Below are 72,089 nucleotides of genomic sequence, written 5' to 3'. Positions count from 1 at the left end.
CGCGGGAGAGCGCACAGCCCGCCGCTGTGGCCGCCGCTGTGGCGCGCCCCTCGCCTGCTGACTGTGTGTGTGCTTGTCCCGCAGGATCCTGCTGACGGTGGTGGTCATCTTCCGGATCCTGATCGTGGCCATCGTGGGGGAGACGGTGTACGACGACGAGCAGACCATGTTCGTGTGCAACACGCTCCAGCCGGGCTGTAACCAGGCGTGCTACGACAAGGCCTTCCCCATCTCCCACATCCGCTACTGGGTCTTCCAGATCATCATGGTGTGCACGCCCAGCCTCTGCTTCATCACATACTCCGTGCATCAGTCTGCCAAGCAGAAGGAGCGCCGTTTCTCCACCGTCTACCTGACCCTGGACAACAAGGACCAAGACTCGCTCAAACGGGACGAGAGCAAAAAGATCAAGAACACCATCGTCAACGGAGTGCTCCAGAACACGGAGAACTCCACCAAAGAGGCGGAGCCGGACTGTTTGGAAGTGAAGGAGATCCCCAACTCGGCCATGAGAACTACCAAGTCCAAAATGCGGCGGCAGGAGGGCATCTCGCGCTTCTACATTATACAGGTGGTGTTCCGGAACGCGCTGGAGATAGGCTTCCTCGTGGGCCAGTACTTCCTGTACGGCTTCAACGTGCCCTCCGTGTACGAGTGCGACCGCTACCCGTGCATCAAAGATGTGGAGTGCTACGTGTCCCGCCCCACGGAGAAGACCGTGTTTCTGGTCTTCATGTTTGCCGTGAGCGGCTTCTGCGTGGTACTCAACCTGGCCGAGCTCAATCACTTGGGCTGGAGGAAAATCAAAACAGCCGTGCGAGGCGTACAGGCGCGCAGGAAGTCCATCTACGAGATCCGGAACAAGGACCTGCCCCGGATGAGTGTCCCCAACTTCGGGCGCACTCAGTCCAGTGACTCTGCGTACGTGTGAGTGCTTGTGACCAGCACGCGTAATACGCGCGGCCAGACGGACTGTACCGGGACTAAAGTGGGCTTTTTGAGTTGTTTCAGACTCAGGCGTGGATTACACGTTTATGACTTATTTATTACTGCACTGATGCAACTTTTACGTGGGGTTTTTACCGGGTCCGAGGCGTTCAGGCTGGTGTCTGTCCCGGAGGCGATGCTCTATTGCACTAAAGGTGAACCCTGAGCGCTTGGCTGTATCCAAAAACGCTCCTTGTGAGAGCTCCGTTTGGCACCGATCTAATTAAACACGAGCCGAGCACGGGCCGGACCCGCCTCAGGTCCGGGGCCGCGCCCGGCGTCATCCGCGTCCGTCACGTCTCTTCTGTTGCCTGTGCCGCGTGCACCACATGTGTCCACCGCTCACGCGCTCCAACCGCGCGCACGTCTCTCATCTCCTTCTGTTCCACACACCAAAGCGCCCACTGCTTTTCTCTGTCCAGTGTTCTCTTGCTTTGTGTAATCAAGTGCCATACTGTATATAACATGATATAAATGTATACATATAAATATATAAATATAATATAATGATAATAATACTCATGGACGCTGCTCCCTGCTTGGATTATGCTCAATGCCGCCCAGCTCTCTTTGGTTTGCTCTCAGTGTATTTGTTGTGACTGAACGATGCCGATTTCTTTTGCAAATGACTGGAATATGACAAAGTGCTAGTCTTTTTTTATATCAAAGAGAAATGACGAAATATCTTCCCCCAAATCAACCAATCAAGACCGAGGAATCGCGCATATAGCACAAAAACAGTGACTTTTTATCCGTGAACGGGCGACCACAAGACCCTGCCCTGTGGTGCTATACGGTTTTTCATAACGACTGAACAATTCTTCTAGTATTCTGTCTCCAAATAAAAGTGGGATTGATGAAGACCACCCGTGTGTGCACTGCTTGTGTGTTCCGTGTGGGAGGGGAGGGGGGAGAGGTGGAGGGGAGGGAGAGGAGGAGGGAGGAGGAGGTCTGGAGGTAGCACTTTTGTGGTATACAGCAGGAGTCGAGTTGTTTAAGTCGAATTGTAGCGTTCTATATCTGACCATTTAGATTTTGTTTCTAAAAATACATTCTGGGATTCTCAATTTGGAGAACTGAATTTGATTAAAATAGACAAGAACAGGAGAAAAACACGAACAAACTAGGAGACTGGAGCAGTAGCTACGAAGCACAATTTTGGATTCAGGAGTATAGAATAGCGCATGAAAACAGAATTATGGCATCCTATCTAACGATTTGGATTAATTTGAGTGATTTGTTTTTATTTTATTCCAATTACAGGCCTACATTTTATGATTCTGAATTTGGCCCTGTTTCACGGTTTGATTTTCTAACATACTGTTCGTTAAATTAATCTTTTTTGTAAGAGATAGAAGACAAAAGTTAGGACGCACGGGTAATAAGAAGCAAATGGATGTGATTTAGGAGTAGTAAGTAGAACCGGGAACCAAAGGCTCAGGTAGCGGGCAGGAGGCGCGTGGGAGGCGGGTAAGGGGAGGAGGAAAGCAGCGGAGAGGGAGTGGGGATGGGGAGGAAAAAGAGGAGGGCGCGCGTGGTGCAGAGAAGGAGGGCGCGCGTGGCCACACCCACACAGCAATGCCGCAGGACGCATCTTTTACGCACCAAACACCGCACTGTGCCGCGCCATGGAGACCGCGCACGGAGCATTGCGCACAGACACGGGGGGTGGGTAGAGCCGGGGTGACCTCAGGGAAACTCCCAGAACAGTTGCGGGTTTGTGGTGCGCAGGGCCACCTGGATAACTGGAATGTCTGCGTGCGTAAAGTGATGTGGATTTGGGATTTTTGTCTTGATTTGAATTTTAGACTTTTTTTTTTTTTTTTTTTGTTTTTTTCAAGTCATGTTTCAATGTTTTCTTAAAAAAAATCTTTCTTCAAGCTAAAAAAGAGGCCTATTTGCGCAGTGCAGTTGTGTTGGCTCGTGTTACTATGCAGAAATTGTGTAAAACATCCAAATTTTAGACCAAAAATGAAATGTAGTAAACAGCTTAAAGAGTCCATATTACACTGTTTTCTGATCTATGTTATAATGTTGTTTCCTCATCACAAATATACCTGGAGTTGTGTTTTGTTTCATTCACACATGTTTAACACACAAACCCTGCATATTAAGGTTGTGTTCTTCTCCAAAACGGAAGACACTCTGTTCCACCTTGTGATGTCATGTGGTAATACAGGAAGTGCTGTGTTTTTAAACTCCAGGCACCTTCACAAGAATCATTTGGATAATCTCAGCCCTGGAATTGCCAATCTCTACTTAACTAAAAGCAAAAGGAGCTGTTAACTTGAAAACTACCACTTCATGACATCACAAGGTAGATAAATAATAGGGTTACTCAAACATGTGTGAATGAAACAAAATATAACTCCAGATGTTTTTGATGAGATAACAGCATTATAACATGGCTTAAAGCTCACAAGAGTCAATTTTGTGTAATTTAGGACCTTTAAGTATCAAAATGTCACCTTTTTCCATTTTTTATTCAAAGTTTAGTGCAATATTTAAGTAAGTAAGGACACACCTCGCATCTGGGGACACGTGTCAAGTTTATGGAATTAAACACATAAATCTTACACACAGTTCCATGGTTAAAGGTGACATAACACAGGCCTATAGTGTTTATTTAAAGCTAGCATTCTTCATTTTTGAGTGTAACTAAATAAAGGTAAACCGGTCCAAAACAAGGACAAGGACATATTTATACACACTGAAACAGATCAAAGTTTGACCAACTCCCGTTCGCTGAAGACCTGCAGTTTTCAGAAACATGAAGCGTCCTCAAACAAATTATGAATGATTTAAAAGGGTCGAGGTGGAATCTATGGGTTTCGGAAGCACAAAAAGTTAGGACCGTTTCCATAGTAATTAAAAACAAAAAAAACAAAAAAAACATGGTGTCTTTTGAATAGTCTTCAAAATGGCACCATATAACAGGCAGTGAGCCGGTAAAAAAAAAAAAAAAAAAAAAAGCGTCAATTGACCAAGTGTTAGCGCCATTCTTGTTCAGTTCTATCATTATGAGGTTTTTTTTTGCGTTTTTTTTTGAGTCACGCTAAAATTAATAAATATTTCAAGATAAAGCAGAGTACAGGGAGCTGCAGGTGGCTGTCACTGGGGAAAAAAATGGATTAAAGCTTCAGGGAAGGACAATTTTGAGGTATAATACATATTAAAACACCACAAACTGAAATAATCTACATATAAAAACAACTGGGTAGTTCTAACATTAATTTGATTTTAATATGTTGTTTATGTTACAGTATATTGTAATAGTATTAGCTTTGAGACACAGTGAGCTAACTTGTGTTCTACTGTCCACAGAGCCTATTTACTATACCATACTACTACTATATACTGCGTGGCTGTAGGGTCAGTGGTTTTGCAGTTGAACAGTACTGCAGTTGGCTCATATAATTTGATGACACCATGTAAATCTATGTAAAGTGAATTGGAGCCAGAGTCCGCGAGCACTTCCTATTTTGAATGCGGCGGCTAGCATGTTAGCTATGACCATTTATATATACAGTCTGTGGATGTACCTTATTCAGAGGCAGAAAAATGCAGACAGTATTATTCACCTGTTCACAAGCGATTTTAGAAATGTTCACTTTGGAAAGCGTTCCTAAAAATCTCCATGCTATGACATAACAAATCTGGATGTTTAGACCTAGGAAATATGAGTTAATTAATGAAAATATCTGTGTACACGTAGCCAGGGCCTGAGATACTAATCTGAATACCTTCATATGAAATGTTCAAAGTCAGAGCCAACCAACGTTTTTTTTTTCTCAGTGAACCAAAATGAATATGCATTAACAGGTCAAAGGTCAAACCAACCAATTTGTGATTACGTTAACTTTAACTATAAGGAAATAGACGGGATTGGCCTCGTTCTCATCTCCTGATGGTCTTTTCTTCTTAAAACGGGGCTATCCTTCGTTCACTGTTTCTCAAAGTAACCGGGATAGTCACTTCGTCAAGGTCAGAGGAAGTGAAGAATGGAGTGTTACTGTAAGAAAGAGAGAGGGAAAGGGGCGGGGCTGGGAGGGGGAAAACGGGAGGGGTCACAGGTGAGGATGGCGGGGCTCGTCTGCGTCACGGCTCGGAGGAAAATGTCTGAGAGAGGAGAAAAAATGAGATGAACTTGGGAGGGATAGAAAATGAAGGGAGAGGGGAGGGAGAGAGAAGGGAGAAGAGAGAGAGGAGAGCAGGTGAAAAAAGGGTAGAGAGACTTGGAGAATGTGGAAAAAATATGGAGGGGGAAGAAAGTGGGGGAGACGAAGGACTAAAAGAGAAGAGCGAGAGAGACAGAAACGTGAAGGAGGGAAGACTAAGAGACAGAAGAATAGAGAGGAGAAAAGAGAAGAGAGGGAGGAGGGGGAAAGAGAAGAGAGTGGGGTTCTGTAGGGAAAGAAAAAGAGAGAACGAGAGAAAGACAGGAGGATAGGGAGAGAAAGAGGCTTGTATGTGCTGTTGCATTGCGGTGTTCTCTGCTCACCTGCATTTGGGGAGTACGGAAAACAAATACTTTTATGATTCATTAGTGAAACAAATATTTTGAGTATATTTTCAGATATAGATGCAGGGAGTGTATGATCATAATCAGATATAGTGGTAGTAGTAGGAGCGGTGGTAGTAGTAATAATAGTAGTAGCAGTAGCAGCAGTGTTATTAGTAGTAATAGTAGAAGCAGTTGCAGTAGTAGTAAAGGTTGTAGAAGTAGTAAGTAGTAGCAGCATCAGCAGCAGTAGCAGCACCAGAAGTTGTAGTAGTAGCAGTAGCAGCAGTAATAGTTGTAGTAGTAGTAGTAGTAGTAGTAGTAGTAGTAGTAGTAATAGTAGTAGTATAAGTCTCATGCATCTGTGTATTATCCAGCAGTAACAGCTGCACTCCTCTGCTGCTGCTGTCTTTATTTAAAGGGATGGAGAGATGCAGAGGAGGAGAGGGACAGAAGGAGAGGGTGAAGGAAAGGAGGAGAGAGAAAGAGAGAGGATGAAGAGCAGAGGAAAATAAGATGGAGAGAGAGTGGGGAGGAATGGTAGACAAGAGAGAGAGGAGAGGAAGAAGGAGAGAGGGGGGAGGACAGGGTGAAAAGGAAAGGAGGGGTGTGATGGAAGAGGGAGAAGGGGAGAGAGAAGAACAGATAGCGAGGGATAGACCAAGAAAGAGAGAGGAACAGTGAGATAGAGAAGGAGAAATACAGAAAGAGATAGAGAAGGGAAGAGAGATGGAAGAAGAGACTGAGAAACAGAGGGATCAAGAGAAAGAGAGTGGGAGGTAGGGGCGGAAAGAGAGAGGGCAGGTGTGTGCTAATGTGGAACAGACAGAGCAGAGATAGTCTGAGGTCAGCTCTGGGAGAAGCACCAGCTGACTGTAAGTGACCGGATTACAAGTCACGACCACTGTCTAACACAACAAAATATAAAAAAACAAAACAAAAAAACACAGAGCCAAACAACCCGGGTAATGTGAGTGAAGTGCGTTGCCCACAGACACAAGGACAGTGCCAACAGTATCAACAGTCTGTGGTATACATACTGTATTCTAACGCAATTTGAAACACAGGAAGTTGCACGTTACAGGAATTGCGTAATGCCTTAGAATGCTATCACTACGACAACAATACTCACAATTCTCAACATGGCACAGTCAAGTTGGGACCATAGACTGAATAAAGACGAGGAGTAAGTGAGTGTGACGTCGCCCGTAGCGTTCAATTCCAGTCAAATGAAGCTCGTCGAGGCTAGCGGTTATTGGCGGGAATTTGCAGCCGAGTTCCATATTAGAAATTTCAACGTTGAGTATCATAGCAACCAAAGAGCCAATCCGAAGCGAGGCTGTTGAAGGTCACGCCCCTACCCACACCGCGCCGCCGGGTTGGCATCGAGCGGGCGCTTAGCAACATTGTCAATCAAACCTGTTGCTAACGCTAGTGGGAGTGACCTCGAGGAAAGAAGGCGTCTGATTTGTCTGTTATTAATGTTCAGATCTTGATTTACTGTTTTTTTCTTTTTAATAGGAAGTGAATTGGAGCCAGAGTCGATGGAGTCGGAAGCGCGGTCATGCTCACTTTCTATTTGGAACGTGGCGGTTAGCAGGTTAGCTATGCCCATTTATATATACAGTCTATGGTTGGGAGCGCTGTGCAGAGAATACAGAACAAAAGTATTTAGCACTATTGATTCTCTCCCTGTTTGTACCATGGAGCAGAGAAAACACGAGCTGCAGAGTTAAGCACACAGGACACGAGAAAAAAGACGGGATTCGTTAATGTTTATGTGGAAATGTTGTAGACTGATTCAGCTGCAGCCATTTCGTACAAACCAGTGATATCTCTATTATCTGTTTCATCTCTGTGCGCCTTGTTCAGTAGTTAATTTAGTAGTTCGATGTTCTTCTTGGAGAACACTCTACTCCACTTTATGATGTCATGTTGTAATACAGGAAGTGCTCCACTGTGTTTTTAAACTCCATACACCTTCACTTGAATCATTTGGATGATTTCAGCCCTGGAATTGCCAATTTCTACTGAACAAAAGGTGAAAAGGTAGATGTTAACTTGGAAACTATCACTACATGACATCACGAGGTGGAACAGAGCATTTTGAGCTTTGGAGATGTAGACAGACTAATAATAAAGGGTTGCTCAAACATGTGTGAATGAAACAAAACACAACTTCAGCTATGTTTTTGAGGAGGTAATAGTGTCCTAACATGGCTTAAGGTTCACGAGAATCCATTTTGTGTGATAACTACAAAAACAGTTGACATAATGGCCAAGTTGTTTAGGTTATAATTTGGTGTTTTGGTTCTTAAAATGAAAATCCAACAGGTTAAGGACTCTTTATGATCTGAATCATCACTACCTAAACCCCAGCACCTGCAGCCAATCATGAATCAGACCTGGACGAGAACCATAGGAGGTACAGTTTATTGTTCCTGTAGAAAAATGTGTCCTCTGCATGTCACCCATCTCCAGATCTTGAGCTAGTCTTGGTCAGGACTACCTTAGCTGGAGGATTTGACCCATTGTGCATATTTTGGGTTGTTGGGGGAAACCGGAGTGCCCTCATCAACCCACCCAGACACAGGGAGACCCAAGAATCGAACCTGGAACCTTCTTGCTGCAAGGCGTGCTGCTTGAATGATTTTAGAGAATGAACAACAAGGCTCAACTAAGGCCCTCTCTCCACAGATGTAACATGGATGATGCGATTAGTCCGTGCTAACAGACATCAGATCTGTACAGTAGGTGTTTGGGGTGGTTTTGTTTCTAGGCAACCAGGTGTGGCACATTCAGGTTGAGAATCTAAAGAATGAAAGGGGGGAAAGGAATGAGGGGTGGGGCCTTGGGGTATAAGGAACATTGTGGTTGGTCTAACAGGTATCCACACTTCAAACTCTGTCCATGTATTCAGGTGTAATCAGTGTGTGATGTCACGTAGTACTTGGAATTCAAGTCGCCACTAGAGGCAGCACCCACTCACTTTTTGATTGTTTTTAAGCAGAAACCTACCTGCAAGTTTACCTAGTTTGCATTAATATTGCCAAAAAGTACTAGGAAAAGTACGCAATACTATTAAAACACACACATTTATAAGCCCTTGCAAAAAATATCCCAAAACTCTCACTAATTTGGAAAAAATATGACTCTTTTTGTTAATAAACCAATATTTCTGAACATTTATTTACAGCTTACAGCAATTAAAATCTGTCCAAACATTTAAAGCTGCCCCCTGGAGCTTTACCGTTAATCAAATCCTGGAGGACAAGGACATAGCGGGGCACAGGTGCGGGGGTGGTAAGTAGGTGGGGTTTATGGAACATGGAGGCAGGGCTCGTGGTTGTACGGTGGATTTTTTTGGATGTAGGTGGGATTCTGTCTGCGTTTTTGTTTTTTTTTTTGTTTTGGTTGCTGTGGCGTAGGATTTGGTTGGGTGATACCTGACAGTGCAGCCGCAGATTAATTTCTCATCCACTTTTAAATGTGACCGGGGATTAGGAACATTACGGGATTATGGCACGATTTTGCACCTGGACTAAGGACACCCCCCCTCACACACACCCCCACACACCCACCCACACACACACACACACACCCACACACACACACACACTTTTAATCAGATCTGTGGGCAGTGGACTAGCCGGGTCACCTTAGGGAGATATCAAAACAATGCAGCTTAACAACAGTGTGCAGACTTTGTTTGGTCTGCTTCTGGAGTGGCATTAAAGTGCATATGACAGATTAGATTACAGAATCCACTAAAATGCAGTTAACATAATTATATTTAAGAGATTTTGGTTTATAATTTGATTTCCTGGTTAGACATAGGCAGCAGGTATGATCAACATAGCAATCATACTGTAAACACAAAGAAACCAAAGTCTAATTTACAAAAAAAAAAAAAAAAAAGACAATACTGTATACTGACAATACCCCCCTCCTTTATTTTGATTTATTTTTACATTTTATTTTATTAATTATTTTTCTTATATGTCATATTATTATTATTATTATTATTATTATTATTATTATTATTATTATTATTATTATTATTATTTTACTTCACCAATCATGTTAAAAAAACAAAAAACAAAACATTTATAAAAACATAATAAAAATAAGACAATACTTTTATTAAAGGTCATATATAACACAAAATTTACTTTAATCCGTCATAATGTTGTTACTTGCTCAAAAACAGACCTGGAGTTGTGTTTTGCTTCATTCACACATGTTTGAGTAACACTTTATTATTCGTCTGTCTACATCTCCAAAGCTCAAAATGCTCTGTTCCACCTTGTGATGTCATGAAGCTGTAGTTTTGAAGTTAACTACCTGCGCTAACATTTACCTTCAGTTCAGTAGAGATGGTCAATTCCATGACTGAAACCATCCAAATGATTCTAGTGAAGTTGTATGGAGTTTAAAAACACAGTGGAGCACTTCCTCTGTTTTCACATGACATCACAAGGTGGATTCTCTGTTTGAGAGAATAACTCAATCCCCTAAGGTGTGAACTGTCACCTGAGATAAACAACTAGGGTGTGTGAGTTTCGGTGTAGTTGGCTCCTCTCTTCAGACAGATATAAAGCAGTGACTTATAGTGAACTGAAGAAGCCTCTTGGATCTACATCTATCAGAGGAGCCCGGGTTCAACCCTCTCTCTCTCTCTTTCTCCTCTCTCTTTCTCTCACACTCTCCCTAGTGCATCTCTATCTTGTCCTCCTCTTTCCCTCCCTCCATTTTTCTACATTCCACTCTCTCCTTTTCCTTTCTCCCTCCCCACTTTCTCTCCCCCTCCATTTTATTTTCTCCATCCCTCTCCCTCCCCTTCCTTTCTTTCCCTCTTCTTTCTCTCTCTCCTTTCCCTCCCACCCTCTCTTCTCCACCCACCCTCTCCCTTTCAACCTTCTTTTCTCCCTCTTCCCTTCTCTCCCTTCTCCTCTTTCTCTTCCTCTCTACACCCTCTGTCACTCTTCTCTCTCTCTCCCTTCCCTGACTCCTATGTCTTTCCTCTCTCTTCTTCCTCTTTTACTCCTCCCCATCTCTATCTCATCCTCCTCTACCTCCCTCCCTTATTCTACATTCTTCTTTCCTCCTCTCTCGGTTCCCTTCCTCTCTCTCATTCCTCTTTCTCTCCCCTTGGTCTTCCCCTCTCCCTCTTTTTCTCTCATTCCCTCACCCCTCTGTCTCTCTTATCTCTCCCTCTTCTTTCTCTTCACCCCATCTCTATCTCATCTTTTCTCTCTTCTCCACTCCCCTCGCTCCCTCTCTTCCAACCCCTTCTCTCTCCCTTCCCCCCCTCTCTCTCTACACCCTCTATCAATCCTCTCTCTCCCCCCTTCTCTCACCCCTCTGTCTGTTCTCTCTCCATTTTCTATGTCTCCACCCCATCTCTACCTCACCTTTTCTCTCTTCTCCACCTCCTTCTCTTCCTCTCTCCCCCTCTTTCTCTCCCTCTCTGTACACCCTCTGTCAAGTTTTTCTCTCCCCCCTTCCCTTACCCCTGTCTCTCCTCTTTCTTCCTCTTCTTTCTCTCCACCTTATCTCTGTCTCACCTTTTCTCTCTTCTCCTTTCCCCTCACTCCCTCTCTACACCCTCCAACCTCCCGTCTGTCTCCTCTCTCTCACTCCTTTCTCTCTCCCCTTCTCTTTCTCCCCCTCTCTACACCCTCTGTCACTCTCCATTCTATCCTTCCCTCATCACCCCTTTGTCTCTCCTCTCTCTCCCTCTTCTTTCTCTCCACCCAATCTCTAACTCACCTTCTCCACCCCCCCCTCTCCCTCTCTGCACCCTCCAACCACCTTCATTCTCCCCTTCCCTCTCTCTACACCCTCAGTCACTCCTCTCTCTCCTTCCCTTTTCTCCCCTTCTCTACACCCTCCATCCCTCACTCTCTCTCCCCCTCCCCTCACCCTGTCTCTCCTCTCTCTCTCTGTCTCTCCTCCCTCTCCTCTTTCTCTCTCTGCCCCTCCTCTGTCTCTCCTCCCTCTCTCTCTCTCTGTCCCTCCTCCTTCTCTTCTCTCTGTGTCCCTCCTCTGTCTCTCCTTCTCTCTCTCTCTCCCTCTCTGTCCCTCCTCTGTCCCTCCTCCCTCTCCTCTCTCTCTGTCCCTCCTCTGTCTCTCCTTCTCTCTCTCTCTGTCCCTCCTCTGTCCCTCCTCCCTCTCCTCTCTCTGTGTCCCTCCTCTGTCTCTCCTTCTCTCTCTCTCTCCCTCTCTGTCCCTCCTCTGTCCCTCCTCCCTCTCCTCTCTCTCTGTCCCGCCTCTGTCTCTCCTTCTCTCTCTCTCTCTGCCCCTCCTCTGTCTCTCCTTCTCTCTCTCTCTCTGTCCCTCCTCTGTCCCTCCTCTGTCTCTCCTCTCTCTCTGCCCCTCCTCAGTCTCTCCTCCCTCCCTCCCTCCCTCTCTCTCTTCTATAGTCTAATAGCTTGTAGTGCACACGGCCCATCGACCCTGAGCAGAAGTGTTTAGTCTTCGCTCCATTACTCGGGCCAATAGCAGTCGTCTGGTCTATGGCACGGCTTAATCAGACAGTGGCGGGTGTGCGCGAGTTTGTGAAGGGCTAAAGGGTTAAAGATTCTTCCAACCCCCCCCCCCCCCCCCTTTTTTTTAACACAAGCGAAAAACTATTAAATACATTAAGTGGAACTATACACCAAATCCACTTTTTCACTGCTAAACTGTGTAACGGTGTTTAAATAGCATTATCTACTCGTTTTTTCATGGCGATTTTTGTGCAAACTAGGTAAATTAGCAGCTTTCTGGTCAAAAACGGCTACATTTAAGTGTGTATCTGCTGTTTTAAGTACTACGTGACATCACAAACAACTGCCCTGATTACAGCCAGGTGTTTCTGATCACAAACACCTGGCTGCAGGGGCGGAGTTTGGAGTGCGGATACCTGTTAGACCAATCACGCTGTTCCTTATACCCCCAGACTCCGCCTCTTCAGTCGTCCAGTTTAGCAGCTCTAGTTTAGGTGTTTAGTCCCACTTTAATTAATACATATACTGTACAAACGAAAACACATACACTTGTACATTATGTTTTTAAAATATTCTTTACTAATCGTTTAAATGGAAGTTTCACATGAGGCCTGTCCATATACTGAGAAAGAGAAAAACTTGTGTGTGTCCTTCATCTGCAGGTTAAGGCTCTGGCAACACAGGTTCAGATGCGATTATGACATTAAAAGGGGTTTACAGTAGAAGAAGAAGTTAGGTAGATATACAAAACATTAATTTGGCATAGTACTGGGTCAAATGCAGTATGAAATAAACAGATTCAAGTCAGCAAAAATGACAAAACAAAATAAACTTTACACACAGTTTAGATGCATAAACAGTAGCTCAGTTGGTAGAGTCCACTGGTCTCATGGTTCGAATCCCGCTCTTGACGTTAAGCATCATTGGTTGGCGGTGTGATTCCAGCTCCCACCTGTAAACGCTGTCATTGTGTCCTTGAGCAAGACACTTAACCCACCTCACCCCCAGTGTCTACGGCGTGTGAATGGGGTGAGCGTTTCCTTGATGCAAAATGCTTTGAGTGCCTTGAAGGTGGAAATACCTGTGCACCTTTTCGTCAACATTTGATATGGAGAGAGAGGGGAGCTCATTTGCAGGTATCCCACAGTGAAATACCACATCCCTGTAGTACTGTTCTCTACATTTATATACGTGCGGTATATGGGGCCGAGCATGTAATGATCATACAGCAGGATTTGTGACCGCGCTGAACCAAGAACCTTTTAACATGATGAGTCAGGACAAAGCAGAGAGAGAAGAGGAGGAGTAGAGGAGGAGAGGAGGATTGGGAGAGTCAGGAGAGTACTGCTGTGACATATAAAAGCGCTGCACCTCATTGTTTCCGTCTGAAGACACATGAAAAAAACAGAACTGGTTCATTTTAAACGGTTTGCAGTGGTCCAAAATTATCCCTCAAGCCTAATTATTCACCATGACAAGTTTATAAGTGCTTTCCACAACTGCAACTAGCATGCTAACAGTGTACTTCCTGTTTCTCGATCAATAAAATGCTTTTTAATTAGTTGCAGACAGGACACAGCTGATTTATTTTGGCTCAAGCTGCTTATATTGTAGTTATTTTCATATCTGGAGTTATTTTAACCAGCTGACACATTTAAAGGGATGGTATGTAGACTGTGCTGTTACTGTTTAATAAGAGGCACTACAATCCTAACTGAACCTGCAGATATTGGGGAGACAATAGCTCAGTTGGTAGAGTGTTTGTCACTACCTGACTGGCTGCAGGTAGTGACGGTTCACATGCATTTAACATAGATCTGACAAGAATAATATAATGCCAAACAGAAACAGTGTGGAGGCCTTTTTTCTTTGCTTAAATATGTGTTTTTAGAGTTAGCTGTGCTCACTGTTGCTATATAAACAGTTACTTTTAGTTTGACCTTGCTGTTCCTACTCCTCTCACAATTAGAATAATGATGGTACAATGCTCTATTACAGAACATCACCAGGTCAGGAGAGCAGCTCTCAGCACACAGATAAAACATGCCTGTTGCTGAGTAACTTCATCCTGCTTGTTTCCATGGAAATGTTGTTCCTTTTACTGTAATATTCCACAGTATGGCATAAAAGTCAGAAGCTAAACAGGACTGGGTCTGGTTAGTGCTTGGATGGGAGACTGCTGAGGATATTAGGTGTCCCAGCAGGTGCTAAAGGCAAAAACTGTCATTGTGTCCTTAGGCAAGACACTTCATCTACTATGCCAAATGTCCATGGTGGATTGCCAGCCTCGCTTCGTCAGTCTACCCCAGGGCAGCTGTGGCTATAATAGTAGCTTACCACCACCAGTGTGAAGTGAATGAATAATGCACTTTAAAGCACTTTGAGTGTCATGAAAGGTGCTATATAAATCCAGTGATTAATTAATAAATTAATGCAGTGCTTGTGTCTGCTTTATAGTTATAACCTGACACTTGTGGATCATTATGTTATAATTTGCACATTTTAAATTGCAGCACTCATCTAAAACAACTTCATAAAAGAAACAAGTTAGCTGACTTCTGTTAGAAAACTGCAGTGCCCAACGGGAGCTGACTTCGCCATAAACCTCATCAAACCACAAAACAACAAAAAGACGTGCAGCTGTCCGCATCTCTGATGGAGAGCTGCAGATCACATTAGAGAGTAGCAGATTTTTTACACAATGCTGCTGAATCCTACGTGTATCACTGATTAAGAGAATAAAACTGGAGAACGAAGTAGTCTTGGTCAGGACTACCTTAGAACTGCCTTAGCTGGAGCATTTGACCTTTTTGCTGTGGAGTGAGTGTTAGTCTCTCAGTCTTGTGGAAGTTTTGTCTCTAACATTCTGCTGCTATAACATCAACACACTGGTCACACACATTCACACACCTGTAGTTCAGCAGCCGCCCCATTGATGACATTCACGTCGAGAGCGGAATTTGAACCTACAACCTTTGGATTAGTGGTTAAACGCTCGACCAAATGAGCTACTGTCTTTCCTTTTGCCAAACTGGACTTTTAATCAGAGCTTTAAATAGTTTAATGAGTGTGACCCAGATCTGCTGTGTCTGGGCTGGAGGATGAAGGACCAATGACCAAAGAGAGAAAGAGAGAGAGCAGAGAGAGGAGAAAGAGGAAGGAGTGAGAGGAGAGAGAGAGAGAGAGAGAGAGGGGTGAGATGAGATAAAGAGAGAGGGTAAAGAAGTAGACAGGAAGATAATATTAAGATAGACAGGATGGAGTGAGGAAAAACAGAGAAGGAGAGAGAGCAGAGAAGAAAGACGATGAAGTGAGGAGGAACTGAAAAAGAGAGAGAGAGCGAGAGCGATAGAGGGTTGAGAGAGTCCATCCCTGGCAGCTGTGTGGCTGTGTCTCGGGGGGAGCGCCCTGGTCCACTGTGAGGCTCGATTAAGCGTGAACATAAAAGAAAACATAATTAAAAGGCTTCCTCATGCATAGGCAATCATACAGAGAGAAAGAGAGGAAGAGAGAGAGAAAGAGGGGTGGAGGGGAGTGAGAGAAAGGGGGTAAAACAGAGAGAGAGGGAGGGAGGGTGAGACACTAAAGCACAGAGATTGAAGGGGGGGAGAGAGGGAAGGAGAAAGAAAGGGAAAGAGAGAGGGAGGAAAAGAGAGAAAAATACAGAGAGAGAACAAAGAAAGAGGGAGACAGAGAAAGAGAAATGTACAAACACAGAGAGAGAAAGGGGGGGAGGTGGGGGTGGAGGGAGGTGAGTGAGAGAAAGAGAGTAATACAGAGAGAGACGGATGGAGACAGACAAGCAGGAAGAGCAAAGAGTAGAGAGAGTAAAGAGAGAGAGGGAGAGAAGGACAGAAAAACAAAGAGAGACAACAAGGAAAGAGGGAGACAGAGAAAGAGAGATGGAAGAAAAGAGAGAGAGAGAAAGGGGGAGGGAGAGAGAGAACAGAGAGAGGGAGAAGGAAAGGTAGGGAGAGATAGAAAACAGAGAAAAAAGAAAGACAGAAGAACAGTGAAAGAGAAAGACAGAGATTGAGACAGAAAAAGAGAGTTAGAAGATGCAATACAGTGAGAAACAGACAGATAGAGACAGAGAGAGAGAGAGTGAGAAACAGAGAGAGAGCGAAAAAAGACAGAGACAGAGAGAGTGAGAAACAGAAAGATATAAACAGAGAGAGTGAGAAACAGATTGAGAAAGGGAGAGTGACAAACAGAGAGAGAAACAGAGAGATAGAGACAGAGAGAGAATGAGAAACAGAGAGACAGAGACAGATAGAGAGACAGATAGAGAAACAGAGAGATAGATGCACAGAGAGTGAGAAACAGAGATAGAGACACAGAGAGAGACTGAGAAACAGATTTAGAGTGTGAGAGTGAGAAACAGAGAGAGAGGGAGAGAGAGAGAAACAGATTGAGAGACTGAGAAACAGAGAGTCAGGGACAGAGAGAGTGAGAAAGAGAGAGAGTGAGAAACAGAGAGAGACAGAGAGAAACAGAGACAGAGAGACAGTGAAAAACAGAGAGAGAGAGAGAAACAAACAGAGAGAGTGAGAAACAGAGAAAGAGAGACAGAGAGAGAGAGAGAGAAACAGAGACAGTGAAAAACAGAGAGAGTGAGAAACAGAGAAAGAGAGACAGACAGAGAGAGTGAGAAACAGATAGAAAGAGAGAGCTTTGACAGACACCCCACACGTAACATGTTTCTACCGATCAGGACATAAACTGTACATGGGACTATTGAGTCAGAAGCAACAGTTCCGTGTGGCATTCAAAGACCATTGGGAAAAGGGGCAGTTGAGGAGATCAGAGCAGGTCGTGGTGCGTTCAGGTGCGTCGGAAGGACGAGAGTGAGATGGGACTCATAATATTAAAGCGATGGGTTCGTAAATGGAGATTTGCAGATTGAGAACAGTCTGGTGTGGGCCCAGGGGAGGAAGTGAGTTTAATAGCGGAAGAATCCGTAAACAAGAAATACTGCAAAAATGACAATAGTATATATCTGCTGGTTAAGTATTTAAAGCCCCACCGTGTAACCTTTTAGCAAAAAAAAAAAGAGAGTAAAATAAAAGAATATTTGCCTTTTTTTTCATTTTTGATGTTTTTATTCCACTAAAAAAACATACAAAAGCACATGTCCTTACTCCACAAACCTGACTCCTCCTGCTTGTATCCATGGAAATGATGCTCCACTGGCTGTAATCTTGCGAAGTATGGCATTAAACTTACAGTATCTCCATAGAGAATGTCCCGGAGTATGGTTTTAACTTTCCACAAATTCATGCAGGTGGATGAGAGTAAATCAGTTTGTTGAGCGTTTGTCCACTGATCTGAAGGTTGGCGGTTCGAATCTCGTTCTCGACGTAGTGCAAATAAAAATGTCAATGTGAAAAAGAAGAAGAAAAGAAGTTAGTTGACCAGAAATGACGGGTGCTGTCATAGTGGTTAGAAGTGGTGCTTATCAATGTACTATTACCGCCATATTTTACACTTTACTACATGAATTACTCTTTTCAGTTTATATAATTTGCTTTGTATGTACTTCAGCAAGGAGCGTTTGGTCTTCGAGGTTAGAGAAGAGAACCACATTATTGACTGGGACGGACCAAACATCATCAGGACAGAGGACAACAAACATCGTCGCTGGATTAAAGAGGCAATCAGAATACGTAAACGTGCACACGGGACTATAAACCGGGACGAGGGGGCCTTTTTACTCTCACACACCTGGGATACTCTCTTGAAGAAGTCGGACTACAGATGCCGCTGTGAGCAATCCAAACTGTCAGGTATGAAAACAAACTAAATCTTGGTTAGGAAAAATAATCTATAAAAAAAAAAAAAAAAAAAAAAATTGCTTTGTACAGTATGTATTGTCCCGACTCAGGAGTTGAAAGAACCAAGCAATCTTGTGTGTTCAAAGACATTGTTCCAGCTCAATGGCTGAATCAATATGGTTCTTCTTGAGCAGGCAAACCTAACGAGTGTGTAAATAATACATACACACAGAGACAGTTTCAAATGGTTGGGTATCTTCATGTTTTATTAAAAGAGCCTACCTGTGACAGTGGACATTTTGAAGAAGATACAATACTTTATAGTCTCAGCCGCCCATATATTACCATTTTCTACCCTCTCACTTTGGTATTATGTGTTTTTAAAGAGTTATAATGCCCTTTCCTCATCACAAACATACCTGTTAAGTTTTGCTTTGTTTCTTTGACACATTTAACACACACACCCTGCATATTTAGACTGAGTTCTTCTCCCAAACTGAAAATAATCTGTTCCACCTTGTGATGTCATGTAGAAATACAGGAAGTGCTCTACTGTGTTTTTAAACTCCATACATCTTCACTAAAATCATTTGGATGATTTCAGTCGTGAAATCATACATTAGAAAACATTAGAAAACTACCACTTCATGACATCACAGGGTGGAACAGAGCATTTTGAGTTTTGGAGATTTAAACTGACATGTGTGAATGAAATCAAACACAACTCCAGGTATGTTTTTGATGACGTAACAGCATTATAACACGGCTTAAAGCTCACAATAGTAAATTTTGTGTAATATAGGACCTTTAAAAGATATAATATAGTACCCTCATAACATATTTACATCTTTATATACAGTTTTTACAGTAAGGTATGCACAGAATACTGCACAAAGATTGTACAGCATAGAGTTCTGCAGTTTGATGGCGACCAGGAGTTGTGGTTAGGGTTGGGGTGACTCTCAGATAGGGATGGGATGATATTAAAATTTCGACTCACGATTATTGTGGCCAAAATAATCGCGATTAACGATATTATCACGATAATTATTAACCTAAACACTGTGGATGTTTGTACAAGTCAAACTAGAGACACCTCGGACGCGGAGCGGTTCATGGCAAAGAGTGAAGATGCCGTTTGGACTCAGGAGTAGAGGACCTTATGTTTTGATGGATTGGATGCTGTTCTCGATCGGTAAGCGTGGTTTATTCTGCTATTGACATAATTGTAGGTAAAATATACCATGTATAATCGTTAGTTTTGCTTCTGTGCACATAGTGCGCATTCAGACCATGCGCTCTGGCACATTTGTGTTCAGCTGTATGGATTAGACTTCATTTGTCTATTGTATTGGTTTTGGTATTGTGTTATTCTGCAGTTTGCATTATTGTAGGTAAAAATATAAGTTGTTCACACATTAGCGTCTCATCTGTGCTCATGGGTGAGGGGCGCACTGGCACGTCCCTGTGGAGATTTACAGATCAGACTTTGTTATTGTTGATATCTGGCAGAATATAGTTCAGACAGAGATAAGCACAGACGCTAACAAGTGTCATTGCTATGACAGAGTGGGCAAACACCAGAACTAACATCTAACCTGCAAACATGAGTGCCTTAAAGGTGATTATACTCGTGCGCGATGATCACGATTATTAAAAAATGCAATGAACGATTAATTGTAGACCTTTTTTTTTTATAGCGATTAGCGATATTATTGTATGTCATCCCATCCCTACTCTCAGAAGTGCACCGTGGCACTAACAGTCAATGGCTAAACCAGCTCTTGTAGCTGAGCAGCACATTGTGGAGAGGGTGAGAGGGATAGTCCAGAATAGCACTGCTTTTGGACAACATCCTCCAGTCCAGCTCCTTCCCAATAACATGGCTGCCTTCTTGATCTTCTTATTGTTTTGAAAATGCTATATTTGCCAAAAACATATTAACATGTTTGATAAGTTTCACTATCTCCCTTTCCTCCTTGCGCTAAATCGCTTCCCCTTCAAGCAGTATCACAACACAATTAGTGTGCATTTCGCTAATGAAACTATTGCTCATCGCTCCAGGTTTGTGAAGTTGTAGTATATTGTTTTGTATCATGTTTTTGTATATTTATGGAGAATTGTCATGTGGGAGCATGGGTTTGTGGGCTAAGTCTGAGGAGGGTTTGCATAGAGATCTCTAGATTGCTCAAACTTGCATGGATGACATATAAAACCACTTCAGGTATGTTTTTGACAAGGGAACGTTATAACATTGTAGAAAACTTGCATAATACCTCCTCTTTAACCCATAAGATTAATATGGCAAGTTTGCTAAGCCGGTCCCTATAAAGTAAGTGATAAGGTTCAACATGATATTTATGTTTGGACACTTCTTTCAAAAATAGCGTGTTTAGACATAATCAAATTCTACAAAGTGAACGCAGTCTTTAGTAACATTATGACGTTAACAAGGCAGTGCAATGGAATCAAGCATCTTTTCAATAAAAACATATAGATTTGCTTTCAAAACTGCCTACACATTTCAATAAACCAGGGTAATTTATGTGCACTCCTCCGCCCCGCGCGATACATTTTAATACATCTTTCTCGACGATGAACTTGTCCCCCAGAAAACGCCGTAAATCTCCAGTATGCCGTTAGAATGGCAATAAGCCGTGTGTCTGCTCCCAAGCCCTGCTCCAGAGCCCTACACATCTCTGTAATGAGTTGGCGCGCTCCGAGCTAGCTCTTGATATTCATGAGGAGTTTTCAGCTCCTCCATACATCACTGTGGGGTGCTCCATCTCGGCACACTGCCCTGGGTTAGCTGTGGGTGTGGGTTCAAATGCTGGCCAGTTGTGAGCACTGTAAAGAATATATATATAATGATCCACTGTGGGTTAAAGTTTGTTCTAGAAATCCATTTGAAGGTCAGTATTTTTGAATAGCCTATATGGAACTGTTTATTGGATCTAGATTGACAGAATGTTTCCATGGCGTATGATCATATTTTGAGTAATTTGGCTTAATGTAAGAAAATGAATCTGCCAAATGGAGTAGACATTACAGACTAGACTTGGATACATTTACCTGCATTATTAGGTACAACAAAACAAACTGCATAGTAATATGTGATTACTGTAATTAATTTTAATTACATGTAATAAACATGCAATTAAAAGACAATAAAAAAACATGTAATAAAATATATGTACTACTACTACTACTACTACTACTACTACTACTACTAATAATAATAATAATAATAATAATAATAATAACAACAATAATAATGTAATTCACTATGCATCTCCTAGTAATAACCTGCGCCCTAAATGTAACACTGTAGCACCTGTAATAACATGTAACACACAGTGTAACAAAGATGCATTATTCATTCACTCCACACTCGGTGGTAACCTACAATGGCCGCAACAGCTGCCCTGGGGCAGGCTGACGGAAGTGAGGCAGCTAATCTGCACCATCAGCTTTTTCAGCCACCAGGAACACTCACACACCACAGTCATACTGGGGCTTGTGAAGTGTCATGCCACTTACCACTGTTTTTGCAGAGGTCCAGAGAAACCAGAGGTCTAACCAGGCTCAGCCCTGTTTAGAGTCTGAGATCTGACGAGATCAGGCTTTGACCAGAAGGTTTTGTAATAACATGTAATAACATATAACCTGCACACACTGCACTGTGTAACTGTCTGTAACACAAGCCCTTTAACCTAAATATGATGTTATCACATGTTACTACAGAGTGCAGCAGTGTTACATGGTACTGAATCATGCTGAACCTATTTATTTTTATTTGATTTATTCTGTTCATAAAATATAAAGGACATCACCAGTGTCATCAAGGTAAATATATGTAAAATTAATAAAATGGGCAGATATTAAGCCATATTAACTGCCCTCTTATCCAGTATGTTAACTGCTGTGAGTTACTTTAAAACAATAATTCAGTGTAATTCTTGCCCCATTCACAAATATATAATTCTGCAGTAAGAAGCATCATTTAACAACTTCTCTAGGATTAGTACATTAAACTAGTCCAGTGTACTTGAATGGAAATGAACACTGGAGTCTTTTTGAACTGCTCCACATACATTTTTGCAGTGTGTGAGGAGTGGGCACTGAGGGGAGGACTGTAGGGGACAGCTGCGTGCTCCCATGTAGTGAACCCGATGCAGCGCTTGGATGGAGACCAGCTTGTGTCCAGTTGTGGCTCCGGGGGGGGCAGTGGGGGAGGAGGCACAGTCCAGCGTCAGCCTGGCCAAAGTGGACCGAGCACAAAAACACTGAGGGGAGACCGGTTGATGTGAAGAAGGGTGAAAAATTGCACTATAGGTGTTCATTTTGCAAACAATATTTTTAGTAAACAAATTCTTAAAGGGTCGATATTACGCTATTTTCTGATCTGTGTTATAATGTTGTCGCCTCATCACAAACAGACCTGGAGTTGTGTTTTGTTTCATTCACACATGTTTAACACACAAACCCTGCGTATTTAGGCTCCCTCTTCTCTCAAATGGAAAACACTCTGTTCCACCTTGTGATGTCATCATGTGGTAATACAGGAAGTGCTCCACTGTGTTTACAAACTCCATACACCTTCACTAGAATCATTTGGATGATTTAGCCCTGGAATTGCCAATCTCTACTCAACTAAACGTAAAAGATAGCTGTTAACTTGAAAACTACCACTTCGTGACATCACAAGGTGGAACATTTGGAACATTTGGAACATTTTGAGCTTTGGAGATGTAAACATAATAATATTACGTGATAAGTTTATAGGGACTTTTCACAACATTCAGAGGCCAGAGCAGAGTTTGCCACCATGGTAAAGCTAATAAAAACTAGCAGGCAAAGCGAGCACTTTCTGATTCTCAAACAATAAAACACCTTATAATTAGATCCAGGCAGTACACAGCTCACCGATTTTGAAGAGCTGCTTATGCAATCTGTATCCGTACCGGGGCGAGACACATTTCACTCAAATAACCAACACAGGAACATTTTCTACAGGGAACTTAATATTTAATTTTCATACAGTTCATTTGGTTTAAGATTTTTATGAATTTTTAAACATGGGTTCTGTTTTTTCTTCTTCTTTTTTTTGGTCCTAGATTATACATAATAGATCAGAACATGTTCATCTATCTCCCTGAACAATAACTGCGAAATGAGGGAGGGGCACAGTTCAAAGTGGGCGGGGTGATTTTTGGGCCTGCTGTTGCTATGACGGCCTAGCAACAGTTTAACGCTGACAACATTTATCAGGGTTATTGACTTGTATGAATCATTATGTGTCTTTGAATATGTATTAGACAAAAGTGGGGGAAGAAATACGCTATACTCAGTGGGTTTAATGACTGAATATGTTTATGTTGGTTCTTATGATTCAATACCATCTGACAGAGGTTCACGTGGGAGCTAGCACAGTTTTAAATAGAAAGAATTACAATGCCAGGATCATTGAAGACGATTGTGTCACTGTTGGGGAATGCATTTGTGTTCCTGATTGCTGTTCAAAAACAACAACAAAAACTGCAGATATATTAAAAAAAACTGTATATTTGTGGGTTTACTCATTTAAAATTCACTTTCGCTCAAGTTTCATATTAAAACATTAAAGCTCTTGCTGATACAACAATATACAGAGACAGGGAAAATTTGATAATTTCAGTTTTTGTTCTAAAAAAATGTAATTCTACTCCCCAAATTTTGTTACACCCAATTTTTCCATATATCTGAGGAAAATGTCTCTTTCCTCAGTAAAGATATTTTGTATAAGCAGGTCTTGAGGTCAAAATAACTTCACTATCTGCATTGTTTGCTGTCTCGTAATCAATAAGTGTGCTGTTAGCGTGCTAGTTGTTGTTAGTATTGCCGTAACTGTAAAATTCTGCTCTTGTCTCTGAAAGTTATGACTACTGAAAGCCTTTTAAAGTGAACAAGTTTTGTTTTTCCATGTTTTTTAAGATGGTAAAAGTCAGTAGCAGCACCTATAATCTGCCAATAGGAGTAGTATCCCTAACTTTTGTCATCCAATGTGACAGCGTGACATAAAACTGGAAAATTAACCTTCTTTTTTAAAAACTTCACCTGAAACTGCTAATATTCTCGCTGCATAAACATATAGCTTTTCAAAATGGAGGATTCCCAGATGCCGCCAAAACCAAAACTGTCTATATAAATAGACATAGCTAACACGTTAGCCACCACATTCCAAATAGGAAGTGGTCATGGAAACGCTTCTGGCTCCATCAACTCTGGCGCCAATTCACTTTCTATTGAAAAGCTGTGGTCCCTCTCTCTGTAACTGCTGCTTTCAGGCTTGTCATTTTGGTCTTAAAATGTTCATATTAATCCGCTTTACATGATACTGCTATTTTTATTTTTCTCTTGTGAGAAAAAAGCGTCTCCAGATAACGCTTTTGCTAGCATTAGCAATAGGTTTGATTGACCTCTTTGCGACGCACCCAATCCCTGTTAACCAGTGGTGCAGGCGGGGAGGGGCATTACCTTCAACAGCATGGCTCCAGATTGGCTCTTTGGTGGCTATGATTCTCGCCTTCAGAATTCCTAATATGAAACTCGACTCCAAATTCGCCCCATAACTCCTAGTCTGGATGAGCTACATTTGACTGGAGCTGAACGCTATGGATGACGTCACACTGACTTAGTTTACTTTTTTGTCTATGGCCAAAACGCACAATTCATTCCAAATCTACATTAAAATGAAAACAAAACTGCATTATTCTTTACTTAACATCATTTTACCGACTAGCATAAGCCCCATAGCTGCAGTGAATAATGTGGAATCTCTAAATAACTTTGAGCGGTGGACAGGTCCAGCCCATAAATCAGCTGACACAGGGGATAGCGCCCAGCAGGTAGGGGCCATATGTTAGCGCCTGGTGTATTGATTGTAGAATAGCATTAGAAGGCCCATAGCTTGAGGATTCCACTGATTCAGCAGCTACAGCAGTCCCCTCTGCCCCCTGGATGTCCCGCCCCCTGAGTTGCCCCCCGGCTGCTCCTGATTGGCCGGTTTGTTCTCTAATGATTCCTGACTCCACACATAACCTTTAGCATTGATTGCGCGGCTGTGATCTGACTTAAAACGTGCACAGCCAAGCACCGGTGTATTGATTGCAGTTAAAACAGGTTTAGGTTTATTATGTGGAATGATTTGGGCTGTATTTTACCTACATAGCCTCAAGAGGTGTATTTCGAAAAACAATTTAAGGATGATGGTTGATCCTTAATATCTAGCTTAGCGCCATTGTGGTGTGGGTAAAGTGTAATAACGTTTTAAGTGTAGCCTACGATGAAATATGTCTTCAAACGCATTCGACAGAGAGACAGTAAAAGGTAAATGGTCACATTGTATAAAGTGTTTTTTCACCTCCAAGGCACTGAAAGAGCTTTACACCAAGGAACCACTCACACCTTCACACACACATTCATACACCAGTGCATGCAGACACAGGGAGCGAGGTGGGTTAAGTGTCTTGCCCAAGGACACAACTACAGCATTCATTTGTGAGAGCTGAAATTGCACTGCCAACCTGTGGGTCGGTGGATCTAACCGCTCAACCAATTATTTCAAGAGCGAGATTCAAACCGACAGTTAAGCAATATTTTAGATTTTAAATTTTACTTCCTGGTTGAAAATCATGACATCACACTAGGGAATTCTGTAACTGTTACCTGGCAACCATGCAGTACACTGGGCCAAAACGCCTCCAGTGTACAAAGAAATTATTATTTTACAAACACAATTATAAGAAAACACCTTTATTTTGTTTGAAATGATGTTTAAAATATCTGAAAAAAAATTGTTTATTTTTTTGTGTGTAAATTGTGTCAAAACTTTGGATAAAATTCTCCTAGTGTGTCAATATAGAACTCACTACTTCCTGTAACTTTCAACATATTTTTCGACTTTTTTTTCACAAATTGCTTCTTGTTTGGTATAAAACAGGGGTCCTTTAACACCCAAAGAGCCATTTGGACCCGGTTTCCACAAAAAAACAAAAAAAGAAAACAAAACACTAGGAGCCGCAAATACTTATACTTAATACAACTATAGTGTGTTGCTTAGGAAATCCATAAAGTGCTACAGAGACTTTTGCTCCTGAAACTCTGCACACAGCGTCTGCAAATCGGAGCGAGTGTGACACTTAATTTAAGCGACAAAAAATAATTAAATATCATTTTATTTTAATATTTCAAGATGACAATAATCTTCCAATTTGAACTACAATAAAAGAAAAGAACTAACACAAATAAAATACACTTAAATTATATACTTATAATTTATTTTCCCAAGCCACGCGAAGCCCTGGTGTAAAACTATTTATTATATTTACAACAGGTATACTCCATCCAAATTAAAACAAAATTAGAGAATCGTCAAAACCTGTCATACGCAATTTAAACCTAAAATGCCCCTCTCTGATCTGAACGGTCACTACCTAAACCCCAGCACCTGCAGACTATCATGAATCAATGCTAGTGCAGCCTCTTCAGATCTCACCTGAAGTGCATTGTGGGTGATTGTGACAGGAAAGTATTACAGCACAATAAAAACAAAATTCTATGCAGAGGTGTCAATTTCTGAAAAAGACATCTCCACTAATCACATCATTATGTCCACATGTTGACCAGGTATATCCCTAATCCTTCTTTTCAGACCCTCCCTCACAATAACAGCGAGAGCGGAGCAGCTTTCTGATCTCATTTACACTGGCACGGCCACACGTAGCTCCTCGCGCTGGGTGTTAGCTTTAGCGCCAAGAGGAACACAACGCGATAATTACATCAACACTTGCACTGTGCCAATTTCTGCTAGCTACCAACCCTTTCCGCTAAGCTAAGCCAAGCCAAGACCATGACACTGCTACTGCCAGGATCAAGAGGAATTCCAAGCACATATTTCAAGAGGCTAATGCTAATGCTACGTTTGGCACATAGCTAGGTGGGATACTGTTCATGTGGGTGGTGGAAGGCAAGATTTTTCTCACTGTAATTAACACTTGAATCACAACAACAGCATACGTTTTGGTGCATGCATTTTCATGAGACTGCCAGGAATTGTGGGAAATGTAGTTTGTGGATGCAATGATGCATGATTAAAAAGTCCATGAATTTTAGATTTAATTTGATTTTGTGCCAGAATTGTTATATTAATTTATTCACTCCACTCACACCACATTCTTTTTAATACCAGATGCCCTTCCTGTCACTATTACATACACAACACACACTCATCCCCAGTTATGCAGTGACGGTGGACGCACTCAAGCGAGGTTTGAACTGGCTACTCTCTGGTTTGATGGTGAATGTCATAGACTGTATTAAAGAAAACTGGACTAAGGAAGTGTGACATCACCTGGAGCGTTCTGTTGCAACCAAAATGGAGCTGGTATAGGTTAGCAATCTGCAACCAGGGCCCATATTTGGAAATATCGAGCATGAGTCAGGAGCGGAGGTGTCAATCGAACCTGTTGCTAACGCTAGTGGGAGAGAGCTTAGGGAAATAAGGCACCTGATTAGTATGGTATGTTATGGTATGCTTTTATTTGAACAGGGACAGTGCACAACAACACATTGACCTTAAAAAAAAAAACAAAAAACGAGAAAGATGTATGGTGCCAGGTTATAGCAAAAGTACTAATTTCCACCTGTAGTCCCTGGACAGTTTGGTGTAGATGCACAAAAGACCTGTAAAAATATGGTATATACATCAAATACAACACATCTCGCTCCTCAAATACACCATTTCTAAAAACATTCACACACACACACACACACACACACACACATACACAACCATAGCAATTTATTCACACCTTTGATATTAGCCATTTCTTTGTGCAAACTTTTGAAAACTTGTGCATGTTATAATCTCATTTGGCTTTAACTATTCCACTGACTCATAGCAACAATAGAGAAAGCTGATTTAATCTGTTATTAATGTTCATATCTTGATGTACGGACTAAACGGTGAAACAAAAACAAAAACAAGATCATGTAGAGCGGGTTAATACGAACATTTCAGACCAAAGTGATGAGTCTGACGGCAGCAGTTAGAGAGAGAGGGGTGCCGATTTTTCAATGGAACCAGAGCTCGGAGGAACCACTTTGCGCCCATGCTCACTTGCTATTTGGAATGTGGCAGCTTAGCTATGTCTATCTATAAACTGTCTATGGTGAATGTTTTGTTATACCACGTATGCCTTTCCATTTATCCTATTAGCATATTGTAGCACTATTCTAGCAATTCTATTTGGTACTTTAATTAGCATTTTTGCATTTCTGCTGCCTCTGTCTTTCACGCACACACACATTATAACAAGTGCATCCCCTCTGCACTTTGCTCCACAGCCTGAAATAGAGTGTGAATGCAGAGTGTGATGTCAGCTCTAGGCTCCTCCTGCTCAGAGCTGTGATCCGAACAGTGTGAGCACAACAATGTGTCGACAGCTAACAATCTACTTCCAGCTAAAGGAGAACGATCCACGTGTTTCAAATCAGGGTGATGAAACGTTGGCATATCGTCATGGCAACAACAATAGTCTGTGTTTTTAAATGGTCAAAAGTCCTCAAAATGGTGTCCGTTACCTTTAAAAAGTTTACAAGCGAATCGCAGTTAAAGGTAAACATGGCTCTAGGCTACGGTGACCAGATTGTCTAAATTCAAAACTGGGACACACTCGGGATAGGATGGTGGGTATAAATAAAACTGCGGAAAGAACACGTAGCATTGTCCACTCTCGATTCACTTCTTCTTCTTCTTCTGTTCTTCTTCGGACTTCTGTTGGTGTAATTTTTTGCGTTATGGTCAGTTTCAAACACTTTTTTCTGTATTTTAGCTAAATAAGTGACAATATATTCCCCTTTTTACTGTTCACGGGGATCAAATGGGTCAAAAATAGGGATACCTGGGACATTTCTTGTGTAAAACTGGGACAAATCAATGGTTTCGGGTAAATCTGCTGAACCCTGTGTCCCCCAGGGCTCAAAACAAGGACTGTCCTGGGTAAATAGGGACATATGGTCACCCTACACTAGGCATTACATGACTTTCAAGTCAGAGTGGTGTTTTAAATGGTCAAAAGTCCTCAAAATGGCGACCATAATGTTAAAAAAGTTATTTGACTGACATCCATGAATATACATTTCTCAACTCAAAAAAGGATACTTCATACTTCATACTAGAAATATCAATGTTATTCTTGCAGCACACTTTGGTAAAGTCTCAACCCCAGAGTCTCAAACCAGACCATAAACAAACTCAACGTCAAAGGAATGTCACCTATTTCATCAAGCAGTCACATACTATTTATCCGAGTTTTGTTTTCTGACTAAAACTGTTATGGATTCAGTCTGACAACTTCGCATTTGAAACGTTAGCGCAGCAAATTTAGTTCTGATTCCGTTTGGCAAATGTCAAACACTTGGGCATGCTAGTTAGCCTAGACTAGACCCGCAACCCCTGTGGACTTTGCACATAAATCCGACGCCCCTGATGCCGCACTCTTGAATGCACCTTAATGCTAACACAATGTACTGCCTAGCGTAAGCCTTCTCTATGCTGGACCATAACTTTAGCCTACACCTGTTTCATCTATAAGCGCCCTAATGCTAACAGCCTGTACCACCTCGTCTAAGCCTCATCCAAGCTAACCCATAACGTTAACCAAACCTGCTTCATCTATGAACTCCCTCATGCTAACAGCTTGTACCACCTAGCGTTAGCCCCTTCCCATTAATTTGGCTTACCCTCTTCATCTTTGATCTCCCTAATGCTAACAGCCTGCACCACCTAGCATTAGCCCCTCCTCCGTGCTAACTGGCAGCCTCCACCGGTCTGCTGAGCCTTTGATAAATCATGCAGTGTTTACTACGATCAGAGCAGCGAGCGAGAACGCAAATCCCCAAAAAACACTTGGGCAGATCCAGCGTCATATTTCATCAGAGCGAGGTGAAGCTGGCCCAGCGCGGAGACCGGGGAGCTATTTTTAAACCACTTTGTTTATCTCGTTCATTAAGCTTACACAAAACCTAATTTCAATGTTTAAAAATGTATTCGTGTTCTACTTTATTTTAATGAATCCCAAATGATCGTCCAGTTGTGCAAATTTTTACCCAATATAGTATTTTAAAGGGGCACTATGTAACTTAGCTGGCGGGAAGTTCCGCCATGTGTTTTTCATTTTTCGTGGAGATGTTTTTTACCTGTTTTACCATTAAACATGTCTATCCTGCATTTATTCAGTTCATGTTTTTTTATAGTTCAAAAAAGTTACATATTACTCCTTTAAAGGACTAATATGCTAAACTTTTTGGATTTTTATTTTTATTTTTTTAACCGTGACAACTTTCCCAAATATACTGCTTGGAAAACGTATCTGGAGTTGTTTTTTGTGTTATCATGCATGTTGACCCTTTCTCTCCAAATCTCAAAACGCTATGTTCCACCTGCTGATGTCATAAAGTGGTACCATCCATTTCCAGGAAGTGCTCCTCATTTTCTTTTTTTTTTTGAAGTCCATAATCTTACAATGCACTGATCATGTCTGTGATCAAAAGACCTGTGCTGCAAAAAGCTGACCTAACCAAACCAATTTCGTACATTGGAATTACGGCTGAATTGCTTTCACATTATTATTATTATTTTTTTTCAGAAATGAAAAAATATAAATATAAAATATAAAAATATATATATATAATTAAACAAGTAGATACATAAAAAATGAATGCAGAAAGAAAAGTTGTGTATGTTGTTTGAAGGAGACCAGACCAGGTCTATCTCAACCAACTCAACTATTACAAACTGTAGTGACTAAATGTAACTCAAACCAACGAAATGCACCCAGGCACTGCACTGTTATAAAGCCCAACCATGTAACTTTTTTCCCCCATTGCATCTCCACAAACCTAACTCTTTTTTGGCCTGAATTTGGTCTTCCTCCTGCTTGTTTCAATGGAAATGTTCCTTTGCCACATTCCAAGTAGGAAGTGATCATGGGCGCACTTCTGGCTACATTGACTCTGGCTCCAATTCACTTTACATTGGAAAACTGTCGCCCCTCTCTCTGTAACTGCTACTGTGAGCCTCGTCATTTTGGTCTTAAAATGTTTGTACTGTCCCGCTCTACACGATCCTGGTATTTTTATTTTGCTGTGTTCGTAACTCAAGATCTGAACATTACAAACACACCCTCTTTCCCTGTGGTCACTCCCGCTAGCATTAGCAACAGGTTTGATTGACAGCGTTGCTAAGCGGCTGCTCTCACCTAAACCAGTAGTGTGGGCGGGATGGGGCGTTACCTTCAACAGCCTCGCTCCGGACTGGCTCTTTCATTACTATGATACTCGCAGTCGGAATTCCTAATATGTAACTTGGCTCCAAATTCACCTTTATAACCGATAGCATCGATTAGCTTCATTTGACTGGAGCCGATCACTACGGGTGACGTCACTCTCACTTAGTCCACTTCTTTATAAAGTCTGAGCATGGCATAAAACGTATCTCCACTGAGAATGTGTTGAAGTGTTATGACCCAAAAGTAGATCAGAACATATTTAATAAGGACACAGGAAACAAAAGTAAAGGTTACATTTTTTTATTACTTTTTAACTTTCTTTATTTTTAAAGTAACAAAAGATCATGGTGAGCCGGGCAAGTTTCTAACTTTTTAATTCCATTGAAATGTGTAGGTGACTTGCCACCTCCGGAAACTTGCACCGCATTGCTTTAAAGAAACTTCTTTTTACTGCACTTTACTTTTACTGCAAATTTAGGCTACTTCCCTGCAGAGTTCCATCACTCCTAACCTTTGACCTATGACCCCCTCAAACTCGGATACTCCTCTCAGTTTGGACGACCTTCTCTGTCTAGCTGGCCCTGGCACATCACATCTCCTGGGCACCCCCTCGGTCCCACCCCGAGGTGCGTCAGGCGTGCCAGCTTTGCCCGTCAATCACAATGTCGAAAAGTGTCCCCGATGGACGAGATGTCTTCTGTCCGTCGCAGTGTACATGTCCCACTTTGACATGTTGAGTGACAAAGCTATACTTGTGGAAGGGGTGAGATGGGTGAGACGGAGGGAGGATATGAGGTGTCCAACGGGGAGGAGTCATGACCTGAGCTAGAGACAGTGTTGAGTTTGACAAGAAAATGTTGCTTTAGTTTCATAACCTTTTTTTTTTTTTTTTTTTTTTTTTTTTTGGCTGATGGGACATGAAGGTTGAGTTTGTTTATGGTCTGGTTTGTAGGGCTGAAGTTTTGTGAGTCGTTTAGTCCATTAAAAACAATCAACCAATGTAAGATAAATGCAACTATTTTTTAATCTTGTTAATTGACCGTTTCTGTATTTATTACTTATTCAATTTACAAATACTGCATATGAATTTGCATAGATATGAAAAAATGTGTGTAACTGTATCTCCTGATAAACTCATATTTCAGGACAGTCATACCTTTTAATTTAACTTGTCGCCGGCCACATAAAGTGACGTGACGGGCCACATTTGGCTCGTGGGCCTTGAGTTTGACACGTGCATTAAATGGTTGATGGCGTTTTAGTCGACCAAATAAGGGAATATAATATACAAAGGTTTGAACATTGAGTGTTTAAACAAGAGAGAAATGTGAGAAAATGTTATTGCCTGTGTGAGAAAAGTGTATAAAGTGTGAGATGAGGGGTTTTACAGCTGCAAAACATATAGAATAATTGTAAAAAATAAAGCTGACTACTGCGGATTTCGTCTATTGCGGGTTATTTTTAGAACATAACCACCACGATAAACGAGGGACCACTGTATCAGGATTTATATGAGACAACAGTAGAAAGAAGTGAGTGAGCGAGTTAGCCAAAATCTATAAGGATAAAGGCAGATTAAACTCACAACGCTTTATTCAAATACATTGTTCCTCAGTATATTTTGCATAAATAGTTTTTGCATGAACTCCCCCTGCAGGTATAGTCTTGCGAGTGTAGTTCGGGTCAGATACATAGAGATACGTAATAATTTTGAGAGCTTTTGCCATCCTTTTTTGTCCCATTTAGTCGACTACACCTACACTTTCTACTGGGATATTGTACGAAAATGTCTGAAAATATATTTGACTCTTAATGGTTAGTTTTTACTTCGTTTTAATCCGCAAATATAGTACATGGACTTGTAATATCTGCTCTCTAGTTTTAATCTTTCAATGAGTTACAGGTTTTTTCCATTGCTTAAAAACACGGATTCGTAATGTCTCCTGCTTGTTTCCATGAAGAGAGATACATTCAACCACACTATGGAACATTTCAGGCAAAGAAATAACATCTCAGCTCTAACATTGTGATTTGGTCCCAGCGCACATTACTATGCTCCTCGTTCACACGTTGAATTGCATGGCTCGCTGCAGAATTCCACCTCCCCTTCCCCAATGAATACTAAACAAACAGTGAATAATGCACAGTCCCCGGGAGCCATTTTGTGTTCCCCTCCTCACAAGACTCAGAGTGGAAGCAACACATGCCTGCGCCAATTTACACAAAGTAGTAGTAGTAGCAGTAGCAGCAGTAGTAGTAATAGTAGTAGTAGTAGTGGCACTGGCAGTGGAAGTGGTAGTGGTAGTAGTGGTAGTAGTAGTAGTAGTAGTAGTAGTAGTAGTAGTAGTAGTAGTAGTAGTAGTAGTAGTAGTAGTAGAAGCAGTAGAAGTAGCAGTAGCAGTAGTAGTAGTAATAGTAACAGTAGTGGTTGTAGTAGTAGTAGTAGAAGCAGTAGAAGTAGTAGTAGTAATAGTAGCAGTAGTAGTGGCACTGGCAGTGGTAGTGGTAGTAGTAGCAGTGGTAGTAGTAGTAGTAGTAGTAGTAGTACCAGCAGTAGCAGCAGTAGTAGTAGTAATAGTAGAAGTACCAGTAGCAGTAGTAGTAGTGGCAGTACCAGTAGCAGCAGCAGTAGTAGTAATAATAGCAGTAGAAGTAGTAGTAGTGGCAGTGGTAGTAGTAGCAGTAACAGTAGTAGTAGTACCAGTAGTAGTAGTAGTAGTAGTAGTAGTAGAAGTAGCAGTAGTAGTAGTAATAGTAATAGTAGCAGTACCAGTAGCAGCAGTAGTAGTAGTAGTAATAGTAGTAGAAGTAGCAGTAGTAGTAGTAGCAGTAGTAGCAGTACCAGTGGCAGCAGTAGTAGTAGTAGTAATAGTAGTAGAAGTAGCAGCAGTAGTAGTAGCAGTAGTAGTAGTAGCAGTAGTAGCAGTACCAGTGGCAGCAGTAGTAGTAGTAGTAATAGCAGTGGAAGTAGCAGTCGTAGCAGTAGTAGTAGTAGCAGTAGCAGTGGCAGTAGTAGTAGTAGTGGTAATAACAGTTGTACCAGTAGCAGCAGTAGTAGTAGTAGTAATAGCAGTAGAAGTAGCAGTAGTAGCAGTAGTAGTAGTAGTACATCATAACAGTAATAGGAAGCGTTACAAAAGCACCTGTTATTATATTTATCTTATTTATACCACTTTACACATGAGCTCTATTTGTACTTTTATTCCTATGTACTCTAAGTACTACGACATGTCCGGGAAAAAGAAGACGTCGGGTCACCCTAGTGAACACAGACGCAACACCTGTACTGCACTCTGAAACATTAAAACATACAAGTTACACTATGTCCTGCTTCCTTGTTTCATCCCAAATGCTTTTAGCACCACATCGCACACTGCATCATTTAGGAGCTAGCGTTTTGCCCTTTTAGAGGCTAACAGTGGCCTGATGGATGGCTAGTGTTAGCGTGAGGAGCTAGCAGTGTGTATACAGAGGACAAGAGCATCGGCTGAGTCAGCAGACAGAGCAGTACTTTTCCACGCTTGCTAGCATGGCGGCTACAGGGACGTGCACTGGCAGATGCAGGCTGACAGCTGTCATGTAGCACATCCTGCTAACATCCACTGTACAAAACAAGAGGAGGAGGGAGAAAACCGTAGAGAGCTGCCATAAAAACTGTTTTATTTGTAACAGTGGTGTACAAGTGAGGGGACATACTTTTATTGTCAGATATATGTTTTGTCTTGCTTTCCCAGGAGTATACTATAGGACTAATGGCTACTGTCAGAAACACATATCAAATGTTTAGAAGGTTTTGAGATTTGAGCTGGTTACCGTTCAGATGGTGGGTGAATTTCTATATCACTGTGCCAATATTAAAGACTCAATATGTTTTCAAGGAATTGCTTCGAAATAAAAACATATTTGATCGAATGATGCAAAGGCGAGATAATTTAATGCCATGCTGTGGAACATTCTGGGGACACCCGTAACATCAGACATAAACAACATAAACAATTTAGGTTCTTTCTTAAGACGATACAGTAGGAGTTGTATTTACCTTGTTGACATGTTTGTGCTGCTGCTGCCTCTTCAGAACCGGTGTTGGTGGTGATATATACACTTTTGTTACTTCCTGAAGGTGTGGTCAACCTGGCGGGAGCTGGCAGGTCGTTCAGACTGACCACGCCTCCAGTCACTCGGTGCTCTCAGACTGACCACGCCTCCAGTTGCCCGGCGCGGTCAGATTAACCACGCCTCCTGTCACCCGGCGCTCTCAGACTGACCACGCCTCCTGTCACCCGGCGCCCTCACACTGACCACGCCTCCTGTCACCCGGCGCTCTCAGACTGACCTCTCCTTCTGTCGTCCGCCGCGCTCAGATTGACCACTCCTCCTTTCACCTGGCGCTCTCAGAGAATCCACGCCTCCAGTCGCCCGGCGCTCTCAAATCGACCACGCCTCCAGTCGCCCCGTGGTCTCTGGAGAAGGGCGTTCCAGGGCGTTCCGTTCTGTGAAAGGACGAACGGTCATCACGGTTGAAGGTCAATTTTCATTCCAATTACTCACACCCCAGATTTCTAGATTATCCAGAAATAAGCCATATCAGATCACTGTAAAAACATGGCAAAAGGTAAATACATCTTCTACTGTACTGTCTTAAAAATAACCTAAACTGTTAATGTTAAACAATTTTGAGATACTTTTATTTTCCACACATAGTCCTATCGATAGTTAGGTACTGCAACTTGAAGTACCAGGCTTTTTGAGGTGTCCATAAGTATTTCAAAAAGCCTTTAGCTGTGACGCGAATACGAGACCTTTACATTGTAGTACATGCAGTGAACATTTACAGTAACCTCACCCTCTTGTCAGTGGCCTGTTGTGATGTCATCCTCCTGTGCCTCCAGCTACTCCTGATGCCCTGATTACTAACATACTCACACACACACACACCCACACACACACACACAGACACACACGCACGCGCAAATGAACGTTTCTTATGGTTCGTCATCAGCAGTGGAGTTGGTCATGACCTCTGCGGGCTTGTTTACAGTCTACATCTGATATGGCTAATTCTTTCTATAGAAATACTGTAGTTTGTAAACACATTAGTGCTGTTGTTGTTGTTGTTGTTGTTGTGAGGTATTTTTAACTGATTTAGCTTAAAGGGACAATATTACACTATTATAAATCTGTTACAATGCTGTTTCCTCATCACAAATACACCTGGAGTTGTGTTTTGTTTCATTCACACAGTTATAACACACAAACGCTGCATATTTAGGCTGATTTCTTCTCTCAAACAGTAAACATTCTGTCCCACCTTGTGATGTCATGCGGTAATATACACTGTTTTTAAACTTTATACACCTTCACTGGAATCATTTGGATGATTTCAGACCTGGAATGGCCAATCTCTACTGAAAGGGGAAGCTATTTTTGTTAGGAAAGACAATCCTTCCTTAAACAGGAATGGGGACCAGACCCAAAGCAAACAAAAAAAACCCAAACAAACTAGAACAATAGGAGGGCCATTAAAGGTTGAATAGGGACATTCACTTCTACCTCTACTTTAACCTTCATCTTTTGGTATCAATCTCGTCTGAATGAAAGGTAAAAGGTAGCTGTTAACTTGAAAACTACCACTACATGACATCACAAGGTGCAGCAGAACATTTTGAGCTTTGGAGATGCAGACAGACTAGTAATGCAGATTACACAAACATGCGTGAATGAAACAAAACACAACTCCGGGTATGTTTTTGAGGAGGTAACAGCATTATAACATGACTTAAAGCTCACACTAGTCAATTTTGTTTAATATAGGACGTTTAAGGAGACAAGCTTTTAAAATAAGTGTATAGACAATGAAAGGGTGTTGAAGTTGAAGGGTAGAAAACAACAGGTTTCATTCACAAGATTCTAGATTGTCTGTGGTTTGATATTGAGCTGGAGACAGGTCAAAATCCTATGGTGGAATTTGCTTTTTAACCGTGCGATTATTGCTGCATTTCAGATGATGGGCAGCTAAAATGTATAGTGTTAAAATGTCGACTTGTGTTGTACTTCAGTGAGTTCTTGGGTCTAGTCACTAATAGTAATGATCAGGTTCAACATTTGTGCATTTACTTTTTGGATATATCTTGGCAAAGTGCAATGTTATTGTTGGAAAAAGTGTCTCTTGAAAGACAATCCTTTAAACAGGAATGGAGGCCTGAGACATAATCCATCCTCAGACCTAAAGCATCCAAAAAGAAACAAAAGAGGAGGGTCATTAAAGGTCGAATAGGGTCATTATCTGAGAGAACGACATCATTACATTCAACAGTCTGAAAACCACCATTAGCCTGTATTTATCGACCTGGTTTACGGTTAATATTACTGCGATTACTGGCCGAACATGAAACACAACCTGACACAAAGTTGTCTGTCAATAAACAAAAGTTGCTGTTGTTTTTTTGTTATTTTTCTTTCACAATAACTTCAGAAAGTGGTGCCAATAATCAAATTCAGTGACAGGATAGGGGAGACCGGGGTTGGTTGTCACAAGAGTGGGTTCTCACACTAACCATATCTCAGCATGTGAAGAGTAAAAGAATAAAAGGTTTAAAAACTTCAAATCATCAAATTTCACTTGTGACAACCAACTCCAGGGGGTGTGACAACCAACACACACTTGGGGCTGGTTGTCACGCTCCATGGGTTTGGTGAAAAAAACGAAACATTTAACGATAAAGAACTTTTGAACAGCATGAGATACAGCACTACAGGTGGAGCATTTTCTTATCTGAGACTTTAACCTTTCTTGTGTTGAAATGGAATCTTTACAATTCTTTCACGGGATCTGAATCTTTTGGATCCGTTCATTTCAAAGAGTCGTTCAAAGGACTGGCTCTTTTACAATTTATTTACGTGACAGAAGCCATTGTGAGAACTCATTTTATCTACAAACTAATCACAGAGAGAAACGACTAAGGCTCAGATGTGTTTAAACTGGTTCAAACTGAGAGTGGGTGTGTTTTTACTCTTTGAAATGATGCATATTCTAAATAAAATGTACTACAATAATAGTAACTTAAAAAGAGCTGTTATTATGACGCCAAATTGTGTTTTTTGTTCACAAAGCTTTCACTTGTGTCACCTGCTCTGCTTCTGGGCTGATTCTTGTGTTGGTTCAGTGTTAATCAGTGTAAAAATGCATAAAAAGTAAAAAAAAGAAAAAAAAAGAAAAGAGATTCAGTTCCAACAGTTCACATTAAGGAACTGTTCAAAAGAGCCGACTCGTTCAAAAACATCCCATCACTATCTGTGTAAACCCTCAGTCGTCCAGATCTAATCCATAGTAAAAACCAAAAGTAAAATCTGTCAACTGGACAAAAAAGTATGAGTGAAGATGTTTTGGTCCAGTTGACAGATTTTACTTTTGTTTTTTACTATGTGACATCACTATATTCACTGCCTGGCCGCCACCTGGATTTAACTAAGCAAATACGGGTTGTAAGGGTTGCTGCAGTTGGTCAGGTCTAGGTTCAGCAACAGTCTGTGCTCAAAGAATGAGGTCAGCTGACACTTGAATATACTGAATGACCAGGTTATTCCATCAATGGATTTTTTCTCCCCTGACGGCACGGACATATTCCAAGATGACAATGCCAGGATTCATCGGGCTCAAATTGTGACAGAGTGGTTCAGGAGCATGAGACATAATTTTCACACATGGATTGTCCACCACAGAGTCCAGACCTTAACCCCATTGAGAATCTTTGGGATGTGCTGGAGAAGCTTTGTGCAACCATCAGCATCAACCATCATCAATGCAACATCTTGGTGAAAAATTAATGCAACACTGGATGGAAATAAATCTTGTGACATCGCAGAAGCGAAATCAAAACAATGCCACAGTGAAACCACAGAAAACCATTTTTCCATCTGCACATATCTGTTGGTAGTATTTAGAACATAAAAAACACGTATTCGATTGAGTTGGTAGATATAGTTGATACATGCTAGAAGTCACCTCTATCACCATCTATATTCAATGTATTTTTTTTTTTTTTCTCATTTCGGGCAAATTGTCAGAGGGACACTGGACTATGACCTTTAGAAGAGATTATATACGGATTATGAGGTTCAGTAAAATCTATATGACCAGATTAGCTCAAAACCTTCCTAGCTAACCATAATGCTAACTAGATTGTAGCTAAAGATCTTTACAAATACTTCAATACCAATATATTTGAACACATTTTCTCTTGTCTTGGCATAGACATGTTATATACTCAGCTCTTGAATTTAAAATACGTTTTCTTTAGTGTCTGATAATAAGGAAGTGTGTATTAGCGTGCTAGTGGTTTTTAGCTTTACTTAGAGGCTGAGAGTTCTCAAAAGCCCTTAGCATCGTGGTGAATGATCAGGATGGTCATGATGCATAAGGTAAGTAAGGAATCACTTTGGACCACTGCAAATGAACCAGTTCAGTTTTTCACACTTTTAAGGCAATAATACTGCAATACTGTAATACTAATTTTCCATTTAAAAACAGCAGGTGATGTTAATTGTATATATATTTTTACTTCATGGTCAAGTACAATGCTTATATGATTCTCCTGACCCTGACCCAGGATGACAATAGCACTTGTTCTAATAGCAACCTGTGCGTCACCCGTAAACATCAGCGCTAATCACCTGCAAAGATCCAGTAAGCAGCTCTGTTGTGCTACTTCAGCTAAATCCAACCGCTCATAATGATATTGACGAGTGACAGCGGGCATACTTGTCTCGTACTATTGTGTCGAATACAATCAGCGTAGATGGGGCCTGTGGAGGTTGCTATGGTTTCGCGTAAGCGGTGTATTGCTCTACTTAACCTTTGTTTAGCTAGCTGTGGTCTGTTGTGAGTGCACCTGCTCAAGATTAAAGCGCGGCTGACGGGGGGACACTCTTTGAACCAAACGCACACACAAGAGCAGCCTGATTCTATTAGCACAGTGACTGTCCCATGAGTTTAAAACAGGACGGATGGCTTACTTATTTCACCAATCAGTTTTAGCTTGATTTACCAAGTTTTCACTGTAAGAAACAAGTCATTATTTGGCACAAGAAAACCAGGTGTTTTACCACCAATCTTTAAAAATGTAAATGATATAAAGTAATATAAGCCACTGTACCAGATTTTTATGATCTTTAAAATTTGGAAAAAATGTTTGCAGCGGTTAAAAGTTGCTGTTCATCACAGTGTATTTACAAGCTCTTATCACAACTATCAGAGACCAGAGCATCACAACAGCCAGTATACTACAGCATTACTGCCTGGTTTGGAAATGTTTTATAATTACACGCAGCACTCCAGTCTCTGTTAATGTATTATCTTTACTACAGCAAAAGTCATTTTCTTTATTACATAAAAAATGTAATACTCTCCAAACCGGAGGTTTGGCAGTTAAAAGAGGTCTCAGTTTCCTTTATCAGTGTGTAGATCTTACTAGCTCTAGCTTTAATAAGTATTTTACATACAGTAGTTGGCAGAGTAATTTGAAAAGATATGACCTTATCAAGGTCTCACAGTTTATTACCAATATACCAAATGTGACGTTCCTGCAGATAAAATGCTGTTTCATTACAATGTAGCTCTTTCAAGCTCTGAGTAACTTTGCTCAGTTTTGTACAGTGAACACTGCAGTGTTAATCAATGTTATAGACAAACCATTATCACACACACAGCTTGTTGGGACATTTGGAGAAACCTACATTTCGATATTGTGAACTTCCTAAGTCCCAAGAAGCTCCTATGAGATACAATAATAACACACATTTAATCCAAATGGAGGGAAGGAGTCAGTATAACTCTATGGGAGATTCACTGTTTTGAATCTGAAGTTCTGAAAGAAATATTCATTTGATCCAGAAATGCTGAGCTTTGCGTCACAAACTTGCCATATTAATCTCATGGTTTAAAGTCTTTTCAGCTGATCACAAAAATCCTGGCACCTCTTTCTGAAGCTATTGTTTTATACTAACAAAGAAAACTTTCAACTTTGTAATAGTTTTTGTTTCTTGTGGTTAGGCCATAAACCAGGTCAACAAACCTGCAGTCTGACAAATAGTACCATAGAAGTTTGCCCTGTCCTCCAGCTCAGTGTTAAAGGGCATATGACTGGTAGAGAGTAAAAATAGCCTTGTTATATCTGTTTTTTCTTTTATTCTGGTGAAGTTTCACTTCCTTGTTGGACACGGGTAGCAGATGTGATATATGCAGCAGTAATTCCAGTTATGTTACCTTGCAACGATAACGTAAACGAGGGCCAAAACTTGTCTAAATCGCACAATAGTTATTTCATACCTTTATTCTGTTAAATCTAACAAAATGCCTTCCTTGTACGTAAGTTGGCGGTGGATTTTGGATGGAATTTACCTTGTTGACATACAAACTGCCGCGAAACTGATGTAAAAACATGTCAACCTGTCGCGCACTTTCAGCTAAAGAAATTCTAGACAGTGGTGATGTCACGTGAACACCTGAATCCTCCAAATCTGTATAACTGTTCCAAACCGTCCTTCGCTCCCCGTCCACTCCTAATACCTCACTTGGTATTCCTCACCTCTCCCGCTTTGACGGTAATTCTATCGCCTTATTCGTCTCCACGCGTCTTCGTCAAACATTACCATAGAAATACAGACATCACCGGCACGGCGAACAAAAGGAGGTCGTTTTAATGCGCGTTATAAATCTACGAGAGCCGTACGCATGACACAAGCGGTAATAGCAATACTCAGAGCCATAAAGACGTGCACATTACCGGAGCTGCAGAGATATGGATTGGCCCAAATTGACTTAATAAATGATGTCGTTTCACCGGAGAGCTCGTTGGGGTGGGATTAAATATACATGGGGTGAAGGCGGCGCCCTTCGGTTAATCAGCTTGTTTACAGTTAAGTTTGGCACTTTTAAGAGTACTTTAAAATGATATATGTTATCTCTAATGATGAAAATAATATTAATGTATGAATTTAATGGAAATTGTCCAAACTCACTCCCCCTTCACGTCAGAAAGTCGGACTCACTTCAGGCTTTACAAAAATGGTGAAAAACCTATCACATTTAGATCACCTTACCTTTTATTGTTTTGAAAATGCTATATTAGCCAAAAACAACATATTAGCATGTTTTATAAGTTTCACTTTCATTTTTGGCGCTCCAAGTCTCCCCCTCCTTTCCTCGCCGTCACTCCCCCTTCAGAGTGCTATCACATCACAATCAGCGTGCATCCCGCTAATGAAACTACAGCACATCACGTCAGGTTTGTGAAGTTGTAGTGTACAGTTTTGTTTCATGTTTTTGAATGTTTATGGAGAATTGTCAAGGGGAAACATGTGTGACATAGGCTTGTGGGTGGAGCATTGCACATAATTGTCCTTAAACACTAATGAGGGCCTGAGACATAATCTCTCACCAATGTACAACTCTATCCTCAGATCGAAAACAAACAGGAACAAAGAGAACAATAGGAGGGCCATTAAAGGTTGAATAGGGTCGTTAAGGCTGAAACTGTAAACAATAGCTGCTTACAGTTTCAGTATAGTTAGCCCCTCCCTTCAGACAGATATAAGGCAGTGTCCACTAGTAATCCGACCAGAACTGAAGAAGCGGCTTGGACAAGCAGCCAAATGTCTTCACTCCTACAACGATTTGTCCAGTTGAATGATTAAAATTTCATCTTTTGCTACAGAATCTTGCAGCTAACCATAAGAAGATTTAAATAGCGCCTGGGGGAGACTGCTAAATTATGCAAACATGCATGAATGAGCATACACTCTTGCCCTGTCATGTCCCTGTCATGTTTAGTGTATATCTTGCCTATGTAAAGCTATATACACTGTCTGGGCAAAAAAGGTTCACACACTCTAATATTTGGATGGACCTCCTTTAGCTTTGATTACATCACGCATTCGCTGTGGCATTGGTTTGATTTCGCTTCTGCAATGTCACAAGATTTATTTCCATCCAGTGTTGCATTTATTTTTCACCAAGATGTTGCATTGATGATGGTCGAGTCTGACGCTGCACAAAGCTTCTCCAGCACATCCCAAAGATTCTCAATGGGGTTAAGGTCTGGACTCTGTGGTGGACAATCCATGTGTGAAAATGAAGTCTCATGCTCCTGAACCACTCTGTCACAATTTGAGCCCGATGAATCCTGGCATTGTCATCTGGGAATATGCCCGTGCCATCAGGGAAGAAAAAATCAATTGATGGAATAACCTGGTCATTCAGTATATTCAGGTGTCAGCTGACCTCATTCTTTGAGCACAGACTGTTGCTGAACCTAGACCTGACCAACTGCAACAACACCAACATATTTGCTTAGTTAAATCCAGGCGGCGACTTTTTTTTTGTATAAATGTATGTATGTATTATTATATAATATTATTAATAATTTATTATAATGTCAGTTTGGGTTATGTGTGTCAAAATCTTGCTCAACTAACTGAATACAATGTGAACAGTAGAAATGTTTTGTTGACATAATACTATTTATTCCAACAGCTACAGGGTCTATTCATTTAAGGTATAATCATTTTGTAAGCATGCGTATCTGTTTGGACAGTTAGCATGTAAGCACATCTGTTGCTGGCCAACCCAAAAACATGCTCCATAGGGACGATACTCCTGCAAAGATAGTCCTGACCAAGACTATAACTCAAGATCTGGAGATGGGTCCCCATGCGCTGTAGTGCAGGAGCCTGCTGCTCCTGACAGGTCGCCCCAGCAGCACTGGTTGAAGGATGGGTCAAACGCAGAGAATGATTTTCTCTCATGAGGGTTAATAAAGTATACCTTACCTTACCAAGATCTCTCTAAGGTAAACTTGTATGTGTCTCTGTCTGCAGGTCAATGCTCTGCCAATACAGGTTCAGTTCAGTTGCAATACCTTTTTTAAAACTGAAAGCACTGATAAAATCTTAATCTTGATTCATTCTTAATTATACTTAATGGATAAGTATAATCATATACTGTGGAACATGCAGGCAAAGAGACAGAGACAAGCAGGTAGCAGAAAGGTTACACAATGCTCCTTTAAATCATACAGCTTGAACAGTCCTGTAGCTCTTGCTGTTAGAGGGCCTTGGATGACCCATAACTATAGTATTCAGAAACATGTACATTTGTTCTTTTAGTACAGAATTAACTGAAGAAATTCCATTAGAGCTGCTGTGCAGTTATAATCTATGACACCTGTGGATCATTATGTTTTAATTTGGTTATTTTAAATCACAATATTCATCTAAAACACATCTGTCAAACAGAAGGCCCGGGGGCCAAATATGACCCGGGGGCCAACTATGGCCCGCCACATTTTATGTGGCCCGTGACAAGGTAAATTAAAATGCATGACTGTCTTAAAATGTCAGTTTATCAGGACATACGTACCTACACAGTCATATGTTTTACATCTATGCAAATTTGAGGTCAACATTTTTCTAATGTGGCCCTCAGTGAAATTGAGTTTGACCCCCCTGACTAAACAACTTAATAAAACAAGCCCGCTGACTTCTACATTAGAAAACTGCAGTGCCCAATGGGAGCGACTTATACTCAGATGGAAGTGACTGTGGAATATAAGTTGCATCTGAGTGTATAATTTCACATCTTCGTTACGGTTATACTGACAACCGCATTTTTTCTTCTTCATTATAATGCATTTAGGGGCTTATACTCCAGAGTCCGGAGAATAAGGTAAATACAGAGCAGTGGGCGTGGACCAGTGGCAGTGAAAACAGAGTTGATTGGCAATATGGCGTCTTAAAAATAAGCGATTAAAGATTGCACGAATCACTCCAAATACAACTTTGAGAGGGTAAATGAGGCGAAACAACTATAACATGGTTAGAAAAGTCGATTTTGCATAAGGTCTGGCTTAAAAAGACTCATTTTAGACTCAGACTTTGATGTTGCTTATCCCTCATGATTCCCGTATGAAGAATCGTTACACTTAGCATATTTATTCCACCGTTTTATGATGGCCATCGACAAGCAAATCTCTGGATCCGGTTTCCAAATATGTATGAGATTTGTAAAGATTATTTCCATCCAAATTCTTCTCAAAAAGACGCCGGGACAATAGTGAAAAGGCTCTAAATTTTGGGATCGCTCACAAAGGCGTTGGATCCACATATCGGGCGCCGCTCGTCGGAATCGCGGCTTAACTGTCCCAGTGAAAAGCAACAGTGTCTATGGCTTTGTTTTCTAAAGCAGATTATAAAGACATGCTACACTGTGCTAGAGAGAGACAGAGAGAGGGAGAGAAAGAAGAGGAAGAGAGGAGGGGAGGAGGAGAGGGAAGGGAGGGAAGAGAGAGAGCTCACACTGTGCTGGTGAGACGGGGGTAAGTAAGGGAGGAGAGGGGAGAGAAAGGAGATAAAGAGAGCCCTACTTTAAGCCAGGCAACAGTGGGGAATGGAGAGAGGGGGGGATAGAGTGATGGGAAAAAGTGGGAGAGAGAGAGAACAGAAAAAGAGGAGGGAAGGAGGAAAGGAGGGAGAGAGAGAGAGAGAACCACTATAGGTAATGCAACACTGGGAGAGAAAGAAAGAAGGGAGGAGGTAAGGGAGGGAGAGAGAGAAGGAGGGAATCAGACTATAGCTGCTAAAGAGAGAGAGGAAGAGGAGGGAATGAGATGAGAGAGAGAGGGGAAAGAGTGGAGAGAAAGTGAGCCTCACTTTAGGCCAGACAACACTGAAGGATGGAGAGAGGGTGAGGAAAGAGTGATGGAAAAAGGGGGAGGGGAGAGAGGGAGAGAAAGAACAGAAAGAGAGGAGGGAAGGAGGAGATGAGAGAGAAGGGAAGGGAGGGAGGCCTACTAAAGGTAATGCAACATTGTGCTAGAGAGAAGGGGAAGAAAGAGAGGGAGAGAGAGAAAGAAGAGAAAGACAGGAGCCAAGGAGAGGAGAGAGAAGGGAAGGAAGGAAGAGAGAGAAAGAGAAGGAGGGAGCCCCAGGGAGAGGAAGAGGAAGTATCGAGATGACAGAGTGAGAGAGAGAGAGAGAGAGAGAGAGAGAGATGAGAGGGGGAAGGGAGGGACGAAAGAGGAGAGGGAGAGAGAGAGAGAGGTGGGGAGTGGAAGAAGAAGAGGGGAGAGCGTGGACAGAGAGGAGGGATGGAGGGAAAACAGAGGAGAGAGAGCTGCTGACAGAACAGAGAGTGAGAGAAGAGAGAGAAAAAGGAGAGGAGAAAGACAGGAAAGAAAGAGAGCCTGGCAACACTGAAAGACTGGACACTGGAGAGAGGTGGTGGAGGGAGAGAGAGGGAAATGGGGAGGAGAGCTAAGGGGGCGAGGGAGAAAGAGGTGGGAGCGAGAGCAAGAGGGAGGGAGGAGAGATGGGGGAAAAAAGAGAGGAGAGAAAGGTGGTAGATATAGAGAGACAAGAAGAGAGAGGGGTGTGAATGGAGTGAGAAAAGGAGGAAGGAGGAGAGATGGTAGAGAGAGGCGGCAGGAGGAAGAGAGAGAGAAGGAGACAGGAAGACAAGAGAGGGATGAGGGAGATATTAATGCTTATTATTTGTAACTAAACAGCGTTCCTATTGGCTGTTCACTTAAAATATATGTCGCTGACCACTCATCTGTGCCGCCATCTTTGATGTCACTTTCTCTCCATTCTACTTGTATCGACTGCATTGATCTGAGTGCAACAATGGGCTGATTCTGTCTTTATCTCACCAAAGCAGAACCAAACAGCCGCGGAGGTAACTCAGACGATCAGGTGTGGTGACAGGGCCGACAGGGGCCCTTCACCTGTCTCTCACTCTGTCGCCGGGCTGGAGGCGTGTGTCAGCCGTGTTACACAGACCGGTGTGTGAGGCATGTAAAGAAGCATGTGGGACGCTCAAGGGCATTTTAGACATGAGGATTTAGAAAGTAGTGAAAGTTTTGTGATGCTTAACAGACTAGTCAGAATAATCGCACAGATGAAATATGATGCATGGATTATTGCATTGTTTTAACATTCTAACATAAACTAAAATTTAAAGTATTTTTATAACATTGAGGAAATTGTATTGATTTCAAAGCCCATGTGACTATAATGTACGTACAGAAATATAAATAATATTTCAGAATGAATTTGTGTGACCACATGTTTCAGATAAATGTACATGATCAAACAACAATTTTAGCAGGGTTAAAGGCCCATCACTGTCGCTTGCGGGTGTAACTGGCTCTTACAGTTACAGATGCTGCTGGGGTTGGCGTCGTTTTTCCAGTGTCCTGTAGTAGTTTGGTGAAGACAGAGTGACAAAAATTAAAAATAACCACCAGAGAAGTGTGCGTGTGCATTTATGAGGCTCTGTTCACGTGCAGTGTGTTGATATGCAGATAAGCTCCTTGGTCAGCTGATGGCCTCTCGAGTGGCTCATGGTGTTTGGGGTGAGAGATGTGCGGTGTGGGCCTGTGTGAACACAGCCAACACAGGGGTGAAGTAAACAGCTAAATGTAGTGCACACTGGAGCCGCTCCACAGAGCACAGTAACAAGTGAAAACGACCTTATTTTTGTATGTAGAGCCACAGTAAAGCATAACAGAGTCTCTTTAATTGTCCTGCTTGTTGTCACCTTGTGCACTGAAGCATCTGCACGTGTGCATACACCAGCTAATAGCTTTATGCTAGTGTTTATCATCCATCTGTTAGCTTTGGTTATGAGCCAGTGCCATTAAAATGGATGTCATTCCAGTTTTATTTGAGGCTTGAACATATGGGGAGTATTTACACACTTGTTTATGATGCTCATTTGAAGTTCAGTGGCATTGTTTAGTAGTGAGGCAGCCTATTATATAATAGCTATGTGAAATACATGTCTTTGTTTTGGATCAGCTCTCAAGTTCTCCCTCTGCCAAATCGGATCAACATTTGCAGAACAGTAGTCAGTGTTCAGTTTGGGGGTTGTGGCTTTCATCTCTGCCTAAACCCCAGCACCCGCAGCCAGTCATGAATCAGTGCTAGTGCAGCCTCTGCAGCTCAGTGACTGAATTCTGAAGGTTCTGAGTTTCCACATGAGGCCTGTCCATGTACTGAGAATGAGAAAAACTTGTTTGTGTCTCTATCGGCAGGTTAAGGCTCTGGCAACACAGGTTCAGTCGGGGGTTTATTCTGCCAAATTGACTTTTTGGAGCTTTCTACTGTGTTATAATTTTCTCTCATCAAAAACAGGCCTGAAGAGGTTTTAGATGTCATCCATGCATATTTGAGTAATTTAGCAATCTCTCCTGAGCCATGTTCGAACCCTCCTTTCAATTAGCAGTACAACATTCCAGTGCTCACCCCACAAGCCCATGTCACCCATGCTCCCACACAACAATTCACCATAAATATACAATAACAGGATACAAAACATTACACTACAACTTCACAAACCTGATGCGATGCGGTGGTTTCATTAACTATATACGAGCTGATTTTGCTGCGATAGTGCTCCGAAGGGGGAGTGATTGAGCAAAGGGAGTGGACAAAACTGAAATGTATTAAACATGTTAATATGTTGTTTTTGGCCAATAGAGCATTTTCAAAACAATAACAGGTAACATGGTGATCTAAATATGTTATGTGTTAGCAGTTAATACCCCATGGAAGTAAAATACCCGCTCTTTACACTATATAAGCGTAGGCTACATACAGTTCCTTTAAGCTAAAAATCTCTTCATATTGGCAGCACAGATATATAACACTGTATCAGATACATTCTCGCAGTACTGTGGTAAAATACTGCAGTGTCACTTGCTCCGAATTACATCTTCTCCCCTGACAGCTGCAGCCGACAGCTTCCCGCATCAATCTGCTTCTAATCACCTCACTGTGCCTTGCTCTCCGCTCGAGCCTTGTCATCCCGCTCCATTCAATCGTATACGTGTGTGCTTTTGTTTTGGCTGGCGATCGCACACTCGTCTATCCCCCTCTGTCTCTCTCCCCTCCCCAAAACCACGGCCCATTTAATTCTAACCCAATTATTATCGAAAGGCCCGGCTAGCGCTGTGATCGATGGCGCCAGGTCGGAGCGATTAGTCACACCAAGCGTTTCGGAATGGTTCTAATTTACGAGGGATGACAAATTTGCGAATTAACACGGGCGGGTAAGGCGATAAGGGTGGCGTGAACATGAGTGGCCGAACTAATTGAGCGAAGCGTGTTATAGGGATTCGGTTTTTATAATGTTGGCTTTGTTTGAGAGCGCCTCGTAAGTCAGGAGACGCAGACCCGCCGGTAATTGGGAAGAATTTATGGAGGGAGGTAAAACAGGAGGAACTAGGATGTCTCGTTTAATGTGGTGATAAAGAGAGTGGAGAGAGAAGTACTGGCTTTGTGCGCTTTTAAAATGAGACAAAAGGCAGCAGTGGCTCAGTGGTAGAGCGTTTGCCCGCAGACAAGGAGGTCGCCTGTGCTGTTGTTGTGTCGTTGGGCAAGATGCTTTATCTGGCTTGCTTATCTATGAATGTATAGATAAATAAATGAATTAAAATAAAAATAATATACAAAAAATGTACAGTAATACAAAATATTTTTTATAAATGAGATAACAAATATTAATTTAATATTTTTCAGTTCAGATTAATGTGTGATGACCATTAAATGCAAAAATATGCATATTTTCTTAAACATAAATAATGAAAAAAAAAAAAGTCATACAAGTTGTTGCTGTTTTATCTCCACCGCAGCAGCAGAACCGTCAGCCTCCTCAGCATCTCCATCTCCTTAGTTTGTTTGTGTCTTTTTTTGCTAACCAATTCACATGATCTCAAGTTCTTTTTGAGGTCAAATAGCTGAGTGATGAGGGAGGGTGGAGAGGATGTTTCAGATTGGCAGCCATGTTTCTGCCAAACAGCCCCAGGGCAGCTTTGACTGAGGTGGTAATGCATGTCCTTAAAGAGCTTTGGGGATCTTAAAGTCGATACTGATGTATGTGATTGTTCACTGTAGCTGTCAAAAGCTCTAAATAAAAACATTTTATATATATATATATATATATATATATATATATATATATATATATATATATATATATATATATATATATATATACATATATATAAACACATTTTTTAATTAATACATTTTAAATAAAATATTTTCAAGTTAAAAGTAATTAAGTAAACATATTTTCTCCCCGTTTTTTTTATAAAGTTTGAGCTTTTCAGGAATGTCGGCCAATACTTTTTATGACAAAAGAGGTGAAAGTGGAGCAATGCACTAAGAGATCATTGCAAAGCAGAGGGCATTTGAAAATCTTGCAGTTAACACAACTGTTGTGGGTAGAAGTGCATCTGATGAAAATATTGCCTGGCAAATCCAGATCGATCTCTCTCTGTATTTTTAGTACAGATTGATATCAGTCTGGTCCCCACGTCCTCCGTCATGTCTCAACTTTGGTCATAAGTGATCATGCATCAAATGACACATGTGAAATGAACAAGCTCATTGGTCGCCTATGATTTACAAATAAAATTGAATTAATCTCACCTCAGATTAACAGAGTTTAATTATTTACTCATTGATTCAGCAGAAATTCAGTCTCATGACATAGTTTTTTTTTTATTATTTCCAATACGGACGGCCCATGCATGTCCCCGACTGGCTAATCCACCTGTCAATCACGGACATTTTAAAAAGTCACATCTGAAGAAGTGTGTATTCTGGATCGCAGGCAATGAAAAATAGCAATTTCTAATAAATAAATTAATGCAAAGATAAATACCATTTTCAAAGTACTTGTACATACTTACCTAATCCCGCTTGGATGTAGGTCATTTGTAAGACTCCTCTTCCCTTTCTCCCGGGCTGCTTCTCTTGGCCCTGTGAGCACGCGGCTGCTTTGGCCTCTTCCATGGTGCTCCTTCGACATGCACTCGTACTGGTACAGTCATAGTTGTCCATTTTCTCTCACGAGGTAATATAAAATGCAATCCACCAAGAAATCTGACATTTTGCCTGGGGTCTAGTATACACACTTTACCAAGATGTGAGTTTGTATCTCCCTGAGTTCAGATGAGCATGATTGACAGGTGGATTAGCCAATCAGGGACACGCATGGTCTGTCTGTATCAAAATAAATATGGCTGCTTAAAAAGAAAGGAAAAAATATCACAGGAGACTGAAAAACATGGTGGATTTCTGCATTAATGAGCGAAGCACTAAACTCTGAGGTGAGACAAGTTAGATTTTTTTTCTTTCTTTTTTTAACTTTTTAGACATTTTGACTTAAGGGAATAGGGAGAGCATACATCAAGGTTTGAAGGGGGGTGTCAAGACAGTAAGAAAGGCATCTGTGTGTGTGTGATTGTGTGTGTGTACGTGTGTGATTATGTGTAGGTAGGAAATAAAACAGAAAAAAGGGAAGAGTGTTTTCCCACTGATCCGAAGGTTGGTGGTTCAAATCCTGCTCGTGACCAAGAAACATCATTGGTAGAGCGATTAGAACCACTGACCCACAGGTTGTCGGTACAATTTCAGCTCCCTCAAATGAATGCTATTGTTGTGTCCTTGGGCAAAACACTTAACCCACCATGTCCCCAGTGTCTGTGCACAAAAGTGGATGAATGGGTGAGTGGTTCTTTGATGTAAAGTGCTTTGAGTGCCTTGAAGGTGGAAAAGCGCTGTATAAAAATCTAGCCACAAATCATTTCACTACATAGTTAGATTTTGTTCTAAATGGCAGCTGACCAATGAACTCCTTCGTTTCACTTGCGTCACTGAAATAAACAAATCTTATTGGATGTTACTGTCTCAATCTTGCTTGAGAAGTGACAGGAGTGAAACCAGACTGATATCTGAACAGAATTTTAGCCTACATTGGTCCCTTTGTGTTTGTATTCTCCTCTTCCTGTTAACTCTAAGGCCTATTATCTCTTCCCAGGGCACAGTATCATGTGAGAGATCTGAACATATGTTTGTGAAGGCTGATGGAGCAGGCTGGTGCATCCCCCAGTTTGACCCAGACAGAAGCTCTCTGTGCTGGGCAGAGGAGAGGGAGGAGAGCCCCGAGTGTGAATAATCGGGGGGTCCCTCCACTAGGCAGGGGTACTGTCTGTCACACCCCGACAGCCCAAAAGCCATCTGGAGAAAGTCTGGGATTAGAAGCATTGAAGGACAGGTATTACATATTTTATAGACATTTCAAATTACATATGATTACAATATAAAAGTCACTAATTTTATGCTTTCATTTCATTGCAAGTTCTAGTTTAAATCCCTGCTAAAAAAGATTTTAAAAGCCCTGTACCTGATTGTTTCCATGTATTTGAGCAAAATGTGTCTCACCCCAGCACATATATATTGTGTAAGCAGCTCTTGACATCAAAATATGTCCGCTGTGTACTCTCTGCATCGAATTATGCAGTCTTTTATTTTCTGAAAATTAAGAAGTGTGCAGTTAACATGCTAGTCATTTTAAAGAATTTATCAATTTATGTTTATCTTGTGTTGCTTTTATAATGTTCATATTGTATGTTGTTATGTGTTGATCCATTGAACATCCAAATAAAATGTCTTGAGAATTAAAATTTTAAGTCAACAATCTTGGCACTCACCTCATAGTGAGGAGGTCTCCAGTTCAAAATTGCAGTTGAGTCATTTCTTTACAGTTTCTCTGCATGACTCAGTGGGTTCCTCAGAATCAGAATCATCTTTATTGCCATTGTCAGTGAATAAAATTCACAAACTAGAAACTTTCTTTGGCCAGCCGAGCCACCTTCTTCCTGTAGCAAACTCATTGCAGTTCAAGACGTGCCAGATGCTTCATAGAACTGTGGCTGTACGTGCAGCAGTTGATGTACAGAGAGAAGAGCAGGGGGGAAGTACACAGCCCTGTGGAGATCCTGTGCTGATAGTCTGTGTCCAAGACATTCTTCCCCAGCTGCTGACTCTGGTCCGTCATTAAGTCAATGATCCACCTGTAGGTGGAGGTAGGCACATGGTACAGATAGAGCTTGTCCTGGACCAGAGCAGGGAGGACAGTGTTGAATACAGTTGCAGTCCATAAGCAGAATCCTGGTGTTGGTTCCTGGGGGGTTCAAGGTGGATGAAAGGAGCTCCCATCAACCAACCTCCAGAAAGGTCCTCCTGAAAAAGACCCATGCTGCCAATTTATAGATGACTCTACAGAAACTGCTGCCAGCGGGTTTAACCCCGTTGGCATAGAGGGAGAGGTCTAATGCAGAGGTCATGTTTTCAAGTATACAAGCTGCCTTATTGACTTCAACGATACCATTATGAAGTGATGAGCCACAGCATTCTATTCATCTAATCTTAGCTTTCTGCACTGGGCTTAGGGGCAGCTATTCTTATAAGGCATCCTTTAAGGGCATATGACAGGCTGGAGACCACTCATTTCACCAAAACATAGGTTACGTAATTATGTTTGAGATATTACTATAAATTTTCCCTATTGTTTTTTTTTTTTTCCACAAACTTTAAAACTATGATGGGTATTTAGCACAGGTACTACCTCACTAAACAAATCAAGTCAATCTTAAAAACATGAAAACCTGTCTTACTATAATCTATATTTACAAGCTTAAATGTTTATTCCATTGTTTATTTTACTCTCAATGTGACTGCCATTATACCATGATGCATTTCTCCATTGCTAGGATAAACAAACTCAATCTATTTCAGTTCCATTGATGAACCAAGACACTCAATTGTCCCCTGAATGCCACAATTACACTACTTTCTGTTAACCGAAGCGTCTCTTGTCTTGCACACTGTCTGCCATCTGCACTCTGAATGGACCGACCCTACCCACACTGTCTGTTTCGAGAGATCATTGAGGGAAAAAAAAAAAAAACTTCTATTTTTAGCCATGAACCGTCCGCGCGAGGAGGGGGCTAGCATAGCGTGTGTCAACCGTATGAGCGAGGAGGCCAGCATAGCGCGTGGTGGATCTATGGCTGAGGCTGATGAGCCCTGATAGCCTTTTCCAAAACAACGCCGCTGAAGGGGGAGGCACGTGGTCGCTGATACTGTGTGTGAGATGGTATTAGATGTATGGGAAGAAGGAGCAGGAGTGTGTGAATATGCTGTGCAAAAATGTGTTTTTGTAAATTAAAAAACACTGGAGAACACTGGAGAAGACCCAGGACACGCCGGAGGGAGTGTGTCTCTCGGCTGGCCTGGGAACGCCTTGGAGGAACTGGAGGATGTGTCTGGGGTGAGGGAAGTCTGGGAGTCCCTGCTTAGACTGCTGCCCCCCGCGACCCGGCCCTGGATAAGCGAAAGAAAATGGATGGATGGAAATAAAAAAATCTTTGTCATCAACTGCCGTCATATTGGTTCAGGTTGCTAATGTAAACAAATGTAAACCCCAAGTGAAACTTGCATTAACTGCCCAAATATAGGACTTTTTAGGAAAATTTGAGCTTTCCGGTGTTAGATTAATAACCGTACTCACAGTTTTATATAGCATTTTATATAGCATAAGCACTCTACATCAAGAAACCACATACACATTCATACATCAGTGTAAATGAACAGTGAGGGTGAGGGGGGGTTATGTGTCTTGCCCAAGGACACAGCAACAGCATTCACCTGTGGGAGCTGGAATCACTCCTCTAACTTGTGGGTCAGAAGATCTGACTGCTCTGCCAATGATGTTTATGTTGAGAGCGGGATTTGAACCACTAACCTTCAGATGAGTGGACAAGCGCTCAACCTACAGTTAGAACTAGCATGACACAGACTGCCCTGAAATCCATTTGTAATGTGCATCAACTGTGTGTAATTGGCAAAAACTAAGTAATGTAATCAAAAATATATTAACTATATATTAATAGGCAAACATTTCTGGGGTAAATTAAAGTGTGATTACCATTCCATCCAAAAGTATTTATAATGTTTTTAAAGAAACTGTATGTAGCTTGCACTCATACTGTAAAAAAAATAAAATAAATAAATACATAACTAAATAAATAAATACATAAACAAACTAACAAACAAACAAACTGAGCCTGTGTTGCCAGAGTCTTAACCTGCAGATAGAGACACAAGTTTTTCTCATTCTCAGTTTATGGACAGGCCTCATGGCAAAGATCAGAACCTCCAGAATTCACTCACTGAGCTGCAGAGGCTGCACTAGCACTGATTCACGATTCATGATTGGCTGGGGTTTAGGTAGTGACCATTTAGATCTGAGAGAGGCATTTTAGTTTTAAACCAACTGGATTTCAGGATTTAAACTGACAACCCAATATAAACAACTTTTTTTGTAATGACAAACTAATCATTATTACAGTTGTTATAAATATACCCTATAGGTGTATAGGATTTCAACACATTTACAGTACCTTGTGTCTGGGCACAAAATTTAAATCAAAGTCTTTCATATGATTAAATCAATCAATCCATCTCCAGGACTGTATTTTGTACCTCTTGTCAGCCAATCACAGCCTCTCTTTGCATCTCATCACCTCTCAATCTATAAATGCACTCTCTCTCCTCTCCCTCATCACACCGTTCACATTTTTCTGTTTCTCTTCACTGCTTCAAGTCATTAAGTTATTTATGTCAATAAACCTGGCTGTAGTTTAGACTGTACAGAAAGTAAACAGCTGATATCTGTCCATGATAAACACTTTGTGTAACGTGGAATACTTTGGGGCAGGAATAGATCCAGATCACTGAGAAATATTGACGTTCTATTGTTGCTTCAAACGCCATTGTATTTGTCCTGTGCTAATAAAGCACTGCAGTGCACTTAGGCTAGCAGACACACAATGCTCATGGAGGTTGACCTTTGACTCTTACTTTTAGCATCAGGTTGAAATAAGTGGACACATCTGTTACAATGAAATATAAATCTTATTTATACATTTCTTAATGCAGACAAATTGTTCCCTACATATCTGAAAAACACATGTATTAACATTTTAATTTCAACTCATAAAATCCACCTCACTTTTCAGTAGTTCTATACTTGGACCCAATACTGTGTGTGTTGATGATGGTTGAGGGGGAAATGGCGAAGACTAGCAGCCTCACTTCTGTCAGTCTGCCCCAGGGGCAGCTGTGGCAATTAAAGTAACTTAGTAATATTAGTGTGGAGTTAATGAATTATGAAGACAGAGCATAGTCTGTTTATATAAATGGACACAGCTAACCTGCTAGCTGCTGCTTTCCAAATAGGAAGTGAGACAGACAATTGAGGTGCCTTTTTTCTCCGAGGTCGCTCCTGCCAACATTAGCAACAGGTTTGATTGACACTGTTGCTAAGCTCCCGCCACCTGCCAAACCTGCGGTGCGGGTGGGAAGGGGCGTTACCTTCAACAGCCTCGCTTTGGATTGCCTCTTTTGTTGCTATGATATTCGCGGATGGAATTCCAAATATGGAACTCTACTCCAAATTGGCCCCTATAACGGCTCTAGCCTCGATGAGCTTCATTTCACTGGAGCTGAACGCTGTGTGTGACGTCACACTCACTTAGTCCACTTCTTTATACATTCTACCTTTTACTGTCCGTTAACCAGGAAGTAAGCTGCTGGTGAGCTGTTAGCATGCTAGTTGTTGTTAGGCATTACTGTGACGGCAAAAATCTGCATTCAAAAAAACTTGTCCAAAGTGCTCGTCAGCTCATCGTGGCAAATAATTTGGACGCTCAGAATGCATAAGGTCAGTGAGGACTAACTTCAAAATGAACGACTTCTGTTTTTCACATTTTAAGATGCAAATAATATGTATGTGCAATGCTTTTAAATTGTCATAAAAACGCACTTGTCCAACTTTATTCAACTCCCAACACTACAATCCCACAGTGCCCTTGATTTGAACTGATATTTTCAGAACAATGTCATGATGGACGGCATCTCTCCACACATGATCACATTAGACACAGATAAGCCACACACACACGGATAGACTTATACTTTACACAGTATACACACACACACACATTATAATCTATGGTGAGGGCACACGTGACCCTGCCAATGCGTGCCAGGCCTTTAGGTGCCACCCGTCGACGTCCCTGCCCGTGATCCACTGTCTCCATGGCGACAGGTGCCAAGGGCCGGAGGGGCAGAGAGACTAGACCGGACTGGACACATGGGCAGTACATTCTAAGGTCACTCTATAAGCAAGGCGAAGAAACTACTCATGTTTTTAAATGTGTTGTGTTTACCCAATTGTATTTTTTTTTCATTTATTTGAGCAAAATGTGTCTTACCCGAGTGCAGACATATTGTATAAGCTCTTGAAGTCAAAATATGTCCACTGTGCACTGTCTGAATGTAATTATAAAGCATTTTAATGTCCGAGAACGAGTATAATGAGGAGTTAGCAAAACTCCGCCTCTGAAAGCTGTTAAAAGTGCTTATAAACTCATCGTGGTGAATAAATAGGATGCTCTGAATGCATAAGGTGAGTGAGGAATAACTTTGGACTCATGTAATTGAGCTGATTTGTGCTGAATTTGTGCTGAATTTTGTGCTGAATTTTGTTCAACATTTGTGCTGAATTTTGTTCAACAGAAACAACTGAATCGATCGTTTGTTTCAGCTGTTATTTTTTGCATATTTTTGTTGCTCAAATTATGAACGTCTTAAAAATAAACCCTCCGATTTTTCAACAGGTCACAGACAATAATAATAAAAAAAATACTTTTACTTTTCAGTCCAGTTCAAAATCTAGTGAAGTAGAAAGTACAGATACTGCTCTCAAATGTAGTGAAGTAAAAAAGAATTCATCATAAAATGTACTTAACAGTGGATTACAGATACCTAAAATTTTGTGCCATACAGTACTTTACTACTTTTACTTTGTTACATTCCACCACTGCAGAGAAAAAGTACTACAATTTAATGTAGTACTTTGTCTAAATAAAGATTGTTTTTTATTGTCATCGTAGTATCAGAATCGGTATTGAGTATTGAGTCTATTTCTTAGCATCAAGATCGAGTTTGAACTTTTACTATCGTGACGACGCTGCTTTTTACCAGCTCAACTGTGGAAGCTCCAGTAACTAAATAAGACAATCCTCAAAAGCACATATATTATCCTTCATGCATACACAAGTACATGACAAGCACAGTGCCCTGAGGTGTGTGCCGGTCTCTTCACTTAAACAGAGGCTGAACACACAGGCGTTACGTGCGGTTTGCAGCTTGACTTGGGGGCAGCTTTGGGCTAAGAGCTAATGCTACAAACCACAAGGCTTTCTAGGAACGCACCGCTCTTCACGTTCAAGAGACTTGTACAAAACAAAAAGAGCTACGCATTTGTTGAATTCAAAATACTGATCTTGATTTAAAAGTCCTATATTACACAAAATCGGTTCTTGTGAGCTTTAAGCCATGTTATAATGTTGTTACATCATCAAAAATGTATCAGGAGTTGTGTTTGATGTTTGAGTAATCCTGGTTTATTAGTGTGTCTACGTCTCCAAAGCTCAATATGCTCGTTTCCACCTTGTGATGGTAGTTTTCAAGTCAACAGCTAACTTTTACTTTTTGCTTAGTAGAGATTTGCAATTCCAGAGCTGAATTCATCCAAATGATTGTAGTGAAGGTGAATGGAGTTTAAAAACACAGTGGAGCACTTCCTGTATTACCACATGACGACATCACAAGGTGGAACAGAGTGTTTTCTATTTGAGAGAAGAACTAGAAGAACCTAAATATGCTTAGTTTGTGTGTTAAACGTGTGTGAATGAAACAAAACACAACTCCAGGTCTGTTTGTGATGAGGAAACAACATTATAATAGCGTAATAGCGTAACATAGGCCCCAGGTAAGTTTTTATTTATTTTTTTATTAACATATGTATTGTTTTCAAAATATTTACTTTAATTTTAATCAAAGTTTTCCAATTGAGGTAAGAATTCAAGATTTTTTATATAGATGAATTTCTCTATGAGGTAAAGAAAAAAAAGTCGCCACCCAAAAAAATGGTCACAAACTCTAATATTATATAAACTCTAATGTTCCTCCTTTAGCTTTGATTACGTCACACATTCGCTTTGGCATTGTTTCGATTTCGCTTCTGCAATGTCACAAGATATATTTCCATCCAGTGTTGCATTTATTTTTCACCAAGATGTTGCATTGATGATGGTCGAGTCTGACGCTGCACAAAGCTTCTCCAGCACATCCCAAAGATTCTCAATGGGGTTAAGGTCTGGACTCTGTGGTGGACAATCCATGTGTGAAAATGACGTCTCATGCTCCTGATCCACTCTTTAACAATTTGAGCCTGATGAATCCTGGCATTGTCATCTTGGAATATGCCCGTGACATCAGGGAAGAAAAAAATCCATTGATTGAATTCAACATTAAATGGTAGTACTTTCTTTTATATTCCCATGTGTCCTTATATCTGTGTAATCCCTCAATTGTCCAGTAGGTTTCATAGCGGTCCATGGGTGTATACTAGTCTATGTGTCTTGTACTTGTTCTGATACAAATGAGTATCTAGTTTCAATACTAGTTTCAGTATCGATTAGTATTCAATTTTTCCAAACTTCTGACAACCCTAGTATTAGCTGATATTGGAGGATTTTTGAAGATAACAGTATAAAACAGTATAAAATATTGGTGCCAAATATCAAATACAGTATATACAGCATGGAAGAGGAATTAGACAAAAAATATGGCTATGTTTACAAATGATTTTATACCCCAGAGGATGTTGTTTTGTTATTATTTTTCCAAAAGTGAAAAGTTAGTTAGTGATCTTGATGTTATAGGTTATGTATTTTAAAAGCTAATTATCATTGGCCAAAAATCAAATATTTGCTCCAGAGTCTCCCAAGTCAAAAACGTCAAAGAAATCGAGCCATTTCAACTCGAGATGCTTCGTCCCCTAAACCCTACACCCTCCTTTCCTTCCCTATACCACCTCTTCTCCATGTCTTATTTTTGGGTTCACCTGTCCCCTCCGTCCCCCTGCTGTCCCCTCCATCCCCGCTGTCCCTTGCTTGTGACCTCTCTGTGTGATTGCGCGCTGACCCTGCAGAAAAGGCAAAGGCGTTGTGTGCTCTTTAATTATTCATGTGGGATGAGAGGCTGTGGCTCGTCTGCACTCCGACAGCCAAGAAAATGTGCTGCTCCAGCTCGGGTCCCATTGTAAAGCATTGTTATGGGAGTCCTTTTAACTCTACTTTATATTTCTGCACAATAGATAAAATGCTGAGTGTTATGTTGGGAAGTAAGTTATGCTGGGTTTTGCAGTACTTTGCTGGTTTATTTGTGGGTTTTTAAAGCTGCATCGTGTAACTTTTCTGTTTGGCACGGAGCGAGTCTGTTTGGTGCGGCTCCTTCCAGCTGAGTTGTGTCTCGATGCTCCGGGTCCAAGGCTCTGCAACTTGAGCAACTGATGTCATCCCAACAGGATATCTTAAATTAAATCTATATCACAAAACATGTTGGGTAATTCCAAGTTTGTGGCGCTGTGAGATGACTACTTGTTGTCCTGGGTTTATTTGACTTCTCTGTGCTCTGTAGATAATGCAGTGAGTCAAGTCAGCATTTGGCGAGGACATATTATTGTCTGTTTATACCTGCTTTTTGTCGTGTTTTGGCTTGAGTCTGGGTACTCATCATCGTGCTGCCCTGTGTACTTCCTCCTTTCGTTAAAACGATCCACTTAAGTCTGTGGAGACACTTCAGACCATGTGGATCCGCTACAAAGGGAACCAAGACTTTAACTGTCTCCACATCTGGGTGGAAGGGCATGTGGGATTATTTTTAATGACTGTACTGCACTTTGTGTTATGTTTTTGTATGAAAAGCACTTTATAAATAAAGTTTGATTTGATTTGACATTGAGACAAGCAGCAAGTTCAGATCTATGAGGAGGCGACTCTGCATACAGTAATGATGTAGGTTTTCAAAATGTTTTTGAGTAATAAGAACTGTGATGGAAATGTATTTGTATCATTTTGTGAAGAAAATGTTCTCATCATATGTCTTTGTGTAAATGCATTTGATCTGTGTCAGTCTGTCAGACCAGAGCAAACTTTATCATGTGTGAAGGCTCCTCATCCCAGAGGAAACTGTGATACAAAAGTCACTCTGCTCTGATATGTATGCAGCTTTGTAATTCTGTTAAAAAATGCTCAGTACTCTGAGGAGAGACTCGGAGGGAGACTGAGGGGAGACTTGTTTGGAAAACTGGAGGTCTGCCAGTCTGAGACCAGGGCAGGCCTGGGCCCTGTCCTGTCCATCTGTGTAACAAAGAATAAAACTCACCAGGCTCCACAAATGGATTATCAATTATCAAGATACATTATTTTTTCCATAACACACCATTGGTGAAATAGCTAGCAGGTAAATGAATACATTAATGCTATACTGTGGAACATTCCAGGCAAAGTAGTAACGTCTCTATGGAGACCAGCTGATGGACAACTCTCTATATTTAACACGTCTTTCCAGTGTGCTGACGCCGCGCTACATGGTCTGCATGAAACACGGTCAGACACTATCATCACCATAATGAATGCACACTCATGCTGTTTGAGTAAAGCCCTAACCTCCATGCACTCTGCGACCTACATCCTCCAGATTATCACACAGAACTGAAGCTCGTGGAGCAGGCAGGGCTTGTCTTCGCACCAAAATCCTGCTATTCAACGCCAACTTGTTCGACTCACCACTTTTAAGACCGGCCAAACTCCCTTTCCCCCAAAATGACGCGCGTTTGTGACACATCCCCACCATGTCCAATTTAAACTCCTTACAAACTTCTCCATTAGGCTGACAAATGACACGCGGGCGCTAAGTCGACAGTGTCAAAAGCTGCTCTAAGGCCCGGGTGAAGAGGGGGATTATGGGAGTGATACGCAGCCCAAATCGCTGACAGTCAAAGCAGAGTGGAGTGTCACTATGCGTCTCGTGGAGGAACTGGAGCGGAGTTAGTTAGCCTGGATATCATCACAGACAGGCAGGAGGATGAGGAGGAGGAGGAAGAGGAGAAGCCCGCGGATCCCAAAACTGTTCAAGCGTCTGTGACAGTTTTACACCCTCCGTAGTATTTTCACTTACACTTGCTACATTTGTAAGAAGTGAGTGCAGCTGTTATTGTAAACCTGGAGAGATGTGACAATAGAGACTGATTTTAAAGGTCCTATATTACATAAAATAGATTGTGAGCTTTAAGGCATGTTATATGTTACCTCCTCAAAAACATACCTAGAGTTGTGTTTTTGTTTCATTCACATGTGTTTCACTAATCCTCTATTATTAGTCTGTCTATATCTCCAAAGCTCAAAATGCTCCGTTCCACCTTGTGATGTCATGGAGTGGTAGTTTTCAGGTTAACAGCTACCTTTAACCTTTTGTTTAGTATTCAGGGCTGAAATCATCCAAATGATTCTAGTGAAGGTGTATGGAGTTTAAAAACACAGTGGGGCACTTCCTATATTACCATGTGACATCATAAAGTGGCCTAATGCAGGGTTTAAGTGTTAAACATGTGAATGAAACAAAACACAACTCCAGGTCTGTTTGTGATGAAGAAACAACATGATAACATAGATCAGAAAATAGTGTTTTCTGATCTATTTCAACAGTTATGGTTAAGGTTATAACTGTACTTCCTGGTTGGACACAGCAGAGTTAATTGCATAACTGTTACTTAGTAACAAGGTTAACAAGGACCAAAATTACACAATATTTGACAAATAAAAATGAAATGACAATACAATGACACCTTTATTTTGTTAAATGAAGGTTTAGACTGTCAGAAAATGCCTTCCTTGTGTGTAAATTGTCTATGTTGATGACATAGACGGAGGGATTCTGTTTTAGGGCTCATCGCTACTACCTGTATTTTTTTACTTGCCAACTTTCTTTCCACAATCTAATATTTATGTTGTTTCCTCATCACAAACAGACCTGGAGTTGTGTTTTGTTTCATTCACATGTTTAACACACAAATCCTGCATATTTAGGCTGAGTTATTCTCTCAGACTGAAAACACTCTGTTCCACCTTGTGATGTCATCATGTGGTAATACAGGAAGTGCTCCACTGTGTTTTTAAACTCCATGCACCTTCACTTGAATCATTTGGAGGATTTTAGTGCAGAAATGATCCAATTCGCCTGAACAAAAGGCAAAAATGTAGCTGTTACCTTGGAAACTACCACTTCATGACATCACAAGGTGGAACAGATGATTTTCAGTTTTGGAGATGTAGACTGACTAATAATACAGGATTACTCAAACATGTGTGAATGAAACAAAACACAACTCCAGGTATGTTACATTATAACACAACTCGAACCTCACAAGAGTTCATTTTGCGTAATATGGCACCTTTAAATATTTGCCACAGGTCCTATCCCATATAATCTCACTTTCATCTGTATAAAAAGTGAACAACACTAATACAACACAAAAATATAAACATAATAATATCTCTAACCACACCTTATTTCGTGTATTCCTAAAACCAAAACAGCAGATTTGAGCACAGCAGCTGAACAGCCAGTGCATATTTCCCCGGTGTTCAGATCATGGAGGTATTAAGGTCGTTAATCTGTCCTGAAAACACCTGCACGCCACCGTGACTCAGAACTGCCGGCCGCCACAGTAGCACACCATCGCCGCACACCCCTCCCCCTTCCTCCACCAGGCGCCAGGGTCACCCGCTCCGAGCTCACTCATTAGGCCTGCTGTCACGCCGGCTGAGCCCCCCGAGTGCCTCTGCAGATGACACCCAATGGGAGAGAGGTGAGACTGAGAGCTGCTGGTTTTTCTTTACCTTTTTTAAACTAGTCATAAAAATGGGATAGTCGAGTGCTGGTTTTGGCGCGTTTCTGGTTTGCACCTCCCCTCTGTTTTTATTTTTCTGTTCTATTTTGAAAGTTCCTTGGAAGACTGGCTCAACTGCAAACTACACAGTAATCTCCAGGAGTAGTATGTAAGTATAATTCCTCCTCCAGTATTTTTCCAGTGCCTCAAAAAAACCCATTTACTTTGAGCAGTGTTCTCTCTCCACAGCTCTGACCTGTAGCTTAGCCTTGTGGCACTATGTTACGCCATACCGTGGAACATTTGACACAAAAAATTTACACCAAATCCCGGCCTCATTGATTTGTAGCATTCTGAATTCTACACGTTTATCAAATGTGGAAAGGCTCTCGATGAAAGCGATCAGGACGTGACGGACATTTGAAGTTTAGTGGCAGAAGCGTCACAACAGAGGAACAAACTCATCCACAAATGAGCACAAAGAGCTTCCTTCTGCACGATTTTCACAAACAAAATACTGTAGTCGTTATTTCTACTAAAAAAAGACTGAAATACGTCTGTCTGCTGGCCATGTTAGTTTTGGTTTCTATGGGCGCTTCACCCACATACTGTGTAAAGACGTGGACTAAGTGAGTGTGACGTCACCCATAGTGTTCAGCTCCAGTCAAATGAAGCACTTACACGGATGAATTTGACGCAAAGATCCTTATTAGGTATTCTGACCGCGAGTATCATAGCAACCAAAGAGCCAATCAGGAGCGAGGCTGTTGACGGTAACGCCCCTTCCTTTCCGCATCGCTGGTTTGGCAGGGGGAAAGCGCTTAGCAACACTGTCATGTAGAACGGGTTAATACGAACATTTTAAAACCAAACTCAATGGAGTCGGAAGTGCGACCATGAACACTTCCTATTTGGAACGTGGCGGCTAGCACTTTAGCTATGTCAGTTTATACAGACAGTCTATGGCTTCACCCTTGGCTCTCCAGTGCTGCTCCGTGACTGGTCTGCACCACTGGCAGCCTGGGCCCGATTGGAACTCTTGTTGGACAGGTTAATAACATCCAAATGGAGTCAAGCTACAGTTTTGGTGAAGGTATATGGACTTAAACCTGGAGGAGCACATATAAAATACATGTTATAAGATCCAGTTTGATGGTGAAATCATTGCCCCCTCCCATAGGGTTACAGAGGCTTCAGTAGCAGCCCTTTAAAGTCAAGAGAGATGGATTGGTTGGGAACAGGCAGAAACTCTCCCACCAAAGAGCAGCGCTGGGTCACTTCTCACAAATCAGATCACAAATGATACAAGAGGAACTAAAATCTACTTTTGATGTTAAATATTCAGTAGTTTGGACCCATGTGACACCATAACATACTAAAATGTATATCGCTTAAAATGAAAGTGGAGGCTGTGTACTGTCTGCATCTGATCAAGTGTATTATCCTCCAGGAATCAGAAAGTACGCTGTTGGCATGCTAATGAAGATATTGATAGCATCTAATATTTCTTTTGGTTTTAACAGCTAATAAACACAATAAGCAAACTTTAGGGTAGATATGATATGTAAAATGATCTTTGCAAACTCTATCTAAAGATTCTGTAGGTTTTTCCATGTGTTTGAGTTAAATTTTGTATTAAAGAATCAGAAAATGTGCCTTAGTTTGCTAGTTGTTGTTAGTTTTACAATAGAGCCAAACTGTTCTGGTCTCAGAGTTGTGAAAAGCACTTATAAACTCATCACAACTTTAACTTAAATAAATGGTGAACTAAACTACATCTGACACAATGTTTCTAACCATTTCTTGCAAGTAAAATAATGAAATATTGTCAAGCTAACGACTAGCAGGATATTTGAGTAAACGAGTGACAAAGGCAACTTATGACAGATCCAAAAAGGTCATGTGACTTACTGACTCACCAGCAGCACTTGTAACCAGGGCCATGTTTAGGATGGAGGATGATATTGGAAAAGGGAAGAGCCACAGTATGAAATTACAGCCAGGCCTCGGGGAGATGCTACTATAGTGACCAGAGCTCCAGAGTGGCCGGCCGAGGAGACTCACGTGGTCAACCTATCGGACAGAAATAACCGTTACCAGAGGAGCTATAAAATAACTTTTTACTGCACAGCCAGTCAAAAGTTTGGACGTACTTTTTCATTTATTTTTCGTCTATATTTTTATGATTATTTCCATGGTAGATTCTCACTGAAGGCATCAAAACTATGAATGGACACATATGGAATGAGGTAAAAAAAAAACAAAAAAAAACTAAACAAACAAAACAAACAAAAACTCAAGATAACTCAAGCTTCAAACTTTTTAGATTACAAAAACTTAAACCCCTTAATCCCTGCTTTGCACAGCTGTGAAGTGAGAACCATTTCAGGAGACTTCATCATGCAGCTCAATGAGTGAAGGCCAAGCGTTTGCAGCTGTCGACAAAGCAAAAGATGGATACTTTGATTATTTAAAATGTTGAGTCATGTCTTCTGTATGTATCTACAATGTAGAAAATTTAAACAATAAAGGAAAAAAAAAACATTTGAATGAAATGGTGTGTCCAAACTTTTGACTGGTTGTGTATAAAAACGGGAACAATGCAATATCAGCCATTCTGAATCTAATGTAGGTGGTAGAGAAACTAATCGTCAACAAGTCAACACTGCACCGGTTCTCTGGAGGCTTTAAAACGTCTCTGTGGTCCCTATAGAACTCATTTACTGTCACGATCGGCAGCCTCGTCCAAAGCAAAACAACCCAAATGATGGCGGAATAAGGTGAATAGTACATTGGAGAGATGGGTGCAAACTTTTTACACAGGATAGCTGCTTCAATTTGCACATCAATAGGGCATTTGATAGTGATTTTCAATACTTTGAAACTACCAACAAGTACAAAACAATAAAATGTTCAAAACAGAGGTAGTAAAAAATAGCTTACACTCTTACCTCCGACACTTTGGCCCTGTCCTCCACTGAACAGTACATCTGTCCCATGTCCTAAAGTGGAGACTGTGGGGTCCTATCACTGTGTACACACATTTTGGATGATGTGTGATGTGTGTGTACTAAAAGAATCTGACATTTGGGTCCAAAGCCAAAATAATTTCTCCCTGATTCACCGGCGCTAGTAACCTGGCTCACAGCAGATTCATGTGTACCAGTCTAAATTGAGATGTACACATTTGTGAATCTGGGGCGGCTCTCACTAAAGTGATTAGGAAAAGGCGAAATGTCATCACGATTATTTGAATCTGAAGCATCACAGTGGAACAAGACAAAAAATCCATCCAGAGAAAAGCACAGACATCTCCCCTGTTCACAAATGCACAATGTGCTCACCTTCTGCATGTTTTTCACACAGAAAATAGTCAGTATTTTGCTGAAATAGGCTGAAGTACGTCTGGTGGCGTTGTCATGTTTGTTTGGGCACTTGGCCTTTGGCTTCCTCTCAAACCTCAGTGCTGCTCTGTGATTGGTCCACTCACCCAATTAACCTCACAACAAAAGTCCCTCAAGATGGATACTCACAAACAGCGAGAATCAAACTTGCTGTGCAAGGTTACATCACTAGTACGTCACCTACTGCTAAGTTTTCTCCGGTTCCCGTCCGATGCTCCTCGATCCAAATTATGTGCAAAAATATTTGGAAGTAAGTGCAAACATTAATTTCACTTCTACAATTCTACAATACCCCATAGGAGCAGAGACATGCAAGTATTTGCACTGTAATGGTAAATCACATGTAACATGCTCACAAACTGCACCAGCTTTATTTCAGTTTATACTCGCAATTTAGCACTTGGATTGATAACTGCCCTAAATGAACCAACAGAATGTGTGTTATATACCTGCATTTTGGTGAGACCAGGCTGTGTGGAGAAGACTTACTATGACCTCACAGGCTCCTTACACAACACATCTGTCATGAGATATTACACTTTTTTTTTTTGCAAAAAAATCTATGTAACTTATTGTGTTCAACTTTGACCAGCTTAATGCCATACTGTGTGACATTCATTCAATTCATTCAAATGCATGGATTATCTTTAAATACGTGCTACCTGAACACAATAAAACTGGTGGAAATAATTGAGCTATTTTGACCCGACAGTAAACAACCGTGCTCATGCTTGTGTCTATAATCGTTCCCATCTGTTTAAAATGTCCCAACTACCAGTTTATAATGAGCGTACATTCAAACACCCATTCTTCATCAAAGTGCTCTGACCTACATTTTAAAAAGCCATTCTCCAAAAACAGGATTAGCCTTTGTGTTTTAGCCGCATGCATGTAAGCACAATCTCATATCTAGCCTCCTCATCAAATGCGTATATAGACAGTCAGCTGAATTCTCTTTGTAAAGCCACATCCTCCTCGCCCTGCGGAGAGGAAACAAAATGGCTTCCTCTGCGCACGCATTTGTTCGGCTTCTTCAATCATCACACCACACATCACAGCAGGAGGAAACATAATCGCTGAGCATGTCAAGCATTGTGTATACTGAATATGTTATAGTATTTTATTCACAAGCTGGATGATGGCAGGAGCTTTAAGAATTTGGCAAAAAAATTATGAAAAAAGGTTTTATGTCTGGTGCTGTTCTGTTTATCCAGGTGTGGGACTGACACAAAGCTTTTGGTCAGGAGATCCATTATGCTAGCTGGTAGTACACGATACAAATAGCCTAAAACGTTAGCTGCAGTATTTTAGCTTTCTGTTAGCTTACTCCCTTTTTTTTAGATGATACATACGACAGGTTCGACTACTCATTTCACTAGAACATAGTGCAAAAGAAAAATAAAATCTGTAAACAGGACAAATCATTGAAAGAGTGAAGTCGTTTAGCTGCTCATCCAAGCCGCTTCTTCAGTTCTGGTCAGATTACTGCGGGACACTGCCTTATATCTATCTGAAGGGAGGGGCTAACTGCACTGAAACTGTAAACAGCTATGGTTTATAGTTTCTGTTTGCAAGCTAGGTCTATTGTGCTACCCTAAGTGTGCACTGTGCTTGAGTCATACTTAGCATAGTCATTCAAGCCCCTAATGAGTGATATCACACCTACTAGCATCCTGGCTTGCCCATTTCTTTTGTTTGGTTAAGATCTGTACCCCGTAGCCAAAGAAAATAAATGGTTTGAGAGGAGAGTTAAAGAAGGATTTTTGTTAGGAAAGACCTTGAACAGGAATGGGGGCCTCAGACATCATCTTTCCCCCATATATAACTCCATACTCAGACCCAAAGCAAAACAAAGAACAAAGAGGACAATAGAGCTAGCCAGGATGCTAATAGGTGTGATATCATTCATTAGGTGCTTGAATGACTATGCTACGTAGAACTCAGCAGGCACAGTGCACACTTAAAGTAACACAATAAACCTTGCCTACACAGAGAAACGGTAAACAATAGGTGCTTTGACCTTCAGATACATAGATTCACCAGCAATCTGACCAGAACTGAAGAAGTGGCTTGGATGAGCAGCGAAACGTCTTCACTCCTACAATGATTTGTCCAATTGACAGATTTTACTTTTGGCTTCTACTATGGATCGGACCTGGACGACTGAGGGATTACACAGACATGACTATGGCAGGTTAATTTAGTTTAGTCTTTTGTTTAGTTATTGTCCACCTTTAAGTTACATACCACACGTACACACTCACGTACGTACCTGAGGGAGGTCCTTCCTGCTTGGGACATTATAAAAGTAGGCTGGTTTAGACCATCGTGCGACTTCGGTGTTGTTGCGTGCATGTGGTTGTTATGCCATCGGGCTCGTTTCCCCACAAGGGCCAAAAGGGCTTTTTGATGAATGTTTGGCGTTAGTTCCTTCTGCATTTCGAACAGAATTTTAAATATTTACCACAGGTACTATCCCACCAAACCCAGTCATGATTACAAAAACATTTTAATGATCTGCTTATATCCGTCTCAGTGGTGTAGGTGAGGCAGCCTTTGATCTGTGCTGCTTTGGGGTAGCTCCAGCCACGCTAACGGCACTGCACCATTTGTTGGCCTAATTAAGAATTCATTGGCCACTAACGATGAGCTCTGACCTCCATTTCCTGCACCTTGGCTTCCTCCGCGGCATCGCAAATCAGCCAGGGAAGAGTGAGAGCCTTGACACAGAGCAGGGCAGAGCGGGGGTATAGTTACGCTGTGGCTAGGTGCGAGAAGAAGGAGGGGCAAAGGGCGTCAAAAGGGAGGAGATGGGAGAGAGAGGATGAGGAAAGGACATAGGAGACAAGGAAGTAGGAAGGATAGTTAATAAGCTAGCTAATATTTAAAGGGAAGAGTTTGGAGATTGAATACGGCTGGCCCTAGTATAGAGCCTTGAGGTACACCAGCACAGTCACACAATCTAGCATATTGTTTTTCTGTTTTTGATGCTAAAAAATAAAATGAAGCACACAGTAAATCAGTGGGCGGTGGAGGTATTATAACGCAAAGTTGCCATTAATAAGTACTTTTTAAAATATTAATGTAAGTGCAGAGCAAATGAAGCTTTTACTGAGTTTCAGCCACAAGTACATGCGATATAAACAAATAAAAATACAGTTCCTTATTCTATTTGTCATATTAACTCCTACTGAATGCCTTTTCTGACAACCAACTGTTTGCCCCCAGTTCATCCAATTGTGATGAAAAAATCCTGGACGATCTGGAGCACATCAAACAACAGTCCAATTTTAGGGATGGTCCAGTGAAATTATTATTTATAGCATGTGTCTCTCAAATCAGAAAGAACTATTCTATTCAACTAATATCCTTGTGATATTTAGAATAAACAAAAAAAAATCTCAGAAAAATATCTCAGATTATTATGTTCACACATTCTGCAGAAATATGTGTCTGTATCATTCTTCTTTTATTTTTTACTACATTTTTGACAAACTGACCATGCATTTCTCTGACTGGGTATGATTGACAGGTGAATAAACCAAAAAAAATTGTGGAGACAGGATGCAGTTCCAGACAATACATGTATACATATATTACCATACATATATTCGTAAAGTATTGTAAAAGTGTGTGGTCTAGTGTTGCTAGGCAATGGGACTGACAGACAGAAGAAATTGATGGGTGTCAGATACTCAGTAAAACTACGTATAAAAGGAATGATGTTTGATCCACAGAGCCACAGGGAGGAGTGACACTGACACAGGCATTAGCACAGTGTCCTGAGGAACCCCTGCAGCCCTGATAACCACTGCTGTGTGTGAGTGTGAGAGGGAGAGAACGAGAGACCAAAAGCAAAAAAGAGGGGTGTAGAGGTAAAGAAAAAGGGAGGGACAAGAGAGGGAGTGAGAGTTGGTTTATGTTCACTGGTATTATCCCTGTTGGAAAGAGAATTATCCCTATCCAAGAGTACACCTCTCTCTCTGAACCCTGCTATTACCTGTTGTCTGAGGGGCAGGGTTCAGGTCCACATGCTGCTTACTAAAATATCAATTTACTCTGCATGCTACGAAACTAGTAGTCACAATTTTAGTCCAGGTGCCATCTCAAACCCACCATATTATTGTAGCAGTTTTGTGGAGCAGGCAATGGATGGGACTGTTACCCTCTGGTCATTGGGGGATTGTCACAGTTTAATGCAGGTTTATAGTCCTGTGTCTAATCACACAGACACCCGACAGCCAATCAGAAAGCTCTGTGAAGCACCCGACAGCCAATCAGAAAGCTCTGTGAAGCACCCGACAGCCAATCAGAAAGTTCTGTGAAGCACCCGACAGCCAATCAGAAAGCTTAGGGCTCTTGCAGTGTCGTGTTCGTGCTGTGAATGTGGACCTTGGCCAAAAAAGTTATTATGCGTTGAATTTTCGCCAAGGGCCATGATAGGTTCATCCACAAAGAATATGGACAACTGATCAAAAATTTTGTTTGATTCCGACGATGCATCAGGACCCTGATCAGCTCCACTGATGCTTGTATGTTTCAGGTCTGGATGTCAGGTCTCAGCTGTATGGAGCCTGATGCTGGACTGAACCAGCCATTAACGCCATCACATCTCCAGTCTGATACCTGGTGTCTACTGTAACAATTAGAGCTTTGATGCAGTGGTATAAACCCTCTCATTTATTTTTAACACGTTCTGTCTGCCACAAAAATACAAAAGTCTAATTTTGACAGATGTGGTGTGAATCATTTTATACCATCCATTCATAGCCACAGGAAAACAGTCTATTTTCAATGGCACTTTATAGTATTAAAATGGAATCTTTTATTTCCTCGTTTCTGGTAGGCCAAAAGCTGAAACAGATATCAACACTGGCCAACTTAGCCAAAT

At 41.3% G+C, this 72,089-nt stretch overlaps 1 protein-coding gene across 1 annotated transcript in view; it reads left to right on the top strand.

Moving 5' to 3' along the window:
- Nucleotides 1-1,792, top strand: part of gjd2b (gap junction protein delta 2b) — a 2,643-nt gene extending 851 nt beyond the window's left edge. Inside the window, exon 2 of the mRNA XM_033987642.2 lies at nt 85-1,792. Coding sequence (XP_033843533.1) covers nt 85-931 — 847 coding nt within the window. The 3' untranslated portion in view covers nt 932-1,792. The remainder of the gene's footprint in view (nt 1-84) is intronic.
- Nucleotides 1,793-72,089: the final 70,297 nt, after the last annotated feature.

This window comes from Periophthalmus magnuspinnatus, chromosome 22 (assembly GCF_009829125.3).
Source record: "Periophthalmus magnuspinnatus isolate fPerMag1 chromosome 22, fPerMag1.2.pri, whole genome shotgun sequence".
Taxonomy (NCBI): Eukaryota; Metazoa; Chordata; class Actinopteri; order Gobiiformes; family Gobiidae; genus Periophthalmus; species Periophthalmus magnuspinnatus.
Note: the sequence above shows the minus strand (reverse complement) of the source record. Positions and strands in the feature narration are given on the sequence as shown.